Below are 72,089 nucleotides of genomic sequence, written 5' to 3'. Positions count from 1 at the left end.
CCAGAAAGCAAGAAAGCCTAGATGATGCGGTCCAAGGTGGTCAACTCCTGAGAGACAGCGAAGAAGAGAAGTGATAAAAATAGATCTGGACAGGCAAAAAGAGAACAACCAGCACCCTGCCTCAACCTCCCAAGTAGCTGGGACTACAGGTCTCGATCTCCTGACATCATGATCCGCCCACTTGGCCTCCCAAAGTGCTGGGATTATAGGCGTGAGCCATCGTGCCCGGCCACATAGAGGTGTTTATAGTATTCTCTGATGGTAGTTTGTATTTCTGTGGGATCAGTGGTGATATCCCCTTCATCATTTTTTATTGTGTCTATTTGATTCTTCTCTCTTTTCTTCTTTCTTAGTCTGGCTAGTGGTCTATCTATTTTGTTAATCTTTTCAAAACACCAGCTCCTGGATTCATTGAATTTCTGAAGGGTTTTTCATGTCTCTATCTCCTTCAGTTCTGCTCTGATCTTAGTTATTTATTGTCTTCTGCTAGCTTTTGAATTTGTTTGCTCTTGCTTCTCTAGTTACTTTACTTTTGATGTTAGGGTGTCCATTTCAGATCTTTCCCACTTTCTGATATGGGTATTTAGTGCTATAAATTTCCCCCTTAACACGGCTTAACTGTGTCCCAGAGATTCTGGTACTTTGTTCTCATTGATTTCAAAGGACTTCTTTATTTCTGCCTTAATTTTGTCATTCAGGAGCAGGTTGTTCAGTTTCCATGCAGTTGCGCTGTTTTGAGTGTTTCTTAATCCTGAGTTCTCATTTGATTGCACTGTGGTCTGAGGGACTGTTTGTTATGATTTCCGTTCATTTGCATTTGCTAAGGAGTGTTTTACTTCCAATTATGTGGTCGATTTTAGAATAAGTGCTATGCGGTGCTAAAAAGAATGTATATTCTGTTGATTTGGGGTGGAGAGTTCTGTAGATGTCTATTAGGTCCACTTGGTTCAGAGCTGAGTTCAAGTCATGAATATCCTTGTTAATTTTCTGTCTCGTTGATCTGTCTAATATTGAATGGGGTGTTTAAGTCTCCCACTATTATTGTATGGGAATATAAGTCTCTTTGTAGGTCTGTAAGAACTTGTTATCTGGGTGCTCCTGTTTTCAGAGCATATATATTTAGGATAGTTAACTCTTCTTGTTGCATTGATCTGTTTACCACTATGTAATGCCCTTCTTTGTCTTTTTTGATCTTTGTTGGTTTAAGTCTGATTTATCAGAGACTAGGATTGCAACTCCTGCTTTTTTTTGCTTTCCATTTGCTTGGTAAATACTCCTCCATCCCTTTATTTTGAGCCTGTGTGTGTCATGGGTCTCCTGAATACAGTACACTGATGGGTCTTGACTCTTTATCCAATTTTCCAGTCTTTGTCTTTTAATTGGGGCATTAGCCCATTTATGTTTCAGGTTAATATTTTTATGTGTGAATTTGATCCTGTTGTCGTGATGCTAGCTGGTTATTTTACATATTAGTTAATGCAGTCTCTTCATGGTGACTTTATATTTTGGTTTTGTTTTGCAGTGGCTGGTACCAGGTTTTCCTTTCCATATTTAGTGCTTCCTTCAGGAGCTCTTGTAAGGCAGGCCTGGTGGTGACAAAATCCCTCAGCATTTGCTTGTTAAACAGACATTTTTCAAAACAAGACATACAAATGGCTAATAAAGATATGAAAAAATGTTCAACATCGCTGATCATCAGAGAAATGCAAGTTAAAACCACAGTGAGATACCATCTTACACCAGTCAGAATGGCTATTAATAAACAGTCTAAAAACAGCCAATAATGGTGAGGAGAAAAGAGAATGCCTATATACCATTGGTGGGAATGTAAATTAGTACAGCCTTTATGGAAAACAGTATGGAGATTTCTCAAAGAACTAAAAATAGAACTAGCATTTGATCCAGCACTCCTACCACTGGGTATATACCCAAAGGGAAAGAAATCATTATGTCAAAAAGATACCTGCCCTCCTATGTTTAGCACAGCACTAATCATAGTGGCAAAGATATGGAATCAACACAAGAGTCCATCAACAGAGGACTGAATAAAGAATATAGGATATAGCTACACATGGGATATATATATATACACACACACATATATGTATAAAAGGTGGTGTGTACGTGTGTACATATATATACACACACACACACACACACAGATATACACATACACATCCACAGATACCATAGAATAATACAGAGCCATAAAAAAGAATGAAATCATTTGCAGCAACATTGATGGAGCTAGAGGTTATTATTCTCAGTGAAATAACTAATAAACAGAAAGTCAAACACATATGTTCTCATTTAAAAGAGGAAGCTAAACAATGTACACATGGACATATAGAGTGAAATAACAGACATTAGAGACACCAAAAGGTGGGAGGGTGGGAAGTGGGTGAGGGTTGAAAAGTTACCTATGGGGTACAATTCTCACTATTTGGATGGTGGGTATACTGAAAGCCCAGACTTCACCACTATGCAATATATGCATGTTAGAAACCTGTATTTGTTCCTCCTAAGTATATATATTTTTAATTTTAAGAGTTATCGGGACAAAAACATAAGGGTATTCCTTACCTTTCAGTTGCAAGACGTCTAATATGGTGTATCTCTTTAGAGCTTGAGTGGAGTCACTTAGGAAATGGTGGAGTGGCCCAAATGGCTCCGGGAAGTCATAATTAACTGTGCTTCATAAAAGTGTACCTGTATTTTTCTGGAGAAATTCCAGATTTGTTAAATCCACACAAGCCCTTGATATTCAAGGACGTATGCATCATGATGAAACAAACAACCTTAGTCAATCAATGAACAGACTGAAGTCCCAACCACATTGCTTGCTAGAGAAAAATATAATACAGGTGACCAAATTCTATAGGTTGTTTGAAACATAACAGGAACTAAGGTTGAAAATAAGATCCTGTGAGGGAGTTGAGTGAGGAATGAATCTCAAGGCCTTCACCACTTACTGCTCTCTGGTCAGGATTTTTCTCTCCAATCTGAGTAAATTGCCCTCATTCTTCCAGGTTCAGAGTAAACAGAACCTCTTCAAAGATACTGTCTCCAGCCATCATAGACTACACACACACACTCCCCACTTCTGACCCATCTAAACCAAGTCTCCCTGCTATAATGTCCACTGCACTCTATACGGCATAGTGGGAATGCCAAGAAAAAAAGTAACTACATTTGTGTTTGTGCCATTAAGTGTTATGTGTAAATGTCTGTGTCCTCCAGTAGGCTATAAACATGATGAGGATGAATCCATGTCTCTGTCATTTCCAGCTGTATCCCCTCTGTCTAGCTCATAGTAAGGGCTCAATAAGGCATTTACTGAAGGAATGAAACACCCACCGTTGCTCTCTGACCCCCAATTAATATGCCTGCAATTGTGAATCTTTTTCTCTCTGGTACTCTGGCCATAGTAATCTTACCATCCCTGGTTTCCCAGGGATATGATAATAGATATATTCTTGCTGAAAATAGCATTTTGCCACTAGCTAGGATGTATATATTGCTGTCTGTTCTCTACCCTATATTCCTGTCTGAGCTGTGCTCAATGATACAGAAGACTCAAAGACCTAACACCTTCACAACTCATTTCTCTTACAGCCAAGGCCAGAGTCATGCTTAGCTACTCAGCATCTCCCTCCTCTTTCTCCTGGGCCTCCTGTGGTTCCCATCTGGACCTTGAGAGATGAGGAGCTTCCTGCACAGAATGCAAACCCAGACTCAGTTTACCATTTAGAATGCAGAACAGGAAAGGTAACTGACTTGGGAATTCCAGCAGCTAACACACAGACTTGAAATCTCACAGATTTAGGGATCAAATGTAGTTGGACCACTTTCTAGTTATATAATAATCTCAGAAAGTCACAGCCGCAATTCCTCATGTGTCAAATAGGGATGAGAATACCTCACTCGATATATTGTCCATATCTTACACAAAGTGTAAATCTCCCCTGCCTTTAAGACACAAAGAAGGTTTGATGAATCTCCATTTCACACTTACTGTAGGGGCTGAATAAATCTTTGTTGGAGCAACCAGAATGTATCCTTGAATATATGTTCGATATATTTATGTGGATTGATTTTACTCTACAGCATGAATGCCACCAGAACCCTGTTTTTAAATTAACATAGTATTCCTCCTTGATGTACAATCCTTTAATAACATATACCAGTATAAACTGCAAAGTGTCATTGAAGAGTCTTTAAGAATTATTGTGGTCAAGCTGGTCAATGAGAAGTCCCATGGCTCTCTCGTACACAGCAAGCCTACCAGGATAGTATCTTCTTTGGTCTAAATTCCAGATAGAAACTTGCCTTTCATTTCAGTTTCTAATCTTCCTCAAAGCTCTGCCTTACAGAGATTCGAATTATCACATGGTGATTGTGGGGAAATAATGAAGCCTGGGACTTTATGTTTGAGCTGTGTGGTATTATTCCAGCTGTTGCTATGAAAAACTTTGTCAAAAAAAAATAGACAAAGATGAAGTTAAGAAAGTCATGCATATTATCACACACCAGCAGGACCAAAGCCTGAAAACAAACAAACAAACAAACAAACACTATGCTAAGCATAAGAGAAAGAAAAATCAGAAATAATGGCCATATTGATTGACTAATCCCACTGATTAAACAAATATTACAAAAAGACATATTTGCAGGAACAATCCATGAGGCTTTATCAAGGATTACATGAAAAATAATGTGTTACATGAAAAACGTGGTTAAAAATCGCTTAAAACAATTACCTAAAAACCTTTTGATCACTTAGAGAGACAGGCCTATTACTTCAAGTTATAAAAGCAACAGCTATCATTTATTAGAGGCGTCTTGCCCCGGGGTACTGTGCTAAACATTATGCATGCATTATCTCATTTAATCCTGATGACAATTTAGGGAGTTGGTACTACTATTATCTCCATTTTATAGATAAGCAAATCTAATCTTACAAAACTTAAGTAATTTGTCCACAATGATACAGCAAGTAGAAAAGAAGAGATCTGAACTCAACTTTGACTCAAAAAATGAAGCTCTAGATTTGAGCATCATGTGAAAGATAGACACGGTCCTGACACACTAGCAGCTTAATCATACGATTGATTGATAATGCAGAGGTTAAGAGCAAGGTTTTTACAGAGAAATGTACCTTCTGAATAGGCAAATCTGACCTTCAGCCACCAACTTTATAAAGATTCAGCAGAAGTCTATGTGTGACTTGCAAAGTCTTCCTTTACTCCAGGATATGATGCGGTTCTTATTACTTCCCTGCTGACTTTATATTCACATAGATCCAGACAATAGAAGATGCAAAACTTGTGTAGTTGTGACATCATCCTGGAGAAATTAATCCTGACCAGATCATGAATTTGTGTACTGTCAGCAAGAGAGATACATCATGAACCCAGGCAGTGCTGATCTGAGCTTCAGGATAGCTCCATGACAAAAGGTCCATTCACTTGATCATCTGAAAAAAAGCAGAAGGGGAGTGACAGATAGAAAAAAGTCAATTGCAGCCGGCGCAGTGACTCACGCCTGTAATCCCAGCATTTTGGGAGGCCGAGGCGGGCGGATCATGAGGTCAGGAGATCGAGACCATCCTGGCTAACATAGTGAAACCCCGTCTCTGCTAAAAAATACAAACAATTCATTGGGCATGGTGGTGGGTGCCTGTAGTCCCAGCTACTTGGGAGGCTGAGGCAGGAGAACGGTGTGAACCTGGAAGGCAGAGCTTGCAGTGAGCCGAGATCACGCTATTGCACTCCAGCCTGGGTGACAGAGTGAGACTCTGTCTCAAAAAAAAAAAAAAAAAAAGTCAATTGCCATCATTAAAGGCGGGGGAAGCTATCACCAATCATATTCCATCTAAATTATTATGACAGTGTAAACTTATAAGTCTTAGGACCCAAAGAGATTGTTATTAGGGAAATCTACACTTCTCAAAAATCCTGTTATTCTGAAGATCTAATGGTCTCACTGAGCCATGCTCTTCTTGGGCTCACTGAGGCCCAGCTACCTGTCTTGTTGCTGACATTCCACAAAGGTATCAACAGCTCTGTGTTTGGCTGATTTTTTTTATTTTTTTGAAACCACTAGGACATTTGTATATTTTCTGGAAACAGAATGTTAATTAAATATGACTGGAGTTGAGAGGGCAAGGTAAGGAATGCATTTCACTCCACATCTTGTATTGAACCTAATTTGACCCTCTCTGATTCCCTACTGTGCAATCAGTGGAATGGTAAGGAAGCAACCTCTGACCCCTTCAGGAACTGCAATCTTGTCCTAGCCTTGGGAAAACTGTCATGCTTGGTTTTCCTCCTTTTGGAACAATTTTAAGGGCCTTCCTCCCCTAACATGTTGTTTAATACAGCACCTCCAGGAAATAGAACTGTTAACTTCAACATTGCTCTCAGTGGTCTCTCATGTTACCAGGCCCCCATGGGAACCTTCTCATCCTCCCCCTCACTGTATCTCCCTTCCCCCTACCCCTTCCCACCAGTTCCCACACTCACTGAATAAGGAAGGTCAATCTGAATACATCTGTCCACATCTCCAGAATGTCACAGAGCAGTAACAGCTGTTGACCTCTGTTCCGAACACATTATCCTGTTTGTCCCAAAAGTAGCTTGGGCGAGTTCCAGCTAATATATGCAATCTCTACTTCCTATGGGGAACTTAGGGCCAGCAGAGTATACTCCCCACACTTGCTTTTTGGCATTGGTATAAATACAACCTGTTTTCACGTACCAAATCCTATCATTGCTATTAATAATATTAATAATTATAATAACAATTATGGCCAAATGTATCAAGCATTTGCTAGATGCTAGATATAGCACAAAGCTAAAAGCATCCCAAGTTTTTAAGCCTTAATTTTTCCTTTAAGTTTTAGAAAAGGCAGTAATTTTCTTTCTCCCTAAGTGACTATACTTCCACATCTTAATATATACACACACACGAAGCCTTTATTAACCTCTCATAGGTACAGGTAATAAAACTGAAGACTGTGGGCTTTCTCCTAGAAATACTGGAGGAAAAATAAAGGAACTCAGGGAGAAAAAATACCTGAATCTGAGATGTTGCAAGATACCCAATAGTAAGGTAAAGAGCAAAAGTAAAGAGGCTATAGCCCAAGACATGATATGGGTCAGCACACAGGTCTGGGTTGCCGGGACAGATTTAGGAGGCAGCAGCATATGAAAGCCAGGATTTCAAATAGGTTGAATCTCTTACAGCAGCACCAACGGATTGAAATCAGCTGTCTGACTCACTGTGTTTTACAGGATTTCTGAAACTTCGTATCAGTTCAATGGGAGCATAGGAAGGGGAGGAGGTGCATAGGAAATAGTACTCCTGGGACTCCCGGGTCAGGGTGAGAATAAAGCCATGAACCCAGATCAGATTGCAGGCTGCTGTTCCCCACCTGTCCCTTAAATCTTGGCATTTTTCCATTGTTGGAGTTTGAGGTGGCTAATAAATTACTCCTTCCTACTTGCTAATTCAGATCTAAATCCTATAAGACAGACCAAGAAAGACAAAGGAGTCAGGCAGACACAGAGGAAAATGTCACTGATAGAGGACTACCCGAGAACGTGGCTGAGCTATGCAGTCACAACAAGCACCCCAGAATTATTAGGCAGACCTACCCACCCATCACAGTTCTTGCCCAGAAACCACAGGTACCACCTCAAGGGAGAGAGTCTTTACCACTAAGCTACCACATGGTCCAGAGCAGGACGCTTGCTTTCTGCGGGGAGGCAGGTCCCCAAGGCGGGAGCAGGTGGCAGCAGGAGGCAGAGGGAGAAAGACTGAAGATATAAACAGAAGAGGATAATGTGCAGGAGAAAAAAACGAGGCAATGAGAAATGGCCCTAGGATGCCAGCTAATACTTTAGCATTCATTAAACAGGAGCAAGCTTCCTTTGAGACTGTCACACTTCTCTAGGAAAACAGAAGTTATAGCAGTTATAGATTAACTAGCGTTGATCAGGCACTTTTCAATTCACACATGTTATCTCATAGAAATACTGTATAGGAGTCAGTATTATTCCATTTTATAGATGGAAAGATCTAGTAAGTAGCAGAAAATGATTCAAACACAATCCTTCCAGTCTAAGATTGTAATCTTGGGAAAGCTGATGGATTCTTTGACTGTGGCTTCTTGCTCTTTGCCATTAAACCATCACTTCAGAATGAGCTTCCACTAGACTGTATGAATGAGTGAAAGGGGCATTATCAGAAACCATCATTTGGTTTGTGTGGTGGAGGGTGGGAAGCGGAGGATGGGGGTGAGTGAATGGCCTCATTTTCCAGCAGTGTATGTGTTCCCTTTTCTCTGCCACTTTGCCATTATCTGTTATTTTTTGACTTGTTAATAATAGCCATTCTGACTGATGTGAGATGGCATCTCATAGTGGTTTGATTTGTGTTTCTCTAATGATTAGGGATGTTGAGGATTTTTTATATGCTTGTTTGTTGCATGTATGTTTTCTTTGGAGAAGTCTGTCCTTTGCCCAATTTGTAATGGGGTTGTTTGTTTTTTGCTTGTTGAATTATTATTATTATTATTATTTTTTTTTTTTTTTGAGACGGAGTCTTGCTCTGTCGCCGGGGCTGGAGTGCAGTGGCCGGATCTCAGCTCACTGCAAGCTCCGCCTCCCGGGTTCACGCCATTCTCCTGCCTCAGCCTCCCGAGTAGCTGGGACTACAGACGCCCGCCACCTCGCCCGGCTAGTTTTTTGTATTTTTTTTTTAGTAGAGACGGGGTTTCACAGTGTTCGCCAGGATGGTCTCGATCTCCTGACCTCGTGATCCGCCCGTCTCGGCCTCCCAAAGTGCTGGGATTACAGGCTTGAGCCACCGCGCCCGGCCGCTTGTTGAATTATTTAAGTTCCTTGTAGATTTTGGGCATTAGACCTTTGTCAGATGCAGTTTCTGAGTTTTTCTAGTTTAAATTGTCTTGTGATACTACGAAGAATTTTTATTTGATTAATTGGAGACAGACCCTCCTTGCAAGTTCAATTTCTAAAATCTCTGAAGAAATGAACAAACATTTCTTCTTCCCTCTCTCTTTCTTCCCTTCAAGCTGCAGAAATAGAAGCATTTTAATTTCAGCAGAGGGAAGTGAAGGTGAAGTGTTTACTCTGGGTCCACCCTCAGACATGTGGAAAATCAGGCTAACTTCTCAGGGCTTGCTGTTGATGCTGTGGCTCTATTGAGAAATTCAGACTTCCTATAAATAGCATCGATAAGGTGCTGAGCAATGACGGGTGGCAGACAGGCTAGTGATTTGCATTCCGCTTGCAGATGTTGTCCCTGAGGACTCTGAGGCTACCACCCAAGGGAACAGGGAGGGCTCTGGCTGGCTGAATGGACTTTCTCCAGGTCCTAGGGGTCAGAGTTTCGAGAAAATTATGTCCCTTCTTTTCCCAGATCTCTACTTAGGGAAGGTTTATGGAAATGCACAATATGTACCCAAGATTGTGGATTTGTTCTCTCAGATCCCTCTCTAAGCTCTCTATATCTATTACTCTCTTTTTATTTCTCAGAAATTCAGTCTCTGAATTAGTCTACAAGCTGGACAAAGTTATGTATGTGTTTCTGTGCAAGCATGAGATTAAGTACTTATTGCCTCTTCCCTTCTTCCACTCAGTCAGAATGCAAAAAAATGTCTCATATGAAAGAGGATGTGTGGGCATTTTGTCCCCAACATTCCTCTTATATCCAACTGGCAAGACTCTGTCCAATAAGTCTGACAGCTCTTAACCTTTTTTTGTGTCAGGGACCCTTTTGGTGGTCTGGAAACCTGAAGACCCCTTCTCACAATTATGTTTTGAAATGCATAAAATAAAATACATAGGATTGCAAAGAAAACTGAAAGTTTTGAAATGTAGTTTTCAAAATTTTTTTAAAAACAAATGTTCATGATATAGTAATAAATATGCTTCATTAACATATTAAATCTAACTATGGTATGATAACTACCATAATTTTGTTTTTTTTTTTTTTTTTTGAAACAGAGTCTCACTCTGTCTCCCAGGCTGGAGTGCAGTAGCACGATCTCGGCTCACTGCAAGCTCCACCTCCCAGGTTCATGCCATTCTCCTGCCTCAGCCTCCTGAGTAGCTGGGACTACAGGTGCCTGCCACCACGCCCGGCTAATTTTTTTTATTTTTAGTAGAGATGGGGTTTCACCATAGCCAGGAGGGTCTCAATCTCCTGACCTCGTGATCCACCCGCCTCGGCCTCCCAAAGTGCTGGGATTACAGGCATGAGCCTCTGCATCCAGTCGATAACTACCATAGTTTTGAAGTGTGGTAAGCATAAGTCATATTTTGAGATACCTACAACAACTATAATGTGACATGAAAATATCTGTGATTCTATTGATGACAAAGTGACAAGTACTGCAAAAAATACTGTAGTTTGTTATTTAAATATATCATTGAAATGTTAAATTTCAGTTAGAGATGATAATGAAAGTGAAGGTGTAATTTTTTCTCAACTGAGTTTACATTGGACACCTAGTTAAGAACCCCTGAATATGTCAGTATATCCTGTTCCTGTTAGCATCTCATCTACCCACACATGGATCACACACACACATACACTCACAAACACATGAATGCACACCACTGCATTCCCCATGGTCTCAATACTGGAATCTGGCAGCATTTTAATGACAACTATAAAGGACATTTCCCAGATGGTTTATGCAGTGAAAGATCAAGGAGCAGAAAGTGCAAATAATATTGTAGACCTCAGTAGCAGAATTCTCTATAGCCTCCAGTTCCAAATACTAGTTGGGTGTGGATGGCCGCTCCCAACCATGGTTTTCTCCTTTCTTCGTGATACCTGGACCAGAATGATAAGCTCTACAGTTTCACATGTACTTTTTTACTCCCACATTTTAGATAAAGTCCAACATTCAGTTCTACTCACTATTACTCAGCAGGGTGGTACATGTAGTATCTGAGATTACATGTGCAGTGGGAGGACCACACTCAAGCTCAGACCTCTTGCTGTGGGTAATGATGTAAAGCTTCCTGAGTGCTCTGCAAACAGTCAGCACCCACCATTTGGTATCATGTCCTTGACAATAGATCCAAAAATCCTTAGAGGACTTCTGCCAGTGAGGACACACTCACCCCCTCACTCACTCTGCTATAGACTCATGGGCATTGTTTTTTTATCCTCTGAAACGCCAATTTACTTTAGGCCTGGAGTCTTTAACATGTGTTTTTTTCCTCTAAAATGTTCTTCCCCTTTACTCATCTCAGGCCTTTCCCTTCCTCCTGACAGTTATTTCTCACCCCCCTATGTACTTCCATTTCATCCCTACCTCAGTATCTAGTTTATTTTTCATAACTGGCCACATAAAACATAATTATTTTATGTATTTTGTTTGTCTGACTCTTCCACTAAAGGCTGAACTTTTTTTTTTTCTTTTTTTGAGACATAGTCTTACTCTGTTGCCCAGGCTGGAGTGCAGTGGCGCAATCTCAGCTCATTGCAACCTCTGCCTCCTTGGTTCAAGTGATTCTCATGCCTCATCCTCCTGAGTATCTGGGATTACAGGCATGTGCCACCACGCCCGGTTAATTTTTGTGTTTTTTAGTAGAGATGTGGTTTCGGTATGTTGGCCAGGCTGGTCTCAAGCTCCCGGCCTTATGTGATCCACCTGCCTCAGCCTCCCAAAGTGCTGGGATAACAGAATGAGCCATCGCACCCGGCCAAAGGGTGAACTTCTTAAGGGCAAGAACCACATCTTGTTTGTCCACCTGTGTACTCCAGCAGCAGTACAACGCTTGGCGCATAGCAGGCACACAACGAAAATGTGGTAAGTGGATTAATCAATAGTAAATATTCCCTCTTATCATAGGGGAATAGTCTCTATAATATACAATGTACGCTCTTGGCTCCTATATGAGAGCAGTCGTGGAAGGTAGTGAGTGGGGTGAAGTATCAAATATTCAAAAGCATCCCTCTATTTCATGGGCCAGAAGTGATATCCCATTTGGCCTAGTTTGTCTGTCACATGTTGTTGATCCAGCTGCCACAATTCACCCTACTTGTTGTGCCAGAATCTAACAACTGGGGTGGATAATTCTGATTCCAGGAAAGATGGTGATATGAAGCATAGAGCTGTTTAATCTCTGGAACCATGGAGTTTGGCACCTCAAGGATGTTCCAATCCTGGCTGGCTAAGCACTCCTTCTGGCAAACTCTCTCATGTCAGTGTCATGGTACAAGTCAACTTGTGGGTGGTAGTCACCTTCCTGCAATTCACTTCCTCTGCAAGCCATTCATTCATCCAACAAATGATTAATCAGAATTTTACTCAGTGATAGACCCATTAGTATGGGCTGGGAAGACAAAGACAAATAAAGCATGCCCTCAAGTGGCTTGTAACAGACAAGTAAACCAATGACAACTTGCACAAGGTGAGGTTCTACTTTCACATTGAGAGAAGCAGAGCACATTATCGTAGCTCATAAAGAACTACCTGTCTTTTTTTTTCTTTCTTTTTTTTTTTTGAGACGGATTCTTGCTCTGTCGCCAGGCTGGAGTGCAGTGGTGCGATCTCGGCTTACTGCAACCTCTGCCTCCTGGGTTCAAGCGAGTCTCCTGCCTCAGCCTCCCATGTAGCTGGGATTACAGGCACGTGCCACCACACCCAGCTAATTTTTGTATTTTTAATAGAGACAGGGTTTCACCATGTTGGCCAGGATGGTCTCGATCTCTTGACCTCGTGATCCACCTGCCTCGGCCTCCCAAAGTGCTAGGATTACAGGCATGAGCCACCACGCCCAGCCAAAACTATTTTTCTAAAACATCTATAAAACTATTTAAATGAACCAACCTGCTAAGCACATCCATAGATATGTTCATGTGTATATGTATGTATATATTCACATCTGTTGTCTCTGACAAGATTCTCAAAGTATCAAAGAGAAAATGAATCTCCCTCCCAGGGGCATATGAAGCAGACTTTACCATTCAATGCAATTACTGTTGCTTTAAGAGAATGTCTGGAGCTGCTCTACTGCCCAGCCCAGTAAGCACAATGGAACATTTTCCTTGAGATTACCTCACTCCTACTGACCCACACAGGAAATAATTATTTTGGTAGTCACCAGTAAACAGTGAAACACACTTACTTGAAAAATAAGCTCTTTTTGACCCTGCAAGACAGTGGCTTCACAAGTATGGCTGAACCTAGTTTCCATCCAAATTCAACAATTTTGTACGTAAATGGTGCCTTATTCTTGGATTGTGGGTTCCCAGATCCAGACCACACTTCAGAGTTCTGCCAAAATGCCACAGCAAACAGTGGTTTCCTTGTATTTCTGGCTAAAGAAGAATGTAGCATCAAAGAAATATCAGATTTCTTTCCCAAGATAGAATATGAAAATTCCATAGATGCCCTAGCAACACATTTAAACACTGTAGTCATGTCTGAGAAAGTGCTGCTGCTCTTTCAGACGTCAATCATTGGGTGTGCTGGAGAAATATGGCAATGTTTAAAGGAGTAAGTGTCAGTCTTGGGCAGGATTTTTGAGTTGAAGTGAAAAGTCTAGATCTCCACTCCCTTTTCTGAGGCCTAATATCATAGCCCTTTCCTCTATGTAAGCATAAGTGATGCCATTTCTGGGTTGTACCCTTAAAGGGAAGAGGCAGGCCATATGGGTTGGCAGATTTACATGATAGAAGGTACCTGGGTTCCAGATCCTTGAGCTGCCGTACCAGTCCTGGGCTGCTTATGTCCAGATTTTTATATGAGACAGGAGAAATCATCTCTATAGTAGTCCCCAAAAGGCTGCACCCTCAATGGAAACTGCAGTGTCCCAGGAACCTATCTCTGAGAGAAGTAAGGTTACCTGTTGAAAACAGGTGACTTGGGGTAATGAGGCCATGTTCTCAACTAACATTGACTCTATTCTGCTGAAATCCAGAGTCACTGAATTAGGATAAAGCTTGACTTCCTTGACAAAGACCCAAAATAATAGCAGTTTAAGCACACTAGATGGTTTTCTCTGTCTCATCTAACAATCTGGAACTAAGCAGTCCAGGACCGGTATGGCTGGCTAAGGGTTTGGAACCCAGGTGCCTTCTATCATGTAACTCTGCTGACCTCAGACCTATATGGCTATGGCTGTTCCCAGCTACATGTTGGGAATTCTGTTACTATAGGAAAAAAAAAAAAAAGAATTGATGTTGGAGGACAGCTGGTGGTTTGCTACAGTCGTTGATTTTCAGATAACTCCTTTGCATGATGGACAAGACATAGCCTCTTTTGTTGCAAAGCTATTGCAGTGTGCTTCCCTCTAAAACTGCTCCATTTATCTGTGGAGACTAGCTGCACTATTATGACACACTGGTATGCCTAAGCAAGGAAAGGCTATGAGGGTAGAGCTACTGTGTGTGGTAACCCCTGACTAGTTGAGTAAGTAGGGCTGTCCCTCCTCCTGCAAAACTCCCTTGATGATGCCTCTGCTGGGTCTAAGAGTGTTACCTTTTTCCTGTAGACCAAAGAATCTGCTTTGATGACCATAAGCCCCAGAGGTTATTCTGTGGTGTGAGAATGGCCTGTCTCACTCTGTCTTCTCTATGGCCCTAATAGGAGAGCAATCTAGTAGTGAGTCAGAGACTCAAAGCTCCCAGGCAGTTTCAGCTTTGGAAAGGAGAGAGGATTTCTCCAACCCGGAAACCCCAATGGAGTAAAGTAAAAGAAAGGCGCTATGTCGCAACTTGGAACTTTTGTGGGATTTCTGAGGTCATTTCAAGAAATAGGTTATGTGGAGAGGAAGCTTGGGGATAAATTGATCCAGTCCTCTTCTTGGGTCGTTTTGGAATGAGACTCACTGGCTGCTAAAGCTATAGAGAATTCCTGAGCAGGGATTTCCCAGAGATTTGCCTTCACTACAGAGGAAAGAACGAGGGGCTCCATGCTGAATGGATTAGAATCCCACCTGCTGTTTACCAAACTGCAGGATATGCTTAATATCCTGGCATGAATAGGCCATCACTTGGCGACGGCAGACAGCACCTGTTTATGGTGTCTAGTCTATTCAAATGAACTCAATGACGCTCTAATATCAAGCAATATAAAAATACCAAAGGTATGGATGTTCAATATCTCAAAGATAAGCTGAGAAATGAATCAGTATAGGGGGCCAAATTGAAACAATTTCTAGTGAGAGAGAATGAAACATAGAAGTGAGTTTGTTTTTGTGTTATTAGCAGAAACTGTGACATATTACTACCAAATTATGATTAAGTCATAGCAAAAAAAGTATTTGAGTTGAGAAATATTAATTCTCCTTTATGAAAAAACAAAATATCTTTTAAACATAGATCTACAAACTATAGAAAATTTAAACAATCTCACAGTTGATTTTAGTGACTGTATATAGTACATGTGTGGTGGCTGATATATAATGTTCACACACACACACACACACACACACACACACTACAGAGTATAGGACAATAAAATCTTAACAATGATTTAAATTACAAAACTATTCCAAGTTCCAATTTAGGTCTCTGGTCAGGGAACATTAGGACATCCTTTTCCTGTTTCTGCCTTGTCCAAAAGCTGGGACAAACTCTTGGAGGGGGTCCAGGATGTCAGGAAGAAATTATTTTAAGTGTTGTTATGTTTGGGAGGGGCAGCAAGGCAACATGAATCGAGCTCTATATCTGCATCCACGTATAGTAAAACAAAGCATACCCCCAAAAGACTCTGCTTTGTTAATTTCTGGCAGTGGGCAAGGGAAATTGCACAAATGTCCTACACAAAACCTTAGTCACTCCTTCCTTCATTCCCTTAGTGCAGTGTATGTCCCTCCATTAGCACTTACCTCATTCTTTACACTGTAATTATTTGCTCACAGGCCTGTCTCCAGCACTGGCCTGTGACATGGGAAAGAGTTAAGAATACTAGCCCTGGAGCCACATTGCCTGGATTTGAATCCTAGCTCTACCATTAACTAATTTCTGTAACTTTAAGCAAGTCCCTTAACTTTTCCAAGCCTCAGTGTCTCCATCTGTAAAAGTTAGTAATTATCTGTTTAATAGTGTGGCTAACTCCTGAAAGTCTGTAAGTTGAATAAACTAAAGAATGAGAAAATGTGGAGAAAAGGCATTCCCCTCCAACGCCCTTAATTCACTCTTCTCCAAAGCAGCAGAAAAGCCTGTTAAGTTTTGAAGAAATAACTAGGTATGAGTGGCCCAGCCCCACCTGGCTTCCTCTTGAACATAAGCTGCCTTCATGGGGCCCTTGCCGGACTCTACCCTTCTAGCTTTGCCCTGGTGAGTAATTGCCCACAAAAAGCAAACACTCTAGGCCGGCACAGTGGTTCACATCTGTAATCCCAGCACTTTGGGAGGCTGAGGCAGGCAGATCACTTGAGGCCAGGAGTTTGAGACCAGCCTGGCCAACGTGGCAAAACCCCATCTCTACTAAAAATACAAAAATTAGCTGGGCGCTGTGACAGACGCCTGTAATCCCAGCTACTTGGGAGGCTGAGGCAGGAGAATCGCTTGAACTCGGGAACTGCAGGTTTCAGTGAGCCAAGATTGCACCACTGCACTCTAGCCTGGGCAACAGAGCAAGACTCCATCTCAAGAAAAAAAAAAAAAAAGTAAACACTCTCTACTTTCCTCCAGGAATAGACTCTCCCTGACATGGTTTCATGCCATCTGAGACTGGGTAGGAAAGACTGATGAATTCTGGGCTCAGCTAGTAAATTTACAGGTCTTCACACTAAGCCATTCCTCCAACCTAACCTGACCAATTACAAACATGGTATTTTGGCTTTCATCTGCCAGTCATTTGGATCATTCCCCAGTATGTTCTATTTATTGGGCCCTCTCCAAAACTCTAACCGTGGCTTAATAACAAGAAGTATTTGTTAAGATTTTTAATTTTTCAGAATTTTAATATAGGGCTGCTCCTGGGAGAAACTGAAAGTACCCAGATTTCTGGAGGAATTAACAGTCGAAAAAATAGGGTACTGGGTAACACGGTGAAATGCTGTCTCTACTAAAAACACAAAAAATTAGCCGGGCATGGTGGCAGGAGAATGGTGTGAACCCAGGAGGCAGAGTTTGCAGTGAGCCGAGATCGCGCCACTGCACTCCAGCCTGGGCAACAAAGTGAGACTCTGTCTTAAAAACACACACACAAATACAAAACAACAACAAAAAACACCTCTATGCAAATAAACTAGAAAGTCTAGAAGAAATGGATAAATTCCTGGACACATACACCCTCCCAAGACTAAACCAGGAAGAAGTCGAATCCCTGAATAGACAAATAACAAGTTCTGAAATGCAGGCAGTAATTAATAGCCTACCAACCAAAAAAAGCCCAGGACCAGACAGAGTCACAGCTGAATTCTACCAGAGGTAAAAGCAGGAGCCGGTACCATTTCTTCTGAAACTATTCCAAACAATAGAAAAGGAGGGATTTCTCCCTAACTCATTTTATGAGGCCAGCATCATCCTGATACCAAAACCTGGCAGAGACACAACAAAAAAAGAAAATTTCAAGCAAATATCCTTGATGAACATTGATGGCAAAATCCTCAATAAAATACTGGCAAACTGAATCCAGCAGCACATCAAAAAGCTTATCCACCATGATCAAGTCGACTTCATCCTTGGGATGCAAGGCTGGTTCAACATACGTAAATCAGTAAATATAATCCATCACATAAACAGAACCAATGACAGAAACCACATGATTATCTCAATAGATGCAGGAAAAGCCTTTGATAAAATTCGACACCCCTTCATGCTAAAAACTCTCAATAAACTAGGTCTTGATGGAAAATATCTCAAAATAATAAGAGCTATTTATGACAAACCCATAGCCAATATCATACTGAATGGGCAAAAGCTGGAAGCATTCCCTTTGAAAATCAGAACAAGACAAGGATGCCCTCTCTCACCACTCCTATTCAACATAGTACTGGAACTTCTGGCCAGGGCAATCAGGCAAGAGAAAGAAACAAAGGGTATTCAAATAGCAAGAGAGGAAGTCAAATTGTCTCTGTTTGCAGATGACATGACCGTATATTTAGAAAACCTATCTGTATACTTAGAAGACTGTATATTTAGAAAACCATCTCATGCCAGTTAGAATGGTGATTATTAAAAAGTCAGGAAACAATAAATGCTGGCAAGACTGTGGAGAAATAGGAAGTCTTTTACACTGTTGGTGGGAATGTAAATTAGTTCAACCATCGTAGAAGACTGTGTGCCAATTCCTCAAGGATCTAGAACCAGAAATACCATTTGATCCAGCAAACCCATTACCGGGTATATACCCAAAGGATTATAAATCATTCTACTATAAAGACATGCACACATATGTTTGTTACAGCACTGTTTACAACAGCAAAGACTTGGAACCAACCCAAATGCTCATCAATGATAGACTGGATAAAGAAACTATGGCACGTGTATGGGCTGGGTGTGGTGGCTCATGCCTGTAATCCCAGCACTTTGGGAGGCTGAGGCAGGCAGATCACCTGAGGTTGGGAGTTCGAGACAAGCCAGACCAACATGGAGAAAGCCCATCTCTACTAAAAATACAAAAATTAGCTGGGCGTGGTGGTGCAAGCCTGTAATCCCAGCTACTTGGGAGGCTGAGGCAGGAGAATTGCTTGAACCCGGGAGGCGGAAGTTGTAGTGAGCTGAGATCGCACATATATACTATAGAATACTATGCAGCCATAAAAAAGAATGAGTTCATATCCATTGTCTCAGCCCAAAAACTCCTTCTGATAAGCAACTTCAGCCAAGTCTCAGGATACAAAATCAATAGGTAAAAATCACAAGCATTCCTATACACCACTAATAGACAAGTAGAGAGCCAAATCATGAGTGAACTTCCATTCACAATTGCTACAAAGAGAATAAGATATTTAGGAATACAGCATACAAGGGACGTGAAGGACCTCTTCAAGGAGAACTACAAACTGCTGCTTACGGAAATAAGAGAGGACACAAACAAATGGAAAAACATTCCATGCTCATGAATAGGAAGAATCGGTACCATGAAAGTGGCCACATGGCCCAAAGTAATTTATAGATTAAATGCTATTACCATCAAGCTACCATTGACTTTCTTTGCAGAATTAGAAAAAGCTACTTTAAATTTCATATGGAACCAAAAAAGAGCCTGTATAGCCAAGAGGATCCTAAGCAAAAACAGCAAAGCTGGAGGCATCCTGCTACCTGACTTCAAACTGTTCCATAAGGCTATAGTAACCAAAACAGTATGGTACTCGTACCAAAACATATATATATAGACCAATGGAACAAAACAGAGACCTCAGAAATAACACCACATATCTACAACTATCTGATCTTTGACAAACCTGACAAAAACAAGCAATGGGAAAAGGATTCCCTATTTAATAAATTGTGCTGGGAAAACTGGCTAGCCATATGCAGAAAACTGAAACTGGTCCCCTTTGTTACAGCTTATACAAATATTAACTTAAGATGGATTAAAGATTTAGATGTAAAATCTAAAACCATAAAAACCCTAGAAGAAAACCAAGGCAGCACCATTCAGGACATAGGCATGGGCAAAGACTTCATGACTAAAACACCAAAAGCAATGGCAACAAAAGCCAAAATTGACAAATGGAATCTAATTAAACTGAAGAGCTTCTGCACAGCAAAAGAAACTACCATGAGTGAACAAACAAACTACAGAATGGGAGAAATTTTTGCCATCTATCCATCTGACAAAGGTCTAATATCCAGAACCTACAAGGAACTTAAACAAATTTACAAGAAAAGAACAAACAACCCCATACAAAGTGGGCAAAGGATATGAACAGACACTTCTCAAAAGAAGACATTTATGCAGCCAACAAACATGAAAAAAAGCTCATCATCACTGATCATTAGAGAAATGCAAATCAAAACCACAATGAGATACCATCTCATGCCGGTTAGAATGGAGATTATTAAAATGTCAGGAAACAACAGATGCTGGTGAGGCTGTGGAGAAATAGGAACTCTTTTACACTGTTGGTGGGAATGTAAATTAGTTCAACCATTGTGGAAGACAGTGTGACGATTCCTCAAGGATCGAGAACCAGAAATAGCATTTGACCCAGCAAACTCATTACTGGGTATACACCCAAAGGATTATAAATCATTCTACTATAAAGACATGCCCACGTATGTTTATTGCAGCACATTTACAATAGCAAAGACATGGAACCAACCCAAATGTCCATCAATGATAGACTAAAGAAAATATGGCAAGTATATACTATGGAATACTATGCAGCCATTAAAAAGAATGAGTTCATGTCCTTTGCTGGGACATAGATGAAGCTGGAAGCCATCATTCTCAGCAAACTAACACAGGAGCAGAAAACCAAACACCGCATGCTCTCACTCATAAATGGGAGTTGAACAATGAGAACACATGGACACATGGAGGGGAACATCACACACTGGGACCTGTCAGGGGGTGGGGGGCAAGGGGAGGGAGAGCATTAGCACAAATACTTAATACATATGGGGCTTAAAACCTAGATGATGGGTTGATAGGTGCAGCAAACCACCATGGCACATATATACCTATGTAACAAACTTGCATGTTCTGCACATGTATCCCAGAACATGAAGTAAATTTAAAAAAACAAAAAGAAAGAAAAATGTCTGTTCATGTCCTCTTCCTACTTTTTAATGGAGTTGTTTTTTTCTTGTTGAGTTGTTTCAGTTCTTTGTAGATTCTGGTTATCAGCCTTTTGTCAGACATATAGTTTGCAAATATTTTTCCCATTCTACAGGTTGCCTGCTTACTCTGTTGATTGTTTCTTGTGCTGTGCAGAAGCTTTTTAGTTTATTTAAGTCTCATGTGTCTATTTTGTTGCCTTTGCTTCTGAGGACTTGTTCATAAATTCTTTGCCTTGGCAGATGTAAAGAAGAGTTTTTTTCTTGGTTTTCTTCTGGAGTTTTTATAGTTTCAGGTCTTGCATTGAGGGCTTTAATGCATATTGAGTCAATTTTTGTATATGGTGAGAGGTATGGGCCGCATTTCATTCTTCTATATATAGTTAGCCAATTTTCCCAGCACCATTAATTGAATAGGGAGTCCTCTCCCTAGCACATGTTTTTGTTAACTTTGTTGAAGATCAGTTGGTTGTAGGTAAGTGGCTTTATCTCTGGGTTCTCTGTTCTGTTCCATTGTTCTATGTATTTGTTTTTATACTAGTACCATGCTGTTTTGGTTACTATAGTCTTATCATATAATTTGAAGTTAGGTAATGTGACACCTCAAAGCTTTGTTCTTTTTGCTTAGGATTGCTTTGGCTATTCAGCTCTTTTTGGATTCCACATGAGTTTTAGGATTGCTTTTGCAAATTCTGTGAAAAATGACATTCTTTTGTTCTGATAATTCTTAACCCCCCTCAGATCAGTTTGCTCATCTGTAAAATGGGGATAATAATAATCTTCCTCACAGGTTGTGTATTAAATGAGATCTGGAATGTAAAGTTCTTGGTATGGAAATGCTATTATTTTTACTGAAAATGTTGTAGGGTCTCAGTATCCTGTGTATTGCTGGATTTAAGGTCCTTATGTTATTTCTGTAATTTCTACCTCTTGGTATATGTGAATGCCATTGGATTTCAAAAGCAAATGTGAAAGGATTTTAATAAAATGGTTTGCTTCTTTAGTGTCATACATGTTAAAACAAAGGAAGGCAAATGTCAAAGTTTGTGTTTCTTTTTATTCTATGGAATGAAAATCAAATATGGCTGGTCAAATAATAAGGACAATAATATTTAATTATTGCTTTGTGAATTCGTATAAGTCAGCTGACCTCTCTGGGCTGCAGCTTCCTTCTCTGCAAGATAAAGGAGTTAGACCAGATGAGTGAACTGTTTCTTTTTCAGCTAAGTTTGACCCGATTACTATTATTTACATAGTATTGACTAGATGCTATGTAGTTATCTTTAACATGCTTGAAGACAGTTATTAACTCACTCCTTAGCCTTTTGTTGTTGATTATGGAAAACTGCTGGGTATCTGTGTTTCTACTGTGTATATTCTCGGTATGTATAATGAGTCTCAGAGCCTCTTGTTCTAAGATCTGGGTAGTCTGGTGGCTCTAGAATAGGGATGACCTTTTAGGAAAGGTCACCTTGCCATCTGTAAATTTTCCCCAGATAGACTTCAGGCCCTGGGTAAGGCATGGGTTCCCCTAACTGGATAGAGGATCACAGCCAGGAAGGCTGAGTCAAATTCTAGAAGTGAATCTTCTCCAGGACTCAGGGCATGGCTTTGTCACTTACCTACGGTTCAGAAGGGTGAATGAATCATTTCCAAGGACAAATTTCTCCAAAGGACCAAAAGATGTGTTAGTAAGGGGAGTTCACAAAGACTGTGTTTGTGGCAGAATTGAAGTGTGAACAAAGAAGGTCTACCAGGAGAGGAAATACTTTTGATCTGTCATTTATCAGATCAGGAGGGAGGGACACGAAGCCTGCCTCCTCTTACAGCTAGGTCATCAAAGAGTTTGACTCTAGCATTTTAAAATAGCAAAGAAAAAAAAGGTAACAACACTAGGGGTTTGTTAAACAATTTATGATATGATTATAGAATGGAATATTATGCATCAATTACAAATAATGTTTATAAAGATACTTAAATGATGTGGGAAAATGTTCAAGATATAACAAATAATAGTACATATCTGATGAAAACTGTAAGTAAAACATGATATTAAAGATGTAAAAATCTTAGTAGACAAACAGATGCAAGGCAGTGGACCAGAATATTAGCAGTGTTTATATTAGGGTGGTAAGATTATGGATGAATCTTGTTTTAATGCTTATAATTTTTCTAAACATTCTCTATGAAATATGTCTTACTTTTATAGTTAGGATAAAAAGCGATACAAGTTATCTTTTAAAACAACCCACAAACACAAAATCCCCAACTAGAATAATTAGACAAAGCTTAAATTATCAAAAAGAAGAAAAAAATTACTGGAAAAGTTTTGAAGAAGTCATTGAGTACAAGATACTGACGTAGGTGCCGGAAGAAGAGAGCAGTTGGCTGTGCTGGTGGAATAACCCTCTCTGCAAAGGGCCTGGGAAGAAGGGTGCAGAGGGGTGGTTATGGGTTTCAGAAATCCTGCTACAGAGCCTCCTTTTGTGCCCTATTACTTAACCTTGAGGGACATAGAGAGCATGAGACACCAAGGGGCTTTTGGTTGTCTTACCATCCATCCCGCTAAGAACAAAGGATGTTGTTTTGACTTTCCCTTTGCTTAGGGAACCTCCCCCAGATACTCAGCTGGCTGGCTGCTTGCGAGTAGAATGGGTTTTGCAAGGTTCTTAGAAGTGAGTTGGAGGAGGCTTGACATAAATCAAGCACTGTGTGCTAAATGCTCCAGAGGGCTACCTTATGTTCCACACAAATGTTACATTTCTAATATTTGTAACTCCTTTAAACATTTATGTGGATGTTTCCCAATTCCTCAATAGAATTTTTACCATTGTCTTTTTGACACAACCTGTCCCCATCCTATGAAAATCTCTCCTCTGCGAGAGACTTTATTCTTTCTCTCTCTCCTTTTCCTTCCTTCCTTCCTTCCTTCCTTCCTTCCTTCCTTCCTTCCTTCCTTCCTTCTTTCCCTCCCTCCCTCTTTCTCTCTCTCTCTCTTTCGTTCTTTCCATCTTCCTTCCTCCCTCCCTCCCTCCGTCCTTCCCTCTCTTTCTTCCTTTCTTCCTTCCTCTTTTCTTTTTTTTCTCTCTTTCTTTCTGTCTTTCTTTTCTCATTCTGTTGCCCTGGCTTTAGTGCAGTGGCACGATCTTGGCTCATAGCAGCCTCCACCTCCTGGGTTCGAGCGATTCTCCTGCCTTAGCCTCCCTGGTAGCTGGGATTACAGGTGCCTGCCACCATGCCTGGCTAATTTTTCGTATTTTCAGTGGAGACAGGGTTTCACCATGTTGGCCAGGCTCATCTTGACCTCGTGGCCCCAAGTGATCCACCTGCTTTGGCCTCCCAAATTGCTGGGATTACGGGTGTGAGCCACTGCACCTGGCCTGTTCTTTCTTAAGAACACTTTGTCTCCCCTTTCATTTCTGCTGGATTTCAAGCACCCCTTTTCCACAACTCTTGATATCCATCAGTAAAGAATAACTCCCATAAGCCCATCATGTAGTGACCGACTATTTTTCAGTGACAAAAAAGTCTTTAAAAATAGAAGTAAAAGTCTAAAGTCATCAAAACAATGTTATATCCTGTGTGAAATGCTGCAGTCAGGATGCCTTGTGGTTTGAGTGCCTTGATCATGTGCCTTAAGGGGATGGTGGCGGTGGTGGTGGCCGTGGATGACGGAGACTCTCAGGCCTTGGCAGGTGCGTCTTTCAGTTCCCCTCACACTTCGGGTTCCTCGGGGAGGAGGGGCTGGAACCCTAGCCCATCGTCAGGACAAAGATGCTCAGGCTGCTCTTGGCTCTCAACTTACTCCCCTCAATTCAAGTAACAGGTAAACAATTTTAATTTCTTTCTTTCTCTAAGTATTTTTTGAGGTCTTTCAACTGGCTTAGTTTATTTTAAATTTCTAACAATGTGTGAAATTTGAACATTTGAAGTGTAGTTTTGCTATAATAGGACAATGTGTTATTTTGAAAATCAATGATTCTCAGACTACAATATAGTATCTTAACAAAAGTCCCTTGGAAACAAGTGATGTTTCTCTAGCTATTAGTTGGTAGTGTCTCAAGAATTTATTATTATTATTATTACTGTTATTATTATTATTTTTTTAATTGAGACAGGGTTTCACTATGTTGCCCAGGCTGGTCTTGAACTCCTGAGCTCAAGCAATCCACCTGCCTCTGCCTCCCAAAGTGCTAGGATTACAGGCATGAGCCACCATGCCCGGCCAAGAATTTTTAACTTATATATAGTTTTTCTTTCTTTTTTTTTTTTTTTAAATTTAAGAAAGCTGCTATAAGTAGATTGGTTCTGGAAGCTCTGAATTTAGGTTGCCTGTGTTCCTATCACAGGGCCGATTCTCACTAGCTAAGCTTAGGCTACAATTTAAACTCTCTAAATCTCAGTTTCCTTATCTGTAAAGTGGGAATAATAAGAAACCTCACCTCAAGGTCATTGTGAGGTAAAATGAAATAATCCATGTGGAGGGCTTAGCTCAGTCCGTGCTTGGCTTGTGATAAATGTGAATTGTAATTACTCTATCTACCTGAATTGAATGATTTCCAACATGAATCCTGGAGTCACTGCAGAAGCTGCTGCAGTACCAATATTAATAAATTAGTTTCCTTTTACAATCGGCCAAAATGTATTTTCTTAGATTTAAAATTCTTTAAGTTCCCAATGACGATGATGAGGAGGATAATACATCTAGCACTTTGAGCAGCGCACAGTTCTCGTAACTAGAAGGTAGGTATTAGAGTTAACTTCATTTCAGATGAAGAGATTGAGGGGTAGGCACATTAAGGGATTTGCCCAGGGATGTACAGGTGGCAGCTATTGGAGGCAGGGTCTGAACCACCTTAGTCTGACTTCAGAGCCAGTGTTGTTGATTATTATGCTGTTCCATCTAACATGGTGTGATTTGTAATTTCATGGACCCAGGTAAATCCAGGGTTAAATTAACTTCGGAAAATCACAAGCACAATTCCTAAGAAAGAACTTGTTACTTGGGTGGACTGGAGTAAGATGCTTATTCAACTTGTTCTCAGAGTTAGAAAAAGACTCCCGCTTAGTTCAAAAACTGGACTGATAGAGGTCAACAGTCATGCTTAAATAAGGAGTTATTTTTCCCTGAAAGATACATTGAAAAGCCAGTATCTTCAATTTTCTTTCTTATTTTGACAGTACAGAGACTGCATTATTCGTTGTTATTCTTAAACATTAAGTGTATGTAGCCCAAAGAGTATAATTTTCCAATCTTCAGAGGTACAGTAGTTGCATATATACCCGTTTATATTATGGGCTGATGTACCAGTGAGCACAAATTGTGTATATTTATAAAACGTGTTGATACAATGAAAGACATGAGTTGGCAATGAGATCTGGTACCAAGCATTTGCAGCTACCAAATACATTCTACAAGAATCTTTAAATTTTATTTTAAAAAGGTCTAAAACTTATTTTAAAGAATATTTAAAATTTCTTAATTTGTTAGACAGTCAAGGGAAGCCTACCCTGACTGAAAACTATTTAAAATTGTTAATTGTACACTAAATACTTTTCTGATGTGCTTTGTGGACACCTATCTGTCATCAACTTATTCACTCTCTTTTGAAGAGCTTTTGGTAAGACTCAAAACTTTGCATGTTTTCTTTAGAATGTTTATTAAAAGGGGGCTAGCTGGGTAAGTGGTTGGAGAGTTCACACACGTAGGGCCTCTGTTTTCTGCTTTGAGATATATTTACTTTTCAAATGCCAATTCAGTTTTCTAATAACTTTTAGCATTTGATACTGAGTGACTATCTAATGAAGAAGGAAAGGGATGGGAGTGAAGGGGACACTTTTCCAGTCTTTTCCAGTAAGAAAACTTAGGAGCAAGAAAAGAATGACAACATAAAAAATGTATGATTTGGCCGGGTGCGGTGGCTCACACCTGTAATCCCAGCACTCTGGGAGGCCGAAGCGAGTGGGTCACTTGAGGTCAGGGGTTGGAGACCAGCCGGGCTAACATGGTGAAATCCCATCTCTACTAAAAATACAAAAAAATGAGCAGGGTGTGGTGGCATGTGCCTGTAATCCCAGCTACTTGTGAGGCTGAGGCAGGAGAATTGCTTAAACCTGGGACACGGAGGTTGCTGTGAGCTGAGATCGCACCCCTGCACTCCAGCCTGGGCAACAGTCTCACACACACACACAAAAATTATGATGCATTCTAATCAAATAGTGCAAAGCTTCTTGTGTGCTTTCCCTTTCTCTGTATACACCTTCCATTAAGAAATTACAGATAAGGAAATTCTCTGGTCAAAGTGTAATTGTCCTAGCTAGGTCTGAAAAACCACTGTTGTGCCTGTGTTGAGATGTGTATTTGTGTGCACGCATGTGTGTGTATGTATGTATGTATATGAAGAATAGTCCTTCTTTCCATTAATTATGTGTATGTATGTATATGAAGAATAGTTCTTTTTTCCATTAATTTAATAATGTAAATGTAACTTATTTGTTCATAGCATAGCTTAAAATATTTATTCTATAAAGGTTAAGTCCAACCTGATTCCCTATGAGTTGGATGACAGTGTAGAGAGATATTTATGGCTAAGTTAAAGAAGTGTGATTTAGGAAGAGTGAGGAAACCATAACTTAGACAAATCCTTTGCATCTTTTCTACCAGACTTGGATAATTGCACAACTGAGATCCACAGAGAGGATTTTGCTGGACTTTGGGATAGGAGTCCAGCCCAGAACTACAGAGCTTAACTTAAAAGGGAAATGCTCTGGGATTGATGATAGAAGGATGGTATGCACAAAATACATGACATTGGTCACATGTTTCAGGCCATATTGGCTATTTTTCTTAGCAAACCTAATCATGCAGTATGAAGAGAAAAATCAACATAATACCACTTATTTTTCCATGAGGCCATTCCTTTTCACTTCTCCAAAACTTGGGCAAAAATCTGTCAAAATGGCCAGTTTGGACAGAGCTAATTTCTCCACTGCCTTCTCCTCAGCACTTATTTTTCTGAGAGAGGCACGGAAGGCAGGAAGATAACTGACATTTAATAAAAAGTCATCAGCAAAGCAAAGTAATTAAAAATTTTATTTTTACTCTAGTCTTCAGCCAACGACTCTCCTGAGCTAGTTGTATACGGAAAGAAGTAATTCGTTTCTCACAGTTAAGGGTTGCTCTGAGACTGGGCTTTGGAAAGTAAGGTGAAAAGATGGATGTCGAAAAATCAACAGGTTGCCACATTTATGTGACTTCCAAAACGCTGTGGCCAGTTTTTCTGTTAAAAGAAATTGACTGGATATTTTGTCATTTCTAGTAAATTTGATGGATATTTCAAAAGTATAGGCATTGCTTAAGGATTTGTTTTATTCTACTACCATGTCCTAGTTAACATATTGTGTTTTTATTTTTTTTGAGACGGAGTCTCGCTCTATTGCCCAGGCTGAACTGCAGTGGCCGGATCTCAGCTCACTGCAAACTCCGCCTCCGGGGTTTACGCCATTCTCCTGTCTCAGCCTCCCGAGTAGCTGGGACTACAGCCGCCTGCCACCTCGCCCGGCTAGGTTTTTTTGTATTTTTTAGTAGAGACGGGGTTTCACCGTGTTAGCCAGGATGGTCTCGATCTCCTGACCTCGTGATCTGCCTGTCTCGGCCTCCCAAAGTGCTGGGATTACAGGCTTGCGCCACCGCGTCCGGCCCACATTGTGTTTTTTAAGGCAACCATCCAGCAAGGACGTTTACAGCAAGGACTGTAAAATTAATATCAATATATCAATACCAGGAAATGGAATGAGTCATTGCCACAGATAGATTAGAAATAGAAATGAATCTGTGATTGTAACTTCAAAGCTCTCACATTCAAACTTTTACTATGGGTGGGGAGAGGATCTCGCTGCCTCCCCTTCTTTAAGACATAGACCCTCCTCCTTTTTAACGTCTTTATTCTTTTTTTCAAGGGTGGAGAAATGCCATATGATTACCATTTGGCTTTTATCTTGTGTGGATATCTTCCTCCAAGTATTTCCTGCATGCAGTGTGCTGACATTTACAAAATGAAAATTTTTATGCCACCAACATCCCAGAAGAAAATTTTGTTGTGGTTTATCATCTCTAACACAAAAGCCCTTTATTAACTAGTGTAGGCATTGATAAGGATACACAATTCATTTCAGACTTTGTTGTCTAAAAATCAGAGGACAGACACTCCTTCAAAGCACAATTGTTTCCCAGCAGGTCATGGCAAGGGATAGAATCTTCTTCTCTTTTTCATGTTGGTTAAATTTTTGTTTGCCTTTTTCTTCAAGAAATTTATTATTTATGGAACTTCACAGAGGTTGGAACTTTTCTCCTCAGTAGATAGTTGAGCTGAGCATCTGGAAAAATTACATCTGGGTGGTTTTGTGACTGACTGAACAGGTCTCTGGTTAAGCTGTGTTAAGATATCTGTGTCTCTTTTACGGTGATTTCTTTGGCCGGTTTTGGCCAATGACAGGGTGTTAGCACCAAAAACCCCAAACCATAAAACCAAGACAATTCACTCAGAGCTTTGAGCCTGATAATTATAGCATGAGAATTGGTGCCTGAAGCTGGGGGAAGGTAACCCAGGCCCCACAGAGAGGTGGCTGCATGCAAGTATCTAATTTTTTCCTTGTTAATCTCATTTTGATGACTCCAAACACTAGAAGAGAAGTGCACTGGATAGGATCAAGAACTACTCAGTCATTTGGTTGAGGCTTGGAAAAAAGAGTTTAGACTTCTCACTATTTCAATGTTAATTTCAAAGGCATGTTTATTTAGTCTGGTGTCACCATGCAGGTTACACGTGCTTCTGTTTTCATTGCTGGAAGAGAACCTGCAAGGTGGTGGAGAATTTACTTAACTTTGAGCTGCTCCCTTATCTCTGCATCACCATTGTCGTCATCTTTTTCTTTGTCATCATCTTCACTATCTTGGGTACTCTGGCTGACAGTGTAACCAGGTTAATGGTTCCTGATGCTGTCATTCAGAATTACTCATTCATAGTTCATTTTGGCCTCTGATCTAATTGTGAGCCCCTTTCTGCAACATCTGAATCACCTTATTGGCTCACAGTCCACCATGTAATCTATTTGTCTTTCACGTTAGACTTCTGGTGAAAGATCCACCTCCTTGAAGAAACTTCTGGGTACTTCAGCCTTTATTGTGGTCTTGGAAGAGGAGTTCTGATGGAAGTATAGCTCAACTTAACAAATATTTATTAAACGTCTCATATTTTAATCTCCATTGGAGTCTCAGAGAATATAAAAAGAAATATAGGATGGGTGTGGTGCCTCACACCTGTAATCCCAGCACTTTGGGAGGCCAAGGCGGGCGATCACCTGAGGTCAGGAGTTTGAGACCAGCCTGGCCAACATGGTGAAACCCCATCTCTACTAAAAATACAAAAATTAGCCAGGCGTGGTGGTGCACACCTGTAGTCCCAGCTACTGGGGAGGCTGAGGTAGAAGAATTGCTTGAACCTAGGAGGCAGAGGTTGCAGTGAGCAGAGATCGTGTCAATGCACTCCAACCTGGGTGACAGAGCAAGACTCGTCTCAAAAAAAAAAAAAAGTATGTGTGTGTATGTATATATATATATATATAATATATATATATATAAAATCAGTACACAAGTATTGTGTAGTACAAGTAACTAGGTAGTTAACTGAGTTCTCTCTGCTTTTACAGCCTCTATGTTTTAGTTGTGTAGATTATATATAACAGGAGGATATAACATCTGGAAACAGATAAATACCACTTGGCAGTCACTACCTCACCATGCTATTTGATGACTTAAAGACTTTTGGTTTGCATACGTTATTTTTATAATCTGACATGTCCTCTACACCTCTCACCTGAAGAAGCCTTCTCTGAGACCCCAAACGGCAAAGAGAGGGACTTCTTTCCCTCTCAAGTTTCTCTAAATTATTATTGTGTATTGACACATCTATTTTCTTTTCCACTAGACTATGAACTTCTTGAGGGCAGAATCATGTCTTATTCATCCTTCTGATCTCTGTATTAGGCACAATGCTGTAAGCATGTAGTTACTCAATAAATATTTGTTGAAGAAGGAAATGAATGAATTAGTAACAAAATGAGGAATCATAAAATAAATACTCTGGTAAGATTTGTGTAGAAAGGTAAGCCTTTATGGAGAGTTGGGAATTAGACTGGACAGTAGACAAGATTTGAATGAATGTTATTAATAATAATTGCTAGCTAACATTTATTTTTACTTATAATGTGCCAGGTAGTATTCTGCCTGGCTTTCCCTGTATTAAGTCGTTTAACCTTCCCCCAAGTCCTATGAGGTAGTTACTATGATTGCTACGATTATACTATTTCATAGATGGGGAAACTGAAGCACAGAGTGGGTAGAGCATCTTGCTTATGATCACAAAGCTACTAAGTGTGTAAATCCAGATGGCTTGCTCTGGGGTTCATGTTCTTACCCATGCTGTGTTGTCTCAGGAAGGAGAAGGTGGATTAATAAAGAAATTAAACCAGGAGTACTGTTTCATGTTCTCAGAACAGATGGCAAATCTGAATGTGTGAGGTCATGGAGAAGCAGGGGAGAATCCAGTTAGGCAAAGGATTGAATACTGATAACAGAAATTCAAACTTTATTTTCAAGTCATTTTGAAGTAATGGCCTGGGTAAGAAGAAAATATTTCAGAATCCTTATCTTTGGAATGAAGCTGAAGTTATGGGAATGGATGGCTAGTCGAAAGGAGAGGGCATAACTGTAGAAAAGCAGAAAGTGGAGCTGAATTTGGAAACTGGCTCTGATGGGAGTCAGCTGAAAAGGATGGTTAGCTAGTGAAGGAGACAGAGAAAGTGGTGAGAGAGGCAAGGTGACAGTGAGGCTGGTGGAATGCCACTAAAGCCAAAGAGGGAAAGAGTTTCAAAAAGATAGTGGTTAATGGCGTTAAACATAGGAGGGAAAGGTGTGAATAATGGTTTGGGATTTGGCTGAAACGCCAGTTGGGACTTTTGAGTTTAGGCAGAGACATGGAGAAGGAGGATAAGACTTCACAGGATTAAGAAAAAGTGGAGGGGGACAAAACAGAGACAGTGAAAAGGAGAGGAAATAGATAAGGTAAAGACAGTTAGGAACGTATATCATCTAAAATATCTACCATGGTATTTTGTGCATGTAACAATAAATGTTTGCAAATGGCTGAGTGACTTAAGTATATTTGACATGTGGAAGGAGCCAAGTGCTGGACCTGAGGGGAGGAGGGTGGAGAGAGTGTGTGTATGTGTAGCGTTGCAGGGCTGGAGGGTAGAGAAGGCTATTATTAGGAAAGAAAGGAGGAGGAGAGAGAGGAAAAAAAGAGGGTGGGGGCAGTTTTCTCAAGGAGATGGGGAGGGAGATTTGTTGCATAGGAGATGGGTGTATTAGAGAGAGGAGGACAAACCTCTAAGAAGATGGGGAGCAAGAGAAGAGACTTACGGGGGTAGAGATAAGTTAGATGATGCTATGGTAGATGAGTGATTCTATACTGGTGAACCTGAGGTTAAAAACAAACAAATCTCTCAGAGTAGGTCATAGTGTTAAACCTACATCAACAAGGGCTACTGGGTAATACACGCCTTCTCTCTGAAGACTTAGCCTATTTGTACTTTAAATTCTTGCTTGAGCCCTCAACAATGCACACTGTGGCTAGGCTTGACCTCAGCTCATGGCTGAGATCACAGGGTCACAGGGTTCAAACCAACCCTGCCCAACATTATGGGCGGGGCTCCAGTTTCCAGTCAGGGATGTTAATCTTAGCATTTCCCTGTGTGTTTTGGAACAAGGATATAGTTGCTTGACCTTGGCTTAGGGAGGCCAGTCCGCTATTCTTTTGCCCTCTCTTTTTTCAAACTCAAAAGCGAATCCCAAGGATTTCTCAAGGTGGGGGATGTGAGTAGGAGTATTAGTCTGTCATACTGTGACAGAACTTTTCTAGGCTTGGTTTCTTCATCTGATACATGAAGAGTTTGGGCTGGAGGATATCTCAGGTCTACTTTCTGGCTTAAAAGTGCTTCTGAGGTGGAATTTTTTAAAAAGCTAGCTTTTGTCAGGTCTAACAAGGCAGCTCAACTACCCCACCCCTTGTGGATGCTCTTATGACCTGATAGAGCAAATACAAGAAATTACAAACCAGCCATCTCTGAAATCTCTTGCAGGGATTGCTAACTGGGATCCTAGATGCTGCTAATGTGCTTAGAAATGACTGCTGGATTTGAGGGGGCAATGCTGCCTTTGCTGTCTCCTATTTTCCTATGCAATGTTAAGGTCCAACACAGTAATTATGTAAACTTCTGGGCCATGACATTTACCTGGGGGTTCTGTATATGACAAGGTGATCCTGAGCAGATTCTTTAGAGGTATGTGATTTAGGCAGAATGGAACAGACAGGAAAAATGTACTGTTGTCTTCATTACAGAGTTGTTTTGAATGAGGGATCAGGATAATCGTGGCTCAGGAGGAAAATATGGCTCTCAAATTTGGTCACTAGATTAAAACATATATTTAGAAAATAATAAATTAATAGAGGAGGTCGCTTTATACCTATGGGTTGTCTTTTGATCTGTTAACTGAATTACTATAATAATATATATGTACAGAAAGCTATAATTCCCTGGTTACCTTCTATTTGGACTACAGGCAACCTTTTAGGATAGTAAGATTTGATTTTGGGGAGTTGTTTGGTGGCTTTTGGTATGGGTTCCACTTTCATGTAAGTTAAGGTACTCTTGCTATGTTGTCCCCTTAGATCGTCTTTCTAACATTAGGAGATCAGAGGAAAATAGCAGACTTGACATGTGAACGGTAGGGACTGGGTCGAACTGCACCTGAGTTTATGTTGCTTTGGGTTTAGGAAGTTTTGGTCCCAGAGCACTCACATCCTGCATTGCTGGGTGGCGTCTCTGAGTGGTAGGGATGGATTACAGCACAGGTGATGGTTTTTAGCGGTTTTAATATTAACTGTCATCCTAATACATATGAACTTCCTACGTACATTTCTGTCCCCAGCTGGCTTCCTCGAACTCTAGTCCTGTGCTAACAACTTCTGTATCTTTCCTCCAGGATGAACAAATTTCCTCTTAACTTACCGCATTTTGTCAATGGTACCTCCACTCACACCCTTACCCAGTGTGTGAACTCCGGGTCAGTTTCCATTCCTGTTCACCATCAGTCTGTAAAACTGAGCACCAATGCCTTGTTTGACCCTTTCATACCAGCTGCCACCTCCACAGCTCAGGCCTGATGAACTCACATCAGTGCTCTTGCATCAGCCTCCTGATTGGTCTCTGCCTCAGCTCTTCCCTTGCTCCAAGCCAAGGGCAGCCAAAAGTGTTTGCTGCACTCCTCAAGGTTGTGCTAACCTTCCCAAAGCAGCATATACCACAACATTCTCAACTCAGACATCTTCAGCATCTCCCATGGTCTTTCTGGTAAGATCCATGTGCCTTTTCTTGGCATTTAAGGCTCCCCATGACTGGTACCAGTCATCTTCATCTGTTTCCATTCTACATAAATGGAATGCTCTGCCAGTTCCCAATAAACCTTCACACTAAGGTCATTTCAATGATCTTAGCCTGCCTAAATTTGCCCCAGACCTTATGGCTCAGCTAAATGCGAAGCCTCTGCAAAAGCCTCCAGAATCATCCTGTCTGGAAACAAGGCCTGTTTCACGTGACTGTCAATGACCCTTTATAGGGTTCATGTACCACAGATGGCTTCAGGGAGTAGCTGATTGTGTACCTGCCTTAGGATTTCTCCTAGGATGAAACAGCTCTGTCTTTTACATCTTCCCATTTCCTAAGAATCAAGTACATTAGGTACTCAATTAATAAATGAATGAATGACGCTGTCACAGCAGAAGTCAGAATACCAAAGGACAATTCTCTGACACATCAAAATTTCTTCTCAGAAAGTACTCATTGATTGTTTTTGATAACTTTTCCCTCTCAAAAATGAATATCTTAGGTCTTGGTGCTCAGATGGGACTTTTTGCTCCTGAACTATCTGACCTTTGAGTTACTTTCTGACAGTTACACGTAGCACAATAACTTTTTTAAGAGGACAAGAACAAGTGTCCTCTATATTATAGTGTCTGCCTGTGTAGGAACACAAATAAAGGTTAAACATGGGGCTTGGATTAGTGCTGACCAAAAGCAACTTCTTTAGTAAATTATTTATTTATTTGAGATGGGTCTCACTTTGTTGTTTAGGTTGGAGTGCAGTGGTGCGATCACCACTCACTGCAGCCTTGACCTCCTAGGCTCAAGTGATCCTCCCACTTCGGCCTCCCAAGGAGCTGGGACTACAGGCACATGCCACCACAGCCAGGTACCACCACACCCAGCTAATTTTTGTAATTTTTGTAGAAATGGGATCTCACCATGTTGCCTTGACTGGTTTCCATCTCCTGGGTTCAAGTGATCCACCTGCATCAGCCTCCTAAAATGCTAGGATTACAGGTGTGATAAATTAGTAAATTTATTAATCAGGATTCTATTTCTATTTCTGTTGTTACCTATAATCATTTGTCCTTGTTTGAACTAAAACCTCTTTAGATTTTGTTTTAAAACCGTACCTTCTGTCAAGAACAGTTAATGTGCTTGGTGTAACTGATAGTTGTGACATATACAGTCTTGGCCAAGGCTGGTTGCTTGGTCTGCTTCTCTTGATGGAAGTCATTGCTTCTGTCATGGTGGCCTCCTCTACACTACTCTCTTTCTTTCTGGTTCTGGTAACTTCACTGTCCCCTGGTCTCTTTAGACCTAACGGTGGTCATAATTCTGCTGCTGCAAGTCACAGGCTCTGGCGCTATCCCTTGTGGTTCTGCTGTCGCCACATCTTTGCCAACAGTCCTTTCATAAATAATCCTCCTACTCTTGCCCACTTTTGTGTGTGCCATCTGTTTTCATTTGGGATCTGGAATGAGACAACATATAGTTAGCCCTCCATATCCATGAGTTATGCATCTGTGGATTCAATCAACCATGGATCAAAAACAGTATTTGTGTGGGATGCAGAAGCTATGGATACAGAAGACCAACAATTGCACGACTTGAGCTTCCATGGATTTTGGTATCTGCAGGAGTCCTGGAGCCAATCCCCCATGGATCCAGAGGACAACTATATATGCATGTTTGTCAAGCTTATTCAAAGCATCCCCCCTTTTCTTGTGAAGAGATTTTCCTTAAACCTTCATTTCTTGTGAAAATGAGAAGAGTTCCAAGATAACAGTCAACAGAAAACTAGAGGAAATGACCACAGAATTATTTTAAACCATAACCTGCATTATTATTACCATTTTTTCATTTTAACATGAATTTCTGGGAGAAAAAGTGGGTCCATTCAAAGCATGGTAGGTCATGAATAGCTTTGTTTTTATCTTCATTGAAGCTCAGAGAGGATGGTGAAAGGTGCTACAGTCTGGTGAATGTTTTGTACTTCTCTTTCTCTTATCAGAAGGAAGCCAGGCCACCAGCTAAGGTTATCAGAGCCATAGACTGTTGAGTCCCCCTTTCTTCTCAGGGAGCACAGTTTGTCTCACAGGTCCCTGAGCAACCACTGGCTTGTCTTGTGGGGGAACCTACCCCTTACAGAGCCTGAAAAGGAGCCAGTGGACAGATGGTCACGTGTTGAAGGGCATCCTGGGCCTGAACAGGAAATGTACTCAGAGGAAAGTTACAGTAACTTAACCAGCTCTGTGGTCAGGAGGGAGGTGCTCTTCTATGCCAGGGAAATCAGCGTCACCTTCACAGTATGCTCACAAATATCATAGGGCAAGACGGCTGAAAGTAGAAGCTTTCATTGTTTTTGGTTTCTACCCAACACGTGAAATTCTGTTCAGTCCAAATTTTTAAAAGGAAACCAGATAATTAGAATCTTACAACCTGATTTTTCAACTGCAAAAGAAAGTCAGACTATGATGTGCATAAATGGAACCTGATAAAGTTCTTAGATTCTGGAGGAAAATCACATTGCTAATTAATCATGTATTCCAGCTCTCTAACTGCTTCTTTAGCTTCCCAGTACATGTTCCACTCTTGAGTGCTGCTGACTTTACTGTCTGGTTCACCAGTGTCTATGTGCCATTTTAGTTCTCTATGGTGCTGTGAGAAAGAAAAGGAAAAAAATGACAAACAAATATAATTCACAAAAGCCCCGAAGTTAAGGATTTTCCTAGTGAAGTTCAGACTGAAATGTGACTTAATGTGTTGACTCATGTCTATGTTCAATCCCTTTTGTACACTTGGGTAAGCTAGAATGGAAGATCTCAATGGTATAATTATTACTTGTGCATCAGAAATAATTTATAAGATCATTTGATGTGATCATACTGTCTGTAGGCCTTATTTGGGATCCATCTATGACCTTCAGGAAAGCTTCAAAACTGTAAGCAAAATGTTTTGTATATGTGCATTAGAGGCAAAAAATTTGGAAACAAATTTTTTCTAGATAGGAGCATGAAATAAATTCAGTCTTGCTGAATGAACAAAGTTGTTTTTCTGTCCATTCATGATTTAAAACATTACTTCTAGATGTCTAAATAAATAAATTATATCTTAGCTCTCCCCTTGTGTGACCTTGTTTGAAAAGTCATTTACTTCTTCTTCTTCTTCTTTTTTTGCCCCAATGGCCTCTTTTTTAAAATAAGGGATTGACGTAGATCATCTCCAAGTTTCCTTCCAGTTGAGTGGTTTTTTTTTTTTTCCTGCAGGATAAGACTCTGATAAAATGATGGGGAAAATGAAATTTATTTTGTTCTGATCCTCTTCCCATTCCATTCACTTCCCTACTTAATGGTAATCTCCTCCCTAACCCTCACACCAGACATCTAGTACCATCCTCCCGATCAAGTCCAACTTTGAGAGGATCTAGAACCAATCACTGAAATTGTGTTGAAATTGTGATGCAACATGGCAGAGGGAAATGAACAGTAGATTAGAAGTCATGAGGTATGAGCTTAAATTTCAAGGATCACTTATGTTTCCTGTAACCTTGGACAACTCATCTACCTCTTTGACCTCAGTTTCCCCATCTGTAAGATGGGCATAAAGATGACTGTCCTGCCTATTTACTTCACAGTTGAATATAGAGTTCAGATGAGATACAATAAGAAAGAGCATTTTATAGCCCTATGAATGTAAGCCATAGATACTAAATTAAGCCAATGTGTTTCCCATATTGCATTTTAGGCTTAATTTTCTTTGGAAATCTAAACATTAACTGAGCTGGTGGGAGGGTCCTTTTCAGGTCAGGGTTCTTTGATGCTGGGAGCCACACCTTAGAGGTGGTTACCACCCCACCTGTGCAGAGGGTTGACCTCATTACTAAATATGGTAATTGACCTGTTTATAATAGGTGTAAACGGCAAGATTTTTTTTTTTTGTAACCAAGCTTCCCCACCACCCACTGCCATTCTCATGGAAGTTCAAGCAACTTCAATTTTCCTGAAGTCGACTATATCACAAGATTCACAGATTATCTGTGGGAAATCTTTTAGCTTTCAGTACCTTGCTCACAAGCAGCAGATAAGTACCTTCTCACCTCCGATCTCACTCTTCATGTTGCCTGTTGTTAAGCAGGAGCTGTGAGGGAAAGAGGTTTGAGGTTAGTGCTTCCTGTCTCCACACCTTTAGCTGGTTTAGCTGCTAGGAAAGGCTTTGAAAAGCAAAGCACTAAATTCATCATCAAAACAACTTGTCAATTCAGTTAGAGAAATGTCAGTCAGGCCAATCTTTTGATAACGTAAGCAAAGAAAATGGATGGGTTGACAATGTTTCTTTTAAACTAGTAGGTTTGACCTAGGTAGACCTTACCTGAACACCCACAAGAAGGAAAATCAAATATTCATAGGGAAAGGGCTGGGTCTGCTAATACCCAAGTAGCCTAAGAAGAATGTCTTCTACTCCTAGCGTGAACTGAAAAGCAAAAAAAAAAAAAAAAAAACAGAAGTTAGGACAAGGGAGCTAAATATTTGGGTTTCTTCTGAGTTTAGATATGTCCTTACATTTGTAGTATGTTCTTACATTATTTGAAGTATTGTGGATTTTCAGAAACTCAGAGGACCAAAATACATATCAAAGCCAAATGTCACCTGATATTCTGATTATCAGCTACTTTGATTTCTCCATGTTTTTACTTCACTGTCGCAGAGCAAGGGGTGTGCATTTTTACACATGCCCCATTTTAAAAGAAAATAAGAGAAATCAGAATTACTGTGTTTACTCAAAGTCACAATGATCACACATATTCAATATCACTTAGAGTCACTGGTTATCTTTTTCTAGCACCAAAAGTAAATTTCTTTCATTTTAGTGTCTTGCAAAGCAGATAGATTCTGAGGTCTTATGAGATAGTTTCCCATTTAAGCTTCCCTGAATTATTGACATGAACCAAGGTGGAACCAAATGTTATGAAGATATAAATATTGAGAAACAAGAGATTTTATCAGCCAACCTTGAACTCAGCTTGAACTCTAAACTAGGAGGCTGTTCGCCACATATTAACACATAGTAAGCAAACTATTTCAAGTATAGTATCTGTGCTTGAGAGCTAACTAATTTAAAAATGATCTATGTTGACAAAGAAGAGAGAGGAAAGTAAACATGAACAATAAATTGGATGGCTTTTCATCAAATGGCCTTATTGAAAACAAATAGTTTTCAAGCTCTTTTCCAGCAAAATCTTAGCACTTTTCTGCATAAAAGCCTTCAATAGACCTTCATCACCTTCAGAAGAGAGCCCAGGCTCTCTAATGGAGTGAACTATGCTTACTTTGACAATCTTCCCTTTCATAACTCATGGCCCAGCAAAAAGAAGGTAGCTGTAATTCCCCAAGTCTGCCACACTCTTTCTTACCCTCCTCATCTCCCTTGCCCAGACTGCTCTTTTTCTGTCTTTGTCTTATCCTCCCCACAGTCCCCTAACTCACCCCCAGCCCAAACACACACTCTCCCACCTCACCCCAGTCCCCAACACAAAGACAATCTTAGCCAGGCTAACTTTTACTTAGTAAAAGTTGGTCAAATCCATGTATGCATAATCCTTCAGGACTCAGGTCAGCAGTCATCTCCGTAGATCCTTAGCTGGTTTCCCAGTTCCCCCCAGAAGCTTTGTGCAGATCACTGTGTCACTATGTTTAAAGTAGGGTCTATTTATATCTTTCTTCCCCATCAGATCATGAGCTGCCCAAGGACAGGAATTGAGAACCATTCATTTTTGGGAAATCAATTCTTCTCTCCCATGTGCATCTTAGGAACACGTCACACCCTGAGTTAGACAGGACATATTCAGCAAACCACTGGACTCTAGATGCCATAGCTTTTGTTCTTTCCTCCCTCTCCCTTCCCTCTCTCCACCTCACTGTGGGTGCTGGGAGAGAGTCAAACTGGGGAGCCATCTGAGGTTTCTCTAGCCCACTTGCACTCCCTTTTTTATCCCCACGAAGAAGTCCTATTGTCATTCTCATGTTTTTCTTTAAATCAGCTCACAAAGGCAGATCAGCAAGAATTTGAATGTGCATTAAAACAGAATCCAAATAATTAGCAATAGAAACACAATTCCCAGGGGGGTGAGCAAGCAGAATACAAATGCCTAACCTGCATTCTCTGAAAAGGAGGGGAGATGCAGGCATTGCTTGCTGGAGTTGGTTGCTCTTCCAATCAGAACTGACCTAATATCTCCTTCAAAGTGAAAAAAAGGAAACAAACAAAATAAATCAAAAACAAAAAAAAAAATTGGATGTTTGTATGAAGACAGGTTGAACCTTTTGATTCTTTGCATGTTTACTTTTCAGTGCTTTTGCAAAATATTTGTGGAACAAATAATAAGTGAAGTTAAAGTTGTTGACACAGGTTTTGAACAAGGATTTAATGAGATGGTAGTCAAACCTAGCTGCTGATAACAACAGTACAGCCGGATCACCATCTTTCACTCAACAATTATTTAATGAGAGTCTATTAGTCATACTGTGTTACGTAAAGAAGCATAACATGTGGTCCTTTCTGTCAAGAGACTTGGAAACCAGGGGCCTAGGGGAATTGTACATGAATCCAAAGCTAAGCAAATTGAAGCATGTGAAACAAGAGTTGTTCAAAAGGTAGAACTCGACCAAATGTCAAGTGAGCGATACAGATAGTAATCATTTTGATATCTGAGAAGGGAGTGGTGCTCTGTTCCAAGGAGTTAGTAGACAAAGCACGGAGGTAGGAATGCTCACAGTGTGTTCCTGGGATGTTGGCTTAAATGGTCTGTCTAATTAGGAGGGTTTCAGTTTGAGGAAATGAGGTTGGAAAAGCCTGTGGAGGCCTATCTGAGGATAAGAAATTAGGTTTCCTCTGTTAGGCCACTGGTTCTCAAACTTGACTGCCATCTAGAATTACTAGAGAAATTACAAAATTACAAAAAAATATGAATGGATGTCTGGGTCCTATACCTAAAGATTCTGATTTAATTGGCCTTGGAAAACCAAAGGCTTTTAGATTTTTCCAGGTGATTCTAAATATGTCGTCAGGCGAATTCACTAGGCCATAGTGGCTTTCAACCCAATTGAATATTAGAATTAAGTGGGGGAACTTTTAAGTCAATATGAAAGACAGTCCACAGAATGAGAGAAAACATTTTCAAATCACATATCTGATAAGAAACTTGTATCAAGGCTGAGGCAGGCAGATCACCTGAGGTCAGGAGTTTTAGACCATCCTGGCCCACATGGAAAAACCCCATCTCTACTAAAAATATAAAAATTAGCTGGGGGTGGTGGTGGTCACCTCCAATTCCAGCTACTCGGGAGGCTGAGGCAGGAGAATTGCTTGATCCCAGGCGGCAGAGGTTGCAGTGAGCCAAGATTGTGCCACTGCACTCCAGCCTGGATGACAGATTGAGACTGTCAAGAAAAAAAATATATATATATAAAATGTATAAAGAACTCTAATAATTCAATAATAAAAAGATAAATATCCTAACCAGTTAATAAATGGGCAGATGATCTGAATAGAGAGTTCTCTAAAAAGAATAGACCAATGGCTAATAAGCACATGAAAAGATGCTTAACATCATTACTTATTAGAGAAATAGCAAATCAAACCATGATGAGGTATCACTTCATGCCCACCAGGATGGCTACAATAGAAAAGATGGACAATACCAAGTGTCAGCAAGGATGAGGATAAATTGGAGTCCTCATTCACTGCTGGTGAGAATGTACAATGGTGCAGTTGCTTTGGAAACAGTTTGACAATTCCTCAAAAAGTTAAACACAGAGTTACCATGATTCAGCAATTTTACTGCTGGCAAATACCTAAGAGAGTTGAAAACATATGTCCACATAAAAATCTGTATGCAAATGCTCATAGCAGCATTATTCATATAACCAAAGGGTGATGAATAGAAAAACAAAATGTAGTATATCCATACAATGGAATATTATTTGGTCATAAAGAGTGATGAAGTTCTGATGCACACTACAACATGGATGAACCTTGAAAACATTATGCTAAGTGAAAGAAGTCAGACACAAAAAGCCACATATTGTATGATTCTACTTATAAAAACAGTCCCGAACAGGCAAATTCATAGGGCCAAAGTAGATTCATGGTTTCCAGGGATTTAAGGGAGGGAGGAAGCGGGGTGACGGTAAATGGGTATGGTCTTTCTTTATGGAGTAATGAAAATATTCTGGAATCAGATAGTGGTGATTCATTCATAACTTTGTGAGTATACTAAAAAGTATACTTTAAAACAGCAAACGTTATAGTACCTGAATTATATCTCAATAAAGTTATTATCTAAAATGAAGAAAAAAACTTAGTATCAATCCTTTCCCCCATCCTAGACCAATTAAATCAGAATTTCTGGAAGCGGGAGGACCTGGGCACAGATATTTTTTCATTTTAAAGTTCTTGATATAAAGCCAGCAACGATTTTTTAAAAAGAATTTTGTAGAGATGGGTTCTTTCTATGTTGCCCAGGTTAGTCTTGAACTCCTGGGTTGAAGCAGTCTTCCCGCTTTGGCCTCCCAAATTGCTAGGATCACAAAGGTGTGAGCCACCATGCCTGGCCAGCATTGTTGATTACATAGGAGACAAAAAGTTACTATTAATTTAGTTCTATGCCATTCCCTTCTTACCAAAACCAAAACAAAACACCTGTGTGTATGAATTCAAATTCAGTTAAATTGTAAATTTCATTTAAAAATGAATCTGATTTGTTTGGTTCTTCAGTGTGGGTATACGGATGTTGCTTCAAATAAACTTAAAAGAAATGCAAGTAGGTAAATAATTATGAACACACCCCAAAACAAGAACAAAAAAATGCTTTTGTTTGCATTGAAATTTGAATCAAAGACACAAAGTGGTTTGTTGTTTTAGAAAAATTCTTGAGGGCCAGGCACAGTGGCTCACACCTGTAATCCCAGCACTTTGGGAGGCTGAGGCGGGTGCATCACCTGAGGTCGGGAGTTCGAGACCAACCTGACCAACATGGAGAAACCCCATCTCTACTAAAAATAGAAAATTAGCTGGGCATGGTGGTGCATGACTGTAATCCCAGCTACTCGGGAGGCTGAGGCAGGAGAATCACCTGAACCCAGGAGGAAAAGGTTGCAGTCAGTTGAGATCGCACCATTGCACTCCAGCCTGGGCAATAAGAGCGAAACTCCATCTCCAGAAAAAAAAAAAAAAGAAAAATTTTGGAAAGTCTCTTGGTTGCAAAGTTGATTCTCAGTTTCTCAGTGCTTCAGTGGTCTATTTCTTAGTTGGTTGTAGATAACTTGGGTTTTAGTTCTGGCTTTGTTTACCATTTGTTTGGTGACTTCAGACAAACCAGCTAATGTTTCTAGGCCTTATACAGTCATTAGAAAAGAAAAAAAAAAGTAATATTGTCATGTGCCAACGATGAGGATACCATGGGAAATGAGATCAATGTGTTCTCTTCCCTTATGGAGATGATAACCTAATTTCAGTTTCTTTGCTTTTAAAGATTGAACTAAATGGTCTCCAGATTCTTTGATCTTTTATTGGGATAGCAGTAAAGGTAGATAATGGACCAGAGAGGTAACTCCCCTCTGGAGTTTTTCACCTTTTATGATTTAACGGAATAAATCTATGAATTTCTTGAGAAGGCTATTCTCTGAATTTGGTGTGGAAAACAAATTAAAGCAAACTCTTGGGTATATTTTTTCTTATTTCTTCATCCCACTCCTGGAATGGGCAATAAACAAAGTAAAAATGTTTCAAAATATTTTAATTCCTTTACAAAAGCCTGTATCACAACTTAAAAACAAATCTATTTGTAGGTTGGGCTTGGTGGCTCATGCTTGTAATCCTCGCACTTTGGGAGGCCAAGGCAGGCAGATCACTTGAGGCCAGGGGTTCGAGACCAGCCTAGCCAACATGGTAAAACCCCATCTATACTAAAAAAATACAAAAATTAGCTGGGCGTGGTGGTGCATGCCTGTAATCCCAGCTACTTAGGAGGCTGAGGCAGGAGAATTGTTTGAACTCAGTGGGTGAAGGTTGCAGTGAGCTGAGATTGCACCACTGCACTTCAGCCTGAGCGACAGAGCAAGACTCTGTCTCAAAAACAAACAAACAAAGAAACAAATCTATTTGTGTGTCTGTCAGGCAATAAAGCCACCTCCAAATATATCACCCAATCAGGAAATTGGCCCAATGTATGATTAATATTAATGTCTTAGGAATATAGATTTAAAAATTTTGAGTGTATAGCTGTGGTGCTCAATACCAACAGAAAGCCATGTACTGCCTCCATTGCTCCATTCAAAAGAGGATGCAAATAATATCAAAATGTTAACTTTTGAACTCTCAGTATAATTATCCCTCGAAGAGGTCCTACATCTTCTGCCAAGAGAAAACCTTTGCTGGAGATCTGTTCATTTAGTTAATTAATACATTTTTCTTTCAGGAAGAAAAATTATCCTTATATTCTTGTTCTAAGCAAATGATTTTTTCCCCCCAGGAAACAAGATTTTGGTGAAGCAGTCGCCCATGCTTGTAGCGTACGACAATGCAGTCAACCTTAGCTGCAAGTATTCCTACAATCTCTTCTCAAGGGAGTTCCGGGCATCCCTTCATAAAGGACTGGATAGTGCTGTGGAAGTCTGTGTTGTGTATGGGAATTACTCCCAGCAGCTTCAGGTTTATTCAAAGACGGGATTCAACTGTGATGGGAAATTGGGCAATGAATCAGTGACATTCTACCTCCAGAATTTGTATGTTAACCAAACAGATATTTACTTCTGCAAAATTGAAGTCATGTATCCTCCTCCTTACCTAGACAATGAGAAGAGCAATGGAACCATTATCCACGTGAAAGGTAACATACAGTTTTACCAGTGTACCACCCTAAAATAATGGTTTTCAAATGCAGTCCTGAAAACTAAGTCATGGTCAGTGGTGAGGTTGAGTAAGGCCTAAGTGATTTGATACTAACAAAGACAAACAATGTTTTCAGAAAATTTTTTCCTTTTACTGTAGAGGAGATTCAAGGTTATATTTTGAATATCTTTATTTTCCTTTGCTGACATTGAGTGAGAGAGTAAGTGATGAAGTTACCGCATGTGGGAATAGATCATTTTTCTCCATTTGAGTGGATCATGACAGAAAAGAGGTTACCATTAAAATGTAAGCCCAGGTGCCCTCAAGTAACAACTGGGTCTAATGGGTTAAGACTCAGGAAGACTTAGTTCTATTTCTAATTAATTCTTTTTTTGTGCTCCATAATCTTCCTCTGTAAAAGTACCCTTCCATTTTCTTTGTTTTTTTTTCTTTCTTTTCTTTTTCTTTTTCTTTCTTCTTTTTTTGAGACGGACTCTCACTCTGTCACCCAGGCTGGAGTGCAGGATCTTGGTTCACTGTAAGCTCCGCCTCCCGGGTTCATGCCATTCTCCTGCCTCAGCCTCCCAAATAGCTGGGACTACAGGAGCCCGTCACCATGCCCGGCTAATTTTTTGTATTTTTAGTAGAGATGGGGTTTCACCATGTTAGCAAGGATGGTCTCCATCTCCTGACATCGTCAGCCGCCCTCCTCGGCCTCCCAAAGTGCTGGGATAAGAGGCGTGAGCCACCGCGCCCAGCCTGTACCTTTCCATTTTCTAAAATATACAAAGAATGCTGAACTAGAAACCAGGGGACATAAAATTTGCTATTAATCAACTCTGCGATCTTGGATAAGTCACCTAACTTTTTCATAGTCAAAAACTCAGTACAACTATTAAGCGGTATTTGTGAATTAGTGAAAATAAGTCTGCTGAGCTTTTGTTGGTGTTATATTCTGCCTAAATGTTAGGGAAAAAAATCATGATTCCTCAACCCAGAAGAATACAGTTTATTGGTAGCAGCAAGTAAAATTTGATTTTTTGGTATACTTTGTGGATATATCATAGGTTTTCCTTTTTGTGGAATGATAATAAGAAATGTATATGTTCAGTTTTGTATTGAATCCTAGCATAATGCCAATAAATGGTTTTTCTTCTATGCTGGAACAGAACCATGCTGATGAAAAATAGGATACTAAATAAGGAAAGAATCGTTAATGTGGCAGATTAGATTTTGTGTTCTGGCAAAATAGAGAAAATTAATGTGTGAATATTTTGTTTGCTGAGTCCCATTTAGATTTCTAGTATCTATAATGTCCAAACAGAATGTTTCACTTGTATCAAGTCAAAGGTTTAAAAATTATGCTATGTTGCTTATAGTTAAAAGTGAAATATTTTTTCCTATATGAATGATATACTACTTTAGGATAGTATTTAATATATATGTATACATACACATACACATATCATTTATAGTAGAACTGAGAAGGACACCAATGCTCCTGTACTTAGTAATTTTCAGTCCTGTCTGTATATTATAAATCTGAGTAGATTTTAAAAGAAATACCAATGCCTAGTTCCAGCCCTGAGATTCTGATGTAATTGATATGGGTTGAGGAAGGGGTGCTGAGCATCATTATATTTTCAAATTTCCTCAGATAATGTGCAGCTAGGATTGAAAATCAATGGACTAGAGGATTTTTGGTATGCTTTCTAGTTCTAATTTTCTCTAATTTTGAATAGAATTCTATAGGTTCCTTCTCATCCCCTTTTGATTCCTAAAGATATAAAGCGACTTGTTCATCATCATATAATCTATTAGGCAGGGTTGGAGCTAGAAATTTATTCTCTTGATTAGCAGTCCAATGTTCTGACTGCCATATTAGGCTGATGATTTTCTTAAGGCTTGAAAACATGTATATTATTTAACTTATTCCAAGGATGCAGTTTAGGGTCTAGATTAACTATCTTCTGATGGGAGAAAGGGGTAAAGTAGGTTAAGGCCATTGGAAGTCACCATTTTGAATCACACAGTAGAATCCACAAAGTCAAGTGAATACAAGTCTACCAGTGTACCGTCCTAATGTAATGGCTTTCAACTGTAGTCATGAAAACTGACCAGGTCATGGTCAGTGGTGGGGTTGGGTAAGTCTCAAACAGGAAATCTATTCACTCTAAGCTAGTAATATGTTTAATATTTTTATTTCTTTCACATTTTTCTCTGATGTTCACACGGAAGGAAATGTACTCAATTGCTATTCCTATATAATTTAATCCACTGTATTTTGTTTTTCAGGGAAACACCTTTGTCCAAGCCCCCTATTTCCTGGACCTTCTAAGCCCTTTTGGGCACTGGTGGTGGTTGGTGGAGTCCTGGCTTGCTATAGCTTGCTAGTAACAGTGGCCTTTAGTATTTTCTGGGTAAGAGAAGCAGCACTGCTTTTATGTAACTTTTCCACTGCACATGCAATCTGAACACATTCAAGAATTTTGCCTATGTGGTTTATTTTCTGTTTAATATATGATGATGATTTTCTTTTCCCCATGCTCGAGTAGGTTCTCTTTTAGCCCGTTCTACTGTATCTGAGATAAAAATCTGATATGAGTTAGATTTCCCAGAAGGCATTGAGTAGGTGGTGAGGCAAAATAAGAAGCTAAATGGGCAAATTAGGGTGAAGGGATTAGGAGCAGTTGCCTTTTTTCTCTCCATTTTGCAATATAATTACGACACATAAAACAGTTTTAATGCGTATATATGTATAAACACCTAGGCAACTTGGGAAGCTAGGCAACTGAAGCCAATGGACAATGTTGGCTTGATCAAAAATCATGAGAAACTTGGCTACTGAAATTGTGTATTCAAACCTAGCAAAGAAACTAGATCTGTTTATCTGAGTCATATTTTTTTCTCCTCTGAAGCAGTTGAATTGTGTGAGGCCAAGTATGGTGCTGTCATTATGAAACTATAATGGGAGTTAGAATTTTCTGAGCTCTCATCACTGAAGTACCAACTTTTGCAAATGTTTACATAATAAATGTGGTGTATTTTTCTTTACCTTTCTCAACATTGAATTTTTGGCCTGGGTTTGAACACATTTTGATGAACGCGTTTACAGTTAAGAACGTACCCCTGAGTGACACTTGTTCTTACTCAGAAACTTCTTAGGTACACAGTTATGGTACAGAATATATTTACTCCATGTTGTCTTTGAATTTTTTTCTAGAAGTTACATGCATGGATGAGTCATTTCTTCAATGAGAAATGTATTCTCTTCAAAGATAAAAGACTATTTTTTTTTTTTTTTGAGACGGAGTCTCGCTCTGTCGCCCAGGCTGGAGTGCCGTGGCCGGATCTCAACTCACTGCAAGCTCCGCCTCCCGGGTTTATGCCATTCTCCTGCCTCAGCCTCCGGAGTAACTGGGACTACAGGCGCCCGCCACATTGCCCGGCTAGTTTTTTTGTATTTTTTTAGTAGAGACGGGGTTTCACCGTGTTAGCCAGGATGGTCTCGATCTCCTGACCTCGTGATCTGCCCGTCTCGGCCTCCCAAAGTGCTGGGATTACAGGCTTGAGCCACCGCGCCCGGCCGATAAAAGACTATTTCTCTAGATAGTCTCCAAAAGACTATTTATCTTGATATTCTCCATTTGATATTAAGTACATTTGGTGCTTAATGAATGCTTATTGAATTGATGAATTGATAACCTCCAGAGAGGTCAAATTAAGGATTTAAATGAGTCTGCCTGAAGTATGATACTCATCTTTAAGGCATAATCCATATATTTACCTAATTCGTAGATGAGTCAGTAATTTCTGAAAGCCTTATCATGTGAAGTCATTCTGTTTACTATCAGCTTGATGACTGCAGGTACAGACCTGGATCCACAGTCATGCCTTCCTATTATCCAGTCTCAGATTCTTTTAGACTTTTCTTGGCCTATTGCCGAAGCTTACCTTTCAATTGTTCCCCATATGCTCCTTGCAGTTCAGAAGACCCTAGGGCTCAGATGGACATTTGTCAGGTTGCCTGTTGCTTACTCTGTACTTGCTGCAGGGTAGGAAAGAAAGTGGTCGCTTGTTCTTGGAAATTCTTTATACTAGGTATCATCTTAAGAATTTGCCTGGCTTGCCTTCTGCAAGTTGCCCAACCCTGAAGGTGGGGCTTTGGTATTGTAAAGTATTGCCTGAATTCTGCCTCTGATGTTAGTTGACTACTTTCATCTTTCCAGATCTTGGTGTCTTCATCCAACTTAACTTCTAGCTTTGATCCTCTGTGGTGTTTGCTGATGATTTTAGAGTTTTTAGAATTCTTAGCTCTTGTTTCTTCTTAATCTCTGGACATTGGCTTTTATGCCTACCATATGGCTTTTCAATCCTCTCATTGGGAATCTCAACTTTCTAACTTAAAGGCCAGGTGCAGTGGCCCTTTGGGTACCCCTCCAGGAAAGGCATTCCCCTGTGATATGCTGACCTAGGTCAAAGTAATTTACTAGCTCTGCAGAAAGTAGTTTTGGGAACTACTTTAACCTTCAGTGGCAGAGGACACTGCTCATTATTGAAAACTTATTATAAATATGCATTAGAATGTCAGTTACTATAATGAGACATCAATTTGCTGAGTGACTTGAGTCACCCAAAGGGACAAAAACAGTTTCTCACTTTCAATGAATTTAAACTGTTCACTTTCGACTCAGACACATCACAGACATGCTGGGTTTTTCCTTGGCAGCACTACTAATTCCTAGTGAGATTCATCTTGCTTTGTTTTAAAAAATTTTATTTTTGTTTTACTTTGTCTTACAGACTCCCTGTGAATTGGGCAGGCCTGTCATTTGTGGCCTCTTGTAGTCAATTCAGTTACCCAATAAAAACTACCACTTATCTGCATCTCAAACCTGGGTCTTTGTATTCTCTTACCAAAAGAGTATAAATACAAGTTTATCTATATTTCGTAGAATAATATAGTATTTTTACTCTGGGCTCATCTTTTCCTGCTGTTGCTGTTTAAGCAACAAGTACCTTGCTGAGCTGGGCATCTAGGCCATTATGGATCCCTGGAGTTTAGCTATTTCCTGGGTGATTTTCTGAGATCCTATTTTTGGCTGGTCTGCAGTGTGCCTTGACGTAAGTTGCTGTTTTCCGGAACTTCCTGAGGGCCTATGATATGCTACTGTAGGCAGTTCTGGGTTGAGTGGGTTTCTAGGCTGAGCGGGTTTCTGGGAGCAGCTGCAGATTCTATCTCAGTTCTTGACCTGATGTTGACATTTGAGTAAATAAAGAGCTCCCTTCGGTCAAGCGTCACAGGCCAGCACCTGTCACTGTCTTTCAATTCTCCATTCACACAGCTGTGCTGGTAAAGCTGTCTGTTTTCCTAGTCTAAAGAAATCTTTTAAGAAAACATTATGTTCCCCACTGCAGATCACAATGTGAGGAAGGTAGATAGTGTGTGTACAGGTAGTGTCTGCTTTGTATAATAATCCAGTAGATTCTTAAAGACCAGGTACTTAAGTAGATTACCTTGCGTATGCCCTGTGTGTTGCTGCTGTTCCCAGGAAACAAGGCAGTAAGGCTGGCATGGGGAGAAGGGCAAAGGAGGAATGGTCCAGAAATCACATACCATTAGCTGACATTCACTGTTGAAGGGGTGGAGATGACATAGACACATAGGGTAGGTACTTCCTGCACACATATGCACACATACTTGATAAACATGGGCGCTGTAGGTTCTTCATGGTGTTTGTTCCCAGCCATGCATTTGTCATTTTCATCCCACAGCTGTGTTTAGAGTTAGGGTGATAGTAAGTCAGTCCACCATCTGACAATCGCTTGAGGATAAGCATGGGAGTTGATTGCAACAGACCTTTCATTATCTTTACGTGCAATGTGAAGAACCTGAGAATCAAGACACCTTTATTACTGTGGCCTCTCTACCAGCTGTGATTTGGTTTGGATGTCCAGAGGCAGAGGCTGACACTTGGAGGTTTAGCAAAAGGAGTCCGCAGGGTTGGAGTAAGTACTAAAAATGCTTCCCAGGTTATCAGCTGTTTTCTACACTCATCTGGGGACAGACATTTCCTTGGTCTCACCCCTGCCCTGCTGTGATCCTGTGCTCAAGACAGCTCTAGTCTTTCATTTACAGAAAAGATGTAGAACCAAAACAATTCTTCGTTGCAGAGGGCTACCTTGTGCATTGTAGGATGTTTAGCAGCATCTCTGACCTCTACCTAGTAGATGCCAGTAGGGTCCCTCCCCATTGTGATGATCCAAAATGTTTTTAGACTTCACTAAATGTCCCCTGGGACAGGGATTAAGGGAGCTTGAGGTGTCAAGGATGAGGTTAGGAGGGCTGTCTTGGGCAACTGTGCATATGGTAGTGTCATTCACTCAGATGAGAAACACTGGTAAAAAAAACCCAGCATTTTGGCGAAATCTTGAATTTATTTTAGACATGTTGAGTTTACAGTGGCTTTGAGGTTTAGTCCAGAGATATAAATTTGGATGAGCAGGTGAAGCTGTGAATGTGGATGAGATTGCCTAGGGAAAGAGGATACAGTAGAGAAGAAGGCCTAGGACCAAGCAGTGAAAAATTCTAACAGCTGGTTAGAGAAGGATGAGCTTGCAAAGGAGGCAGGGAAGGAGTGACAAGACAGTTAGGATAAAAACTGGGATGTCATAGATGCAAAGAGAAATAGTATCACAAAAAGAAGAGAGTTATCAATAGTATAGAATGCTGCTGAGAGTTGAAGAAGGTGAGAACTTAAAACATGTTAGCTATGTTTAGTAACCTGGAGGTCAGTGTTTTTTCAAGCCTTTCCTTAGCACTTACTCATGCCCCTTTGACAAGGAAGGTGTGAAGTGCTCAGGCAGGAGTGTATGGAAACAAAACCAGGGCTGAAATCATTCACTTATTTATTCATTTAGGTATCATGTCATTTATGTACAGCATTATCTACTTAAGTATCGGCCTGTATGCCAGGAACTAGGCACGTTTTCCATAATAGAGAATTCTGAATCCAGAAATCTGATGGCTTTCTGTTTTTAGATGTTTTCTGGGTCATTTGTAAGAAATGTAAAATTTTACTATCACGTTGATCCAGAAATGATGCTCCTAACACTTAGTCAAAAATTTTCCTAAGATTCATGGTGGGCAAAATGATTGCCCTTATTTCCCTACCTTCTGGTGGAAATTCATCCTGAGGGAACCAAGCCTATGAAAGAGAGATGAATGACAGTATTGTCTTTATAGAAATACATACCCATAAAGAAATAGGAATGTACTAGTTGTCTAGAACTGTAAATTGCCGTTAGTTTGGACTCCATCTTTACAAATTTGTGATTATTCCAGACTCTGGAGGAGCCGAAGGTCCTCTTTGGTTAATTATGGAAAAACAGCTTGTTAAGCAAATGCTAATGTAAGAAGATCCAATGTGAGTAGGCTTAACCTAGTCAAAGGAGAAAGGGCCTTCAAGTGTATTTACATATCAATAGTGGATATGTTGATTAGTATGAGAGTAACAGGGATGCATTTCTCTAAAATACTTTCTTTGAGATTTTTTCGAGTTCAATGTGAAGAGTCAGTAGTTGGGTGTGATTAGTCATTACTGAAGTCCAGGGTGCTCAAAAAAGGTTAGTGTTTTAGTGTCTCTGTCATTTGACAGTTAATAATATCAATAGTTGTGTCCAAAGTCTTAGAACTCCTTCCATGACATTGTCCCTCCATACTGACACTTCTCTTTTCTGCAGATGAGGAGTAAGAGGAGCAGGCTCCTGCACAGCGACTACATGAACATGACTCCCCGCCGCCCCGGGCCCACCCGTAAGCATTACCAGCCCTATGCCCCACCACGCGACTTCGCAGCCTATCGCTCCTGACACGGACGCCTATCCAGAAGCCAGCCGGCTGGCAGCCCCCATCTGCTCAATATCACTGCTCTGGATAGGAAATGACCGCCTCATCTCCAGCCGGCCACCTCAGGCCCCCGTTGGGCCACCAATGCCAATTTTTCTCGAGCGACTAGACCAAATATCAAGATCATTTTGAGACTCTGAAATGAAGTAAAAGACATTTCTTGTGGCAGGCCAAGTCTTACAGTGCCATGACCCACATTCCAACTTACCATGTATTTATTGACTTGACTGAGAAGTTAGGGTAGAAAACAAAAAGGGAGTGGATTCTGGGAGCCTGTTTATTTTCTCACTCATCAGAACATCTCAGTCAAGCAAAGTGTGGTATCGACAGATATTTTAGTTGCAGAAGAAAGGCTAGGAAATCATTCCTTTTGGTTAAATGGGTGTTTAATCTTTTGGTTAGTGAGTTAAATGGGGTAAGTTAGAGTAGGGGGAGGGATAGGAAGACATATTTAAAAACCATTAAAACACTGTCTCCCACTCATGAAATGAGCCACTTAGTTCCTATTTAATGCTGTTTTCCTTTTAGTTTAGAAATATGTAGACATTGTCTTTTATGAATTCTGATCATATTTAGTCATTTTGACCAAATGAGGGATTTGGCCAAATGAGAGATTCCCTCAAAGCAGTATCAGGTAAACCAACTTGCTTTCCTCACTCCTTGTCATGAGACTTCAGTGTTAATGTTCACAATATACTTTCAAAAGAATAAAATAGTTCTCCCACACCAAGAAAGAATATGTCAGGAAATAAGGTCACTTTATGTCGAAATTATTTGAGTACTATGGGACCTGGTGCAGTGGCTCATGTTTGTAATCCCAGCACTTTGGGAGGCCAAGGTGGGCAGATCACTTGAGGTCAGGACCAGCGTGGTCAAGATGGTGAAATCCTGTCTGTACTAAAAATACAAAATTCAGCTGGGCCTGGTGGCAGGCACCTATAGTCCCAGCTACCCAGGAGGCTGAGGCATGAGAATCACTTGAACCTGGGAGGTGAAGGTTGCAGTGAGCCAAGATTGTGCCACAGCTCTCCAGCCTGGGTGACAGAGTGAGACTCTGTCTCAAACAACAACAACAAAACCACAAAATTTTTTTGAGTACTATGAAGGATTATTTGTTTAACAGTTCATTCCAATCACACCAGGTAGGAGCTTTCCTGTTTCATATGTTTCAGGGTTGCACAGTTGGTCTCTTTATTGTCGGTGTGGAGATCCAAAGTAGGATGTGGAAAGAGTGTCCATAGGAGAAGTGAGAATACTGTGAAAAAGGGATGTTAGCATTCATTAGAGTATGAGGATGAATCCCAAGAAGCTTCTTCGGAAGGAAGATGAATAGAATGGAGTGATGAAATTCTTGCCATGTGCTGAGGAGGTGGCCAGCATTAGGTGACAATCTTCCAGAAGGTGTCAGGCAGAAGGAGCCCTGGTGAGAGCTCCTTTACAGGGACTTTATGTGGTTTAGGGCTCAGAACTCCAAAACTCTGGGCTCAGCTGCTCCTGTACCTTGGAGGTCCATTCACATGGGAAAGTATTTTGGAATGTCTTTTAAGAGAACATCAAAGTTCTTAAGGGACTGGGTAAGGCCTGACTCTGAAATGACCATGGATATTTTTCTGCCTACAGTTTGAGTCAACTAAAATATGCCTGGGGACCTTGAAGAATGGTCCTTCAGCAGCCCTCACCATTTGTTCATGCTTCAGTTAATTCAGGTGTTGAAGGAGCTTAGGTTTTAGAGGCACATAGACTTGGTTCAAGTCTTGTTAGTAGTTGAATAGCCTCAGGCAAGTCACTATCCACCTAAGATGATGGTTCTTCAACTATAAAATGGAGATAATGGTCACTATATTCCTATAGTATAATCTCCATGAGGGCATGTCCCAAGTCTGTCTTTGTCTCTGCCTATCCCTGACATTTAGTAGTATGCCTGACATATTTAACTATTGGTATTATTGCCATATAGATAAATTATGTATAAAAATTAAACTGGGCAATAGCCTAAGAAGGGGGGAATATTGTAACACAAATTTAAACCCACTACGTAGGGATGAGGTGCTATAATATGAGGACCTTTTAACTTCCATCATTTTCCTGTTTCTTGAAATAGTTTATCTTGTAATGAAATATAGGGCACCTCCCACTTTTATGTGTAGAAAGAGGTATTTTAATTTTTTTTCTAATGTGAGGAGGGGAGGAGTAGGAATCTTGAGATTCCAGATAGAAAATACTGTACTTTGGTTGATTTTTAAATGGGCTTCCATTCCATGAATTTAATCAGTCTCAAGAAGATCAAACTCAGCAGTACTTGGGTGCTGAAGAACTGTTGGATTTGCCCTGCACCTATGCCACTGCCAGCTTCTTGGGCACACAGTTATCCAACTTATCAGATTGTATTTGAAATGACAGAGCTGGAGAGTTTTTTGAAATGGCAGTGGCAAATAAATAAATATATATTTTTTTTAATGGAAAGACTTGATCTATGGTAATAAATGATTTTGTTTTCTGACTGGAAAAGTAGGCCTACTAAAGATGAATCACACTTGAGATGTTTCTTACTCACTCTGCACAGCAACAAAGAAGAAATGTTATATAGGGAAGTCCGTTTTCACTATTAGTATGAACCAAGAAATGGTTCAAAAACAGTGGTTGGAGCAATGCTTTTATAGTTTCAGATATGGTAGTTATGAAGAAAACAATGTCATTTGCTGCTATTATTGTAAAAGTCTTATAATTAATGGTACTCCTGTAATTTTTGATTGTGAGCTCACCTATTTGGGTTAAGCATGCCAATTTAAAGAGACCAAGTGTACATTATGTTCTATATATTCAGTGATAAAATTACTAAACTACTATATGTCTGCTTTAAATTTGTACTTTAATCTTGTCTTATAGTATTAAGAAAAATATGCTTTCAGAATAGATATGCTTCGCTTTGGCAATGAATCTGGAGAGAACTTGCTATTTAAAAGAGGTGTGGGGTAAATCCTTGTGTAAATCTCCAGTTTAGCCTTTTTTGAAAAAGCTAGAGTTTCAAATACTAATTTCACTTCAAGCGGGTTACATTTCTGGTTTGTTTGCTTGACTTCAGTCACAATTTCTTATTAGACCAATGGCTGATCTCTTTGAGCTGTCAGGTTAGGCTTACCTGTGTGTTCTGTGTCATGTGAGTGCTCAGAAATTTGAGAGAGATCCAACTTCAGCCTTGACCGCATCAGTCCCTCAGGTTAACTAACTGAGCCACCAGTCCTCAGGGCTATTTTAATGACGATATTGGTGGTTAAATGGATGTCTCATCCCTTATCCCAGCCATTTGCACTGCCAGATGGGAACTATACCAGACCTGGACACTGATCCCAAAGTGCTAAAGCAAACTACATCCTGGAGATTAGAGATGGTGCCAATAATGGACCCAGAACCAGGATCTTGATTGCATAGACTTATTACTAATCCAGGTCAAAGACAGTGACATAGATTCTCTCAGACCTGGGGTGAGGGAGTCTGTGTTATCTGCAAGGCCATTTGAGGCTCAGGAAGTCTTTCCTATAGATACATGCATACTTTCTGACATATAGGAATGTGTCAGGAATACTCAACCAGCACAGGCATGTTCCTACCTCAGGGCCTTTACATGCCCTATTTACTCTGTCTGGAATGTCCTTCTGTAGATGACCTGGCTTGCCTCGTCACCCTTCAGGTCGTTGCTCAAGTGTCATCTTCTCCCCTAGTTAAACTCCCCCATACCCTGTCTGCTTTCCTTGCTTATTTTTCTCCATAGCATTTTACCATCTCTTACATTAGACATTTTTCTTATTTATTTATGGTTTATAAGCTTCATGAGGCAAATAACTTTGCTTTGTTTCTTGCTGTATCTCCAGTGCCCAGAGCAGTGCCTGGTATATAATAAATATTTATTGACTGAATGAATAAGTTTTACATGGCCTTATGTAACGGTCAGTCTAAATGTTATAATCATACTTTGAGAGGGAGAAAGCCAGTTCTATTTTCTACTTTCCTGTTAAGAAGTCCAAAAATTCATTTTATTAAAAAAACAGGAGGTAAAATATATACACAGCCAAATCTGGTGAAAGAAAATCTGATGAGTATAAGTTCATTTATGTTTTAGAAATTTTTGTGCAGTGAGGAAAACCAATACTGTTAGAAAATTCATGCCAACTAAGCCACTGTCAGGAGTAAATTGATTTTCCATTGAAGTCCCCAAATTCCCTCTTAATGGAGTATTGGTTATGTCTTAAACATGTCTTTAGTTTAAGACTTCTGAAAATGTTGTCTTTGTAGTTAAAATCCCATCCCACTAGTGACCTGCTGCTCTTTTTTCTGGGGTGATTTTACCCCCAACAAATTCTATAAATGCCTTCTCTGACTCTGATTCAAAAAGTGCTCACAAATGGAAATGCTGGGGACAGAAAATTTCAACTTCTTCACCTGTCATACTCATATCATAGCTGAACACTCTAATAGCGTGCACACACACACACCTATCATCTTGTGGGTAGGGGAAGGGAAAGGTGCTTGAACAACAGACACAAGAGCTGGTCTAATAATTCATGCAGCACCTTCTGTTTCCTTCGTTGAAATTTTGCTCTGAAAGTGACTCAGAGTCAATTAAATCGGTGTGAAATGAGTTCATCTCTAAACTGATTCTTTTCTTTGGTGAAATGAAGCTTATTAAACTTAATAAAGGTAATTAAACTTGAAAAAGATGAGCTTATATGTCTCTTACTACTCCAAGAAAGACTGATCTCAGCTGGTTACTCATGGATAGTTCAATAAGACAAATCAAATCAATTGGAAAGGATCAAGATGAGTTAAAAAAAAAAAAAGTCAACTATTAAATGAATCTGCTCAATAAGCACTCCTTTACTGTGCTAGTAAAAACAGTGTAACCCACTTCTGTAAAAAGGTTCTAGTACCTTGAAACTCAAGTTCAAAACGAAATAAAATGCAAACTTTGCTTCACCTAACACCTCCCACCACATTCTAGCTACTCAACTGGGTGAATATTGTAATCGTCCACATCCCTGAATTCACTTTTTCCCTCCAGTATGATAAAACAGATTGATTCCTTTTTAAAGCAATACCCTTTCTTCTCTCCCATCTTGTTGGGATCAGAGATAATGGATAGGTGAGAAAAAATTAAAGAAACTTCTGGATCCATTTTAATGGGGACCTAACCATCATACTATGCAGCAGCAAATGGGATGGTCTGGAAAGCAGACCAGAACCTTGTCTGGTAACTTTGCTTCCAATGTCTGTTTGTGTTTCCTAAACTGAAGCTTAACTCTTGCCTTTTTGACAGTAGTGCTCATAAGAAAGTTTAAGGCTGGGCATGGTCACTCATGCCTGTAATGTCAGCAATTTGGGAGGCTAATGCAGGAGGATCACTTGAGTCTAGGAGTTCAAGACCAGCTTGAGCAACATAGGGAGACCCTGTCTCTATTTAAAAAAAAAAAAAAAATTAGCCAGATGTGATGGTGCAGGCCTGTAGTCCCAGCTACTTAGGAGGCTGAGGCTGCAGTGAACTGGGATCACACCCCTTCAAGAACACATGTGAATGGTGGGGCCTCTCGGCTTTCCCTGATTTGGCATCCCAGAAGAAATATGTGCTTTCTCTTTGAAGATTCACAGGATCCTAGCACTTAGAAACCAAGGCCACTGTCCACAGCAGAAAGGCACACACTTTCTCAGAGTGACTTTCGTTCATTTCAGGGTGTTGACACTGGGCCCAACACTTGAAAATTGCTTGAGATGATCAATTGCTTGAGGTGATCAAAGAATATATCAGCTCTTCCAAGCTGACCTCATTCTTGGTGCAACTCTCAGGGCCAGAATGTGTGCTTCCCAAAGCTCATTTTCCTATCTGGTTTGCCTGTTGAAACTCTGTGAAAGACCCTTGAATGCTGGGAATTTGAAGGGACAAAAAGTTGAAGAAAGGTGAATGGATTTCTGGGTGGGAGTGGACTGGATTTTACTCTCACTTCATCAGGCAGAGCTATCTCAATGATAGATTGAAACTCTCTTCTGGCTCCAAAGAACAAATCATGAGCTGGGTGGAAATGTCAGTTGAGAAGAAGAGCAGCAAACAGCTTTGTTTTCCTATAGTTGTGGTTTTACATGGTGATGATGACACACGAAGATGAAAATGTGCAGCATGAACTCCAGTTGTTATCTGAGTGAGCATCTCTGCCAACACTGAAGGATATGTGTGGGTGTCACCTGAAAACAAAGAGAGAGAAAAAGAAGAAAAGGAGGCCCTGTTTCGGAAAGAAGAGCCAGTTAATCAAAGATCAACAGTGACAAGTGGTGCTGTTTATTTCATGAGCTTTATATTTGATTTCCTTCCCCTTGCTAATCTCCATGTCTGAATTTAGTCTCTGCACTAAATATATTTGCATCTGGTGACTGAGGAAGGGGTAGAAAAGGTGACCTTGAATGGGCATCAGGGTAGTTACCATAGTTATTTAGTCATTTCTTCAGTCTCTTGGGCACACACTTAGCTTCCCAAGTGGGGGTTTCTGCTAACTTTTGAGAACCTGTGACATATTACATAGGGCAGACAAACTTTAGGTTTTTGTTGGGGACCCTCTTTTATCCCCAACCCTATGCAATGCTTGTTTCATTTGCTTTATGTTTCTCCTTCCTCTCTTCTACTTCATTCATTCTAGAACTAGTTAATGGGCACCTGCCCAGCACTAAGATGTAGGCTAGGTACAGGGATGTGGCATTGAGCAGCACAGATATTACCTCCACACTTCTGAAGTGTAGAGTGTCTGCTTCGTATATTACTTCAGTTTTTTTCTTCTTTTCCTGTCCCATATATCCTGCCTCTAGGGGTAACCACTTAGTCTTGATTTTGGGACTTAGATCTTAATGTGGCTATTTGATAGCCTTTGTTGGTTTGCCTGAAATTGATTTGTTTGACATGTTCCTATTTAACATCTCTAACTCTTTCAACGTCATAGACCAGGAATTGGCAAATTTTTTTCTGTTAAGGGCCAGATAGTAAATATGTTAGGCTTTGTGACTATACTGTCTCCTATAATCAGTTTTGCCATTGTAGTGTGAAAGCAGCCATAAACAATATATAAACAAATAAGCATGGCTGCATTCCAATAAACCTTTATTTATGGATATTGATATGTGAAGTTCGTGTGATTTTCATGTCATGCAATATTACTTTTCTTTTGGTTTTTTCCTCTAACCATTTATACTTGGAAGATCAATTTTTAGCTCATGGGCTGTACAAAGGCAGGTGGTGGGCTGGACATAGCTTATGGGCTATGGTTTGCTGATCCTTGACTTAGATCTAAGCCGCAACCTTAGCTATAAGCTTATTTTTGAGTTCTAGACACCTTCTACATTTTTAGGGCCAGAAGGAATCGGTTTGAATGTGTGTAAAGGCTTCTTGGGAGTGATGAGAGTCAAGTATCTCTTTTGAAAGAAGGACATGGATCAATAAAAAAGAAGGAAGAGCTTTCATCTAAGGAAAGCTATTTGAGGTAGAAGAAATGGGAAGTTATAAGCAAAGGAAATGAGAAGCTGTTTCAGGATGACAGAGTCTTCTCTATATTATTATTATTAATTTTGGCAGAGTCTTGCTCTGTCACCCAGGCTGGAATACAGTAGCATGATCTCAGCTCACTGCATCCTCTGCCTCTCAGGTTCAAGCGATTCTCATGCCTCAGTCTCCTGAGTAGCTGGGACGACAAGCACATGCCACCACTCCCGGCTAATTCTTTTATTTTTTATTTTTATTTTTATTTTTTAGTAGAGATGAGGTTTCACCATGTTGGCCAGGTTGGTCTCAAACTCCTGATCTCAAGTGATCCGCCCACTTCGGCCCCCCAAAGTGCTGGGATTACAGGCGTGAGCCACTGTGCCCAGCCTATATTATTGATGAAAGCCTAAACGTCTTGGGAACTGTTGTTACTCTTTTCTCAAGTCCTTTCTACTCTTTTCCCTCTTTTCTAGGCATCACATCCTTATAATCTCCAAGGAAACAATTTTTTTTTCTTTTTCTTTCTCTTTTCTTTTTTTTTTTTTTTTAGACAAGAGTCTTGCTCTGTTGCCCAGGCTGGAGTGCACTGTTGCGATCTTGGCTTACTGCAAGCTCTGCCTCTCGAGTTCACGCCATTCTCCTGCCTCAGCTTCCCAAGTAGCTGGGACTACAGGCGCCTGCCACCACGCCCGGCAAATTTTCTGTATTTTTAATAGAGACGGGGTTTCACCGTGTTAGCCAGGATGGTCTCGATCTCCTGACCTCGTGATCCGCCCGCCTCAGCCTCCCAAAGTGCTGGGATTACAGGCGTGAGCCACCGCGCCCGGCCAGGAAACAAACTTCTATGCACAGAAGGGAGGGGGCAGAAAATGGTCTGTGTCAGATGTGGTGAACCGGCTTGACTTCCCTGCTAATTCTTCCCTACATAGTATACCCAAATCCAACTCGGGGTGGGTAGAGAAGAGATCAGAAGCAGCTGTCTCCGAACTGGCCTCCTACTTTCTACCTATCTCATTTTCTCAATCTGTACTTGGCTGCCATTTGTGGGTGGCCAAGAGTAACCCCTCATGAATCTACATTAAGGCTCAGCATTTCACAAGTAGCTGATGAAATCAGTATTACCCGGATCAGAAAGGCACCGACCTAACCCTTACCATCCCTTGCCCCTATTCCTCACTCTGGTCTTGTTATACCCAAGGTACAAATCGTTCCTGGAAGCAGCCCAGCATATGGGGGTACGCTAAGCCATACACCCATTCACACCATCTGGGCAATTTAAAAATAGGGCCAAAGGGAGCATTTAGCCTGGTCTGTCCAGCCGAGATCAGGAAATTGCCTCTAAAGGGTAGGATGATTAAGATTATTGTGCCAACAGTCTAGGATGTCAGTAATGAAAAAAACTTCCAGCAGAATGAATTCTCCTGACTTTACACATGGTGTTTCAGTTCCGAGTTGGGGTGAACAGCTTTGGGAAATCCCAAGATTTTTCTACTCCAGAAAATAGTACTACTACGTACATTTATGCATTGTGTGCCTTGCACAAAGGCCCCTAGTGAAGGGAATGGAGGGGGCTGAAATCTAGTCAAGCTCCCCTTATCAAGCACTGCACCTGCTTAATGAAGAGAGGGCGCCTTCTCTAATGCCCTCATGTATAGGCTATTGAGGCACTGATAGAATGCTAGCCTTTCTGCCACTTGGTTACTGAGCTTTATAGAAGCTATATCCCCATTCTCAAAGCAGGAATTTTCTAGGATGAGTAGTAGTTAAAACAAAATAAAACTAGCCCTTTCCCCACAAAATGGAATGGTTCTAAATATCACAAAAATGTATCTCCTTGGTCCCTTCTTTAGTCTTTCCTTCATCTTAGCTCTGCATGCTTTAATTTAGTTGGTTGGTTTTTCTTGACTTACATTGGGTGGGTTTGTCTTTGTGAAGTAATGAGAGAAGAAACTTCCTAGTTCGTGTCCTAGTTAGGCTCTTAGAAGAAAAACAAAAAATGTTTTTGTGACCTGAAGAATACTAGGTGATATAGCTTGGATATTTGTCCTCTCCAAATCTCATTTTGAAATTTGATCCCCAGTGTTGGAGATGGGGTCTAGTGGGAGGTGTTTTGGTCATGGGGGCGGATGCCTCAGGAATGACTTGGTGCCATTCTTATGGGATTCAGTGAGTTCTTGCTGTTAGTTTCCAGGACATCTGGTTGTCAAAAAGAGTCTGGCATCTTATTCAGTGCCTCCCTTCTCCCCTGACTATTTCTCTCCCTTTCTCACTCTCTCTTTCTCTGTCTCGCTTCCTGCCATGTGATCTTTACACACCAGCTCCCCCTCCCCCTTCTGCCATGACTGGAAGCTTCCTGAAGTCTGTGACAGAAGCAGAATAGAGTGCTATACTTCTTGTACAGTCTGCAGAACTATGTTCCAAATAAACCTCTTTTTGTCATAAATTACCCAGTCTCAGGTATTCCTTTATAGCAATGCAAATGGACTAAGACACTGGGCTTGGGGTTAGTTTTGGGGATGTACCTAGAACCCTTCAGTTAATGTAGTCTACTCTTATTTCCTAGTTATCAGTGCATGAGGGGGCCAGACTAAAGAACCTCAGAGCTCGTTTCTGTAATTGTTTTTATACTCCATATTATAACTCTCCTAGAATTATCTTCCCATCATGAATACCATTGTTTTGGGTTTCTCCACTATCACATTTCTAAGTCCTACAGATATAAATATTTTATGTTTGAGATTTGTCAATCAGGATTATTTGAATAAATCTATACTTCTCTATAACCGTTAAGTTTACTAATTTACCAAAATTGTTTCCATTACTTTTTCTTGAGAAAATAATGAATTCTAAAGTTTAGTTTAAAGTTAAAATAATGAATTTTAAAGTTTAATGAAGTTTATGTAATGTAAATTATTACATCATTTTTTAAAGCTTGACATTTTTCAAATAAATTTTTTATACATTATTGAAGTCTTCATAGTAAACTGCATCTTGCATGTGATGGGTGCTCAGAATATCTTAATGAGTGAATCAATGGATGGATGGATAAATGAATGATTATCTGTCTTTGATAAATATCTGCAAGCTATTTTGGTTTTTGCAGATTAGATGAAACAGGTATTATGAAAAGACTTGGGAAAATTGAGGACAAATTAGTTTAGATACTGTGAAAAGACTTGGGAAATTTGTATTTTTTTCAATTGTTGAAATGTATTCATTAATATGCATTTTAAGACATTGTTTAGACATTCAGAAGCAAAAACTATTTATCTTTCCTTGGCAACAAACAGAACTCTAATTGTGTTCAGTTATCTACCCTCCGTGTGCTTCTGGGGAGTTCCAGGGAGAGGATAAGGATTAGTTTAAGCCAGAATGGTAGTCCTAGCCTTCTCATCAGTGATTGGTTTAGGCATGGACACATGATTAAATTCTGACCAGTAGCCTGATGGGCCTTTGATAAAGTTTCTTTTTGCTTTTTTTTTTTTTGAGGCAGTCTCACTCTGTTACCCAGGCTGGAGTGCAGTGTTGCTATCTTGGCTCACTGCAACCTCCAGCTTCCTGGGTTCAAGCAATCCTTCTGCCTCAGCCTCTTGAGTAGCTGGGACTACAGGCATGCACCACCATGCCTGGCTAATTTTTGTATTTTTAGTAGAGACAGGGTTTCACCATGTTGGTCAGGCTGGTCCCTAACTCCTGACCTCAAGTGATCCACCTGCCTCGGCCTCCCAAAGTGCTGGGATTACAGGTGTGAGCCACCGTGCTCACCCTCGCCTTGCTCTTTAAAAAGAGATGTTTGGAAATAAACAGTTTCCTTTCTGCTATAGAATGTTGTGTCTGCAAGCAGCATCTGATATAGCCTCTTTGGGACCAGGAGAGGAACTGACCTGAGAACATGCTGAGGCAGGTAGAGCAGAAAGAGGGGAGGAACCTGGATCTTGGTGACATTATTGAGCTGCAGATTAATCCGACTTGAAACGATCCTTCCTTCCAGTTCTTGTCATGTGAGACAATAAATAACTTTATTGTTTAAGCCCTTTTGGGTTGGATTTTCTATTGTGTGAAGTTTAAAGCATTCTGATAACTTCATGTTTATTGATATGTACAAATACTAATAGATTCTATTATTTGGGAATACAAAGAACTTGACTCAATAGTATCTTGTTCTATTGACATGTTCAATTTTTAATCACTGATAACTCTGAATAACTAAATGTTATTACCACATTTAGGACAATATCCACGTCCACTGATATACAAAATTTGGGCAAGTTGCTTCTTTGGGAAGCATTATAAGTCACAGAACAGCAGAGGACACAAAGATCCCTATAAGAGATCATTAAGATTTTCTCCTTCCCTTCTTTTTGTCATCTGCATTGCTGAGAAGGAGCACCTCCAGGAAGGAACCAAATTATTTGTGTTTTTTGTTTGTTTGTTTTTAGTTTTGAGACCCAGTCTCACTCTGTCACCCAGGCTGGAGTGCAGTGGTACAGCAGCTCACTGCAACCTCTGCCTCCCAGGTTCAATCAATTCTCCTGCGTTAGCCTCCTGAGTAACTGGGATTGCAGGTGCCCGCCACCATGCCCAGCTAATTTTTTTATGTTTTCAGTAGAGACGGGGTTTCACCATGTGGCCAGGCTGGTCTTGAACTCTTGACCTCAAGTGATCTGTCCACCTCAGCCTTCCAAAGTGCTGAGTTTACAGGCATGAGCCACCAAGCCTGGTCAATATTTGTATTTTGAATTAAAGTATGTATGTGAAAAATGAAAACACTGGCTCACTTCCTGATAATATAAAATACAACATATTAGTAAAATCTTCCATGATTCTCCTAGTTCAGTGATCTCTTTCTACCCCTGCGTTACCTAATGCTGACCTAAACTCCAGGGGCCTGTAGAGGAGATTGGTTTTTGTAGACGTAAAATAATATTTTAGGCCTGGTGTGGTGGCTCATGCCTGTAATCCCAGCACTTTGGGAGGCCGAGGTGGGCGGATCACGAGGTCAGGAGATGGAGGCCAAAACGATGAAACCCCTTCTCTACTAAAAATACAAAAATTAGCTAGGTGTGGTGGTGCATGCCTATAAACCCAGCTACTTGGGAGGCTGAGGCAGGCAGGCGGAGGCAGAGATTGCAGTGAGCTGACATCGCGCTACTGCACTCCAATCTGGAGACAAAGCGAGGCTCTGTTTCAAAAAAAAATTTTTTTTTTTTTAAATATGTCATGTTTAGGCCAGGTGTGGTGGCTCACACTTGTAATCCCAGCACTTTGGGAGGCCAAGGCAGGCAGATCACTAGGTCAGGAGATCGAGACCATCCTGGATAACACAGTGAAACCCCGTCCCTACTAAAAATACAAAAAATCAGCCTGGCGTGGTGACGGGCATCTGTAGTCCCAGCTACTCTGGAGACTGAGGCAGGAGAATGGCGTGAACTCGGGAGGCGGAGCTTGCAGCGAGCCGAGATTGCGCCACCGCACTCCAGCCTGGGTGACAGAGCGAGACTCCGTCTCAAAAAAAAAAAAAAAAAAAAAAAGTCATGTTTAAAAATTCAAAGTATATCTATATTTAAAATTTTCTTCTAATTAAATGTTATCATAAGACCAAAGTAGATGTACTGGGCCTGGATCTTCATCCTTTCAGTCTCTCCTTGATTTTGGCAGTGGTACCTCAGGCAACATTGATCTTCTCTGGGGGTCCTGGGATAACACATTAGCTTCTAGAATGGCTTGGGGATTTCCTGCTTGTGTCCTATACAAAGGACACAAACTGGCCACACATGTATTCAGTCTAGTGATGGGCACTGAGAAGGACAGAAGGAGATTTGACATAGTTTTGACCTTAGCAATTTACTATGTGGTTGGGGAAATAACTGATTGTAAAGGTAGTATATACGAAGTTCTAATTAAGTGATACACAATTCAAGTTCAGAGGTGAAAGAGTATTGTGGACTGGAATTCCAATCTGGCCCTGAAAAGCAATACACAGCTTTTCAAACTTGTGGGAAATAGAATAGCTTTGAGAACAAGTACTTGCATTTTTAATTTTTAGAAATATTGCCAATTTGCTTTGCACAGAGGTTACATTGATACACACTCCCACCAGTCACGTTTGAGAGAGCCTTTTACCCTATTTATTCTCATTAGCACAGTGTAATCAACGTGTTTGATCTTTGCCAATTTGATAGTTTGAAATGATATTTTATCGTTGAGTTGATTTGCATTTCATTTTTATGAACCAAATTCATCATATTTTCATTTCTCATGAGTCATTTTTATTTTTTTCTGCGAACTGTCTACTCATATCCTTTGTCTATTATTTTCCAGTTGTATTGTCAGCTTTTTAATGTAGAATCACTTCAAAGAAACTATTCCTTTGCTTGTAACTCCTTCATTTTAGAGATGAATAGATGTGAGATGTAAGCTTATTGTTTCTTTGTTTATTCATCAGCATTTATTAAGTATCCATTCCATGCCAGGCACTGCACTTGTCACAGGAGTTAGATATAGATCCTGTCCTCAAGAAGCTAAGCTCCCAGGCTATGGGGGACAAAGCTTTTCACATGGTTTTCAGGTCTACGATAGAGCTCTACATAGTGAATTATTGTGGCTCAAAGGTGGGGCATCACCTAACCGTGCAAGGAGTTGGGGAGGCTCAGGAAAGTATTTGTAGATGAGAGCAGCTGAATCTTAAAGAACAAGGGAGGCTTAGGCAAGTGACGAAGAGGGGAATTACATTTCAGGTAGAGAGACTAACTAGTGCAGAAGCACAAGCACGATGCCTTTGAGGAGTTCAATGTGTGAATTCTGGATGGCTGGAGAGTAGGTTAAGTACAAGAGAATATAACAGATGAGACCACTTGTTTTAAGACAAACTCTTTATTCCAAGGAATTTGGGGCTTATCCCAAGGGCAAGGGGAAGCTAATACAATATATAATTTTAAAAATTTGCTTAAAAATTATTATTTGTAATATATAACCAATAATCTTACATTGCAGAAAGCTACAAAATGAAAACTAAAAACTTCCTCCTCCTTGTCCCCTGTCCCACATTTCTATTTTTCAGAGGTTACCATTTTTTTTTAACAGTTTCCATTTACCTCCATAACTCTCGATATGTTTATATCCCTGTTTCTTGATTTGTCAAACCGAACAGTATTTACAGACTCTCCACTATGAAGATGAAGAATTCAGCTCACTTCTACTAACTTCTACCCTTCTAATTTTTTGGAAGGTTTTAAGCACAAGAGGGACCTGATTAAATTTGCATTTTGGAAAGATTATTTTGCTAGCAATGTGAAGAGTGGTTCAGCAGCTGTTGCAGTAAATCAAAGAACATGAGTTGGAGGGATGCATTAGTGGAAGGTACTTAGAGGACAGAAAGGTGATGACCACTGGCAGACTAGAAGATAGGCGGAAGGAGAAGGTCACTCCTTGGTTTTATTTATTTGTTTATTTTTGGAGATGGAATCTTGCTCTGTCACCCAGGCTGGAGTGCAGTGGCGCAATCTCAGCTCACTGCAACCTCCACCTCCTGGGTTAAAGCAATTCTCCTGCCTCAGCCTCCTAAGTAACTGGGATTACAGGTGGATGCCACCATGTCCAGCTAATTTTTGTATTTTTATTAAAGATGGGTTTCACCATGTTGGCCGGGCTGGTCTTGAACTCCTGACCTCAGGTGATCCACCCGCCTCAGCCTCCCAAAGTGCTGGGATAACAGGCGTCAGCCACTCACTGGTTTTAGACTGGTGCAGGTGGTACTTACACTCTCTAAGCTAGAGATGCAGGAGGAGAAATTAATTTTAGTAGGGGGCATGATGGTGAATTTCACTTTGGACACGTTGAATTTGACATGTTTGTGAGAAGCCAGGTGGAGATGCCTTATGATGCAGCTGTACAACTAATAAAGTTGTGGCACTCTGGAGTGAGCAGAGGCTAGGGAGATAGATCTATGAGCCAGCCCTCAAGGTATAGTTTATTCATTTTCTCATTCATTTAATAAATATTTATTGAATACCATCTATGAGCTACATGCTGGGTATAAAATCATGAGAGAAGAAATAAATTTCCTCACCTCATGGAGCTTTTAAGCTGGCAGAGGAGACAGACATTAACACAGAAACTCACAAATACATATGCAATTATGGACTGTGGTAGGTGCTACAAAAAAGAATATAGGCTTATGTGATAGAATAACAGCATGCACCAAATTTAGACTGGGGCCTGGGAGGGAAACAGATGGGTAGGCAAAGCTTCTTTATACCTAGATCTGCCAGGTGCAGAAGAGTTAAAGAAGCCATGTGCAGAGGACATTTTGAAGTGGAGGTCATGGTCAGGACCAGCCATAATCTTTGTGGAGCTTAGGATAAAGTCCAATCAACGGAGACTCACTAAATATCTAGACATCATCAATCAAGATAGCTAAGTGTTATTACATATGTTCTATCCCCCTATTTTGACAAATATGTCTTTATGATGACAAATAGAAAACTACACGTAAAGTAAAACTGAAAGTTGGCAAAATATCAATGACAATTGAATTTAGTTATTATCACACATGTCCAGGTCTTCCGTTAATGGGTTGGGATGATTGTATGAGCAATAAAATTAAGACAGATAACAATATTCAGTTTCTTGAACTGGGTGCTGATTACTATTCACTCTGCAAATGTTCTGAGCTGTATATGTATGACTTGTGTACTTTTCTGTATTTACTATTCCATAGCAGAAGATTTAAAGGATTTATCAAATATTTACGTCATAACATTTACTTATTTATTTATCTATTTTTTTGAGACAGAATTTCTTTCTTTCTTTCTTTCTTTTTTTTTTGAGATGGAGTCTCGCTCTGTCGCCCATCCTGGAGTGCAGTGGCGTGATCTCGGCTCACTGCAAGCTCTGCCTCCTGGGTTCACGCCATGCTCCTGTCTCAGCCTCCCGAGTAGCTGGGACTACAGGCGCCTGCCACCATGCCTGGCTAATTTTTTTGTATTTTCAGTAGAAACAGGATTTCACCGTGTTAGCCAGGATGATCTCGATCTCCTGACCTCGTGATCCACCCACCTCAGCCTCCCAAAGTGCTGGGAGTACAACCGTGAGCCACCACACCCGGCCTTGAGACAGAATTTCACTCTTGTTGACCAGGCTGGAGTGCAGTGGCATGATCTCAGGTCCCTGCAATCTCTGCCTCTCAGGTTCTAGCAATTATCCTGCCTCAACCTCCCAAATAGCTAGGATTACAGGCACCTGCCCCCATGCCTATCTAGTTTTGTTTTTTTTTAGTAAAGACAGGGTTTTACTGTGTTGACCAGGCTGGTCTTGAACTCCTGACCTCAGGTGATCCACCTGCCTGCCTCGGCCTCCCAAAGTGCTGAGATTACAGGCATGAGCCACTGTGCCTGGCCCATAAAATTTATTTTTCTTGCCTTTATTTCAGTATAAATAACATGGTCTAATCAGGATTTTTCCATATAATTTGTGCATTATTGACTTAATACTAGTATAAATTAAGCAAGTTTTCTTTGTTCATTGTAGTTGTTAGTCTCAATTGAGATTGTGCCTTTATCTCAAACAATCAGAAAATAGTCTCTAGAGAAATTAGTTTCAGGATTATTTATAGGTGAATCTTTTCCTTCATATCCTTGCAAATGGTTTTGTATTTTGTTCTAATTTCTTTATGTTTTGTTGAAATGCTACTTTAGTTTCAGTTTTTAACATGTATTTTTTATGCAGAAAACTCATTAGCTCTAAAATAAAAATTAAATTTCTTTTTAAAATAAAATATTCACATTTAGATTTGTTTCTTTTTGTAATAGTAAATGGTAACAATTCATATCAAATAACTAGAGCTAGAACTAATACAGAAGTCATTTCATTTTCTGGCAAAGACTGCAATTTGTTCTTTGAGGATCTTCTGTTGTTTTACTTATCTTTGCTAATGCATTCTATAGCTTATTTAAGTTAAATCTAATTGCTTGAATAGTGCTTGTTGGCATTCCCATCTGTCTTAGTCAGTCTGGACTGCCATAACAAATTACCGTAAGCTAGTTGCTTAAACAACAGAGATTTATTTCTCATAGTTCTGGAGGCTGGGAAGTCCAAGATCCAGTGTCTAGTGAGGGCCTGCTTCCTGGTTTGCAGATGGTCATCTTGTGGTACCTTTATAGGGTATGAAATAGAGAGAGGAAGCAAGCTCTTTTGAGTCTCTTCTTAGAAGAGCACTAATTTCATCATGAGAGCCTCACCCAAATGACCTAACTACCTCCTAAAGTCCTCACCTCCTAATAGCACTCCACTGGGGGTTAGAGTTTCAACATATGAATTCTGTAGGACACAAACATGTGGTCTGTAACAGTCATGTTTTCTTTGCCTTTTTTTTTTTTTTGAGATGGAGTCTCACGCTGTCACCCAGGCTGGAGTGCTGGAGTGCAGTGGCGCGATATCCACTCACTGCAAGCTCCGCCTCCTGGGTTCATGCCATTCTCCTGCCTCAGCCTCCTGAGCAGCTGGGACTACAGGCGCCTGCCACCGCGCCCGGCTAGTTTTTTGTATTTTTTTAGTAGAGATGGGGTTTCACCATGTTAGCCAGGATGGTCTCGATCTCCTGACCTCGTGATCCACCCGTCTCGGCCTCCCAAAGTGCTGGGATTACAGGCTTGAGCCACCGCGCCCGGCCCAGTCATGTTTTCAAAAGCAGTTGTAAGGTCAAATTTGAATCTTTCATCAAGATTTCTATCTGTTGGCAGATTCATAAAATATTGTGTGTAATCTTTGAATTTTTCTAAAGAACATTGTCATTATCAGCATATTTGAAGTCATGTCTCCTAGTGCCAAATACAAATGATGAGTCATATGTACCTTCTGTATTTTTAGGCCAAAATTCTGACTTATGTACATTGTTATGTACATTCTTTCCAACCATGGTATTGCCATTCTCATAGGCTTTCCTTTGATAATTAAAACACAAAACAAAACAACATTAAAAGGCCAGGCATGGTGGCTCATGCCTGTAATCCCAGCACTTTGGGAGACCAACATGGGTAGATCACCTGAGGTCAGGAGTTCAAGACCAGCCTGGCCAACATGGTGAAACTCCATCTCTACTAAAAATACAAAAATTAGCTGGGCGTGGTGGCACACGCCTGTATTCCCAGCTACTTGGGAGAGTGATCGAATAGAAAAAAAGAGTATCATTTCTCTCAGCTTCAGCCTGAAAAGTTTCAGGGAACTATTTTGACTTGTTCACCTTACATCAAATGCCAATGGGGAGGAGTCTTTTATAGAAGAAGGGGAGAAGCCTACAGACATGATTTCTGGAAAAATAATTGTCTGCTGAGCTGCTGCCCCATTTTTATCTAAGACAGGTCTAAGAAATGTCTAGTTCTTCATAAGAAAATAAGAAAATGGAGGTTTTGGAGTGTCACACTGTTTCATTCACTGGCAAGTTTTCATGAATCCGGCTCCATATTTTTTTCCCTTGTGCGTATATTCTGGGCTTGTTCTTATTATATATCTGAGTCACCACTAAATTCAATTGTTCATAACCTTTTGATGGAAAATGGACCCTTTCGGGAATAT

General features: G+C 40.3%; 1 protein-coding gene across 2 annotated transcripts; it reads left to right on the top strand.

The window, feature by feature from the left end:
• The first annotated feature begins 24,328 nt into the window (after positions 1-24,328).
• Positions 24,329-57,843, top strand: CD28 (CD28 molecule). Of its 2 annotated transcripts, none has more exons than XM_033230604.1 (4): positions 24,329-24,422; positions 44,741-45,097; positions 47,395-47,519; positions 52,843-57,843. In XM_033230604.1, the coding sequence occupies exons 1-4, from the start codon at positions 24,329-24,331 to the stop codon at positions 52,969-52,971; spliced, it is 705 nt and encodes a 234-aa protein (XP_033086495.1). In that variant the 3' UTR covers positions 52,972-57,843. The 2 variants fall into 2 exon arrangements, with proteins under 2 accessions (XP_033086495.1, XP_033086494.1); XM_033230603.1 differs by having other exon boundaries at positions 24,345-24,553.
• The last annotated feature ends 14,246 nt before the right edge of the window (positions 57,844-72,089 follow it).

Source organism: Trachypithecus francoisi, unplaced genomic scaffold, assembly GCF_009764315.1.
Source record: "Trachypithecus francoisi isolate TF-2019V2 unplaced genomic scaffold, Tfra_2.0 Lachesis_group13, whole genome shotgun sequence".
Classification (NCBI taxonomy): domain Eukaryota; kingdom Metazoa; phylum Chordata; class Mammalia; order Primates; family Cercopithecidae; genus Trachypithecus; species Trachypithecus francoisi.
This window is presented reverse-complemented; position numbering and strand designations above follow the sequence as displayed.

Excerpts from the sequence above, each read along its gene's own strand:
- CD28 (XM_033230604.1), top strand. The coding sequence starts at position 24,329 with ATGCCTTGTGGTTTGAGTGCCTTGATCATGTGCCTTAAGGGGATGGTG. Across the intron at positions 24,423-44,740 it reads AGACTCTCAGGCCTTGGCAG|GAAACAAGATTTTGGTGAAG; the intron begins GTGCGTCTTTCA and ends TTTTCCCCCCAG. Across the intron at positions 47,520-52,842 it reads TGGCCTTTAGTATTTTCTGG|ATGAGGAGTAAGAGGAGCAG; the intron begins GTAAGAGAAGCA and ends TCTTTTCTGCAG.